Source organism: Rattus norvegicus, chromosome 4, assembly GCF_021556685.1.
Source record: "Rattus norvegicus strain SHRSP/BbbUtx chromosome 4, alternate assembly SHRSP_T2T, whole genome shotgun sequence".
Taxonomy (NCBI): domain Eukaryota; kingdom Metazoa; phylum Chordata; class Mammalia; order Rodentia; family Muridae; genus Rattus; species Rattus norvegicus.
In genome coordinates, this window is record NC_141537.1 from 11,687,644 (window position 1) to 11,757,737 (window position 70,094).

The window sequence follows — 70,094 nt, forward strand, 5'->3', positions numbered from 1 at the left end:
ATATCATATTCCTGTGACCACAGAGATCTCTAGGTTAATCCTGGACCCCTTGCTCTCTTCTATCTCAGAGTCCTTTGGAAGCTTGGGGACACAGGTTCAGCAAGGATGCAGTGACATTTTGTCCTTTTGCCTGGTATTAGGGCATTTTCCCATTCTCATCTCAATTTCCTGAAACCCCCACACCCCATGACTCAAGTGGGGGGATACAAAGGGGCAGGAAGCTGCCATCCAAGGCCTCCACCTCCAATCCTGTCAAATGACGCATGTTTCCCTGGGGCAGCAGGTCAGTGGACCTAGCCACCAGGGCAGAGGCAGATGGCCTACAGGGGAGAGTTTGGGGGTGGGGGAGTGGACACTGAGTGTGGGCTAGGCAAAACTACAATTCCCAGAATGCAGGGAGATACATACCAGCACATTTTGGGCACCTTAGGCAGACATGCATGTTGGAGTTTGTAGTTCTATACTACCTACATCTGATAGAAAGCTAGGAGCTAGGTATTTGGGTGTACAGGAGTGGGAGTTTGAGACCTCAGAGGCCCAAGAAAGAAACTATAAGGAAAAACAAACAAAACAAAACCCCCAGAAACTTAAGAGACAGGGAGAGGCAAGACTGGGAGAGGCAGACAGGCAGACAAACAAACATGTGGATTTGTGTTGGCTGGACTCTTGAGAAGCAGGGGAGGATAAGATTGGGGTGGGCCTGGGTGGGGGGCTGGCAGGAATAGCCGGACAGAATGGGCTGTGCTGATCTTTGGGGTCACTAAGAAGGTGGGGTCCACTAGTTTGAGGCAGGGCAGGTAGAGGTGAAGGGGCCTCACAAATAGGGGGAAGCCGGCCCTTGGATGTGAGTGCTCTGGGCTCCCTGGATGACTGGTGGGGGCTGGGAACAGACAGTCAGCAGGTGACTCCTACACTAGTTTTCTTTCAGGCCTTGAGACCCCTGCCTGTACCTACTGACTTGCACTGTCAGAGAGGCAGGAGACGGGATCTAGCCCCTACTGCTGGATATTTCATCTTCACAGAACCTTGGATAGACTAGCTCTGCCTGGCTATTAAGTCCAGCTAAAACTTGACTCTGACAACCAAGGACTCTTTCTGTGAAGGGAACTGTGACTGGTCTCAGTGTCAAGATTCTCACCAGAATCATACACTGACACCTCTGGGTGCACCCCTGGCCTTAGCCTTGATGTAGGTCTTCCAACCCCCAGGTCTCCCCACCACATCTTTCCTACTGCTGCAAGGTTCTTCTCAAGGTCTCCCTTATACTTTGTCTTCACTTGGAACCTTTAGATAAAGTTTGGGAGGGCCAAGGCCGCTCTAACATGCTGGCCTATCCGTTCTTCCCAGTTTATTGCTCTCAAGACAAATTGGTTTTCTCAAACACTCCCAGGTTTTTGTGCCTCCAGGTCTTGTCCCTCATCGTCGATTTTCCTCTCAGACCAGAGAAAATCTTCCCAACTCTTCCTGGGCCAACCATGGCCTCAGAGATGCCATCCCATGTCTCTTAGAGAGCAGGTACCTCTTGCTGCAGGGAAGGTGGCTGACGTATTGCCTGTGGAATCTGCCTGGTGTTCAGTCCAAGGCTCGGTGTTTCCCCAGAAGCTTTGGACAGAAGCCTGGGAAGGTATGTGGATTTGTTCTGGGTTCCCTGATGGGCAGGCTGAGCTGCTCTGGACTCATGGTATCTGAGACCTTGTCAACTTCCCTGACTTTCCTACATGTTAGGCTTGTATCTTGTTCTAGATCCTTTCTCTGCCTCTGTTGCTTCTTTTCCTGGTCTCTCAGGTATTGCAGTAATTCTCTTAAACTTTTAGCGCCCTGCCATCTGCTTCCTAGAAATCCTGACCATTACACAGCCACGGGGGAGGGAGGGGGGCTTTGCCTTCTGTGGTGTCTCTCATATGCTCCATGGGGTTCTTTGTTAGCCTGACCCAGGCCTTGGGAACACCTCTTTCCTTGGAATTGTAAATTTTGTTTGTTTGCTTATATTTCATGTGTAAGAGTGTCTGCACATATATATTTGTGCACCCCATATGTGCTTACCTAGAGGAAGCTAGAGGAGTGCCTTGAGTCATCTAGATCTGGCTGTGAGCTACTATGTAGGTGCTGAGAACTGATCCTTGGTCCTCTGTAACAAGCACTTTAAACTACCGAGCCACCTCTCCAGCCCTCAGCTTGTGGACTCTAGGAAGCTCGCTCTGTGTGAGAGTCCCTTCTGTTCCTTGGGATCCTGGCTGGATTTGGACCCCCTCTGCAGAATAAGTCCTTCTGATTTCAGTTTTGCTGCAAACGTGTGTAGCCACCAGGCACCCAGGGCTGTGTTTGGAAGCCAAGGGGAGAAGCTCTCAGGATCGGTGGCATGGCAGGGGTAGCATGGCTGGGTGAAGGGGCAGGTTTAAGAGGGAGAGCTTTTCAGCCACAAGAATAGATGTGGTGTAAATAGTTTCTGTTTGGGGCAGACATACCGGGATGGGGAAAAAGAAAAATACATCCCCCAAAAGTCAGAGGCTGGACCCGATTCTCCCATCCCTAGGGTGAGGCTTGTCCCTCTCTCCCTGGCTATTGTCTGCCATTTGCCTGCAGCCCTGTGGTACCTAATGCTGCTTATCTGGGCAACTCTATCGTATTTACTTAGTACACGCACTTTAAGGAGTATTATCTGAAGATTTTCAAGGTTTTAGGGGTGCGTTTCCTTGAAAGGAAACTCCAGATTTAAGCTGTAGGGTCTCAGATTGGATGGGGCGCTCCCGGTGAGCCAGCCCCTCCATCCCTGTTGGTGGCAGTGGTGGGGGGAAGGTTGACTTCCATCATCATTGGTCCTGGAAGACAGGGCGAGGCCTTCATGGATGGGCCCTTCCTGGGAGGGCAAGGTCTCTGGCCTCCTGTAGTTCCTGGCCCCCTCCCCGCCCCAGACTCCAATCTTGCATTTTAGCTTGGATCAGATGTTTGTGCGAGTCTGGGAGGGGAGTGGTTGCTCTGATCTTGGGGTGTCTATGTTGGGAAAAGAAGGCCCCAGGTCTAGGGTGTGTGTGTAGAGGGGCTCTAGGGGGTAAGGAGGATGGTGGGTGGCAGGAGCAGAAGGCTCTGACTACTTCTAGCCCAACCCCAAGTTGTTCAGTGTGAGCTGGAAGTGCCCCACCCTCCCCACTATGAGCAACTTCCTTCCTGCTTGCTGGCAAGGACTGGGTGGGGAGCAGAGGGAAAAGGAGGGAAGGGAGGAGGGTCGGCCAGCCTGAAGGCCTCTCTCATACTCAGGATATAACTCACGCTGTGTGTGGTGGGGGGAAGTCTGCTCTGCTTTGAGATTTCACGGTGGGGCTGGGCGGTCAGGACGACTTTGGGGTAAGAGCCAAGGAGATGCAGGTGCTGATTGCAGGCAAGGAAGGGGTTTTTGCTGGTTTGAAAAGGGCCGCGTTGTTGGCCTTGGGCGCCCTCTAGCTGCCTTTGCGATTCCTGAGATAGCCACATGAGGGAAGCAGAGAGCCAAAGAGAAATAATCTGTGCCTGTAAAATTTGGGGTTGGACTTCAAACAGCCAGTGACAGACCAGACAACTGCCTTGGGTCTCTGATTTAATGGTGTGTCCACAATGGCCTTCTGAAATGACTCACTTGGCCAAAGCTCCTTCTGGTGATTCTTGTCTGTAGCCCATTCTCAGAGGAAAGGAGCAAGGGTTCCTCTGAGGATAAATCTCTCCCTGCCCTCCTTCTTGCACAAACCCTTACAGAGCCTGGTAAGCCAGGAGCACGGGGAGTCATGTATATGCCACAGCTAGGAGCGTGGAGCATCAGACACCATGACTCCTGTAAGGGAAGGCAGTTTCTGCAGCCCAGGGAGCCAGGGAATAGACCCTCAGAACTATCCCTATCCTACTAGTAGGCTCCCTAGGGCAGAGCCCGGTGAGTTTTTTGTTCCCACCCAATGTGCTCTGGAGCCATATCTGTCTGTTGGCTCTCAGCCTCATGGGAAAGTCTTGTGGCACAGAGTCTCTTGGAACCCTCTGTGTCTGTCCTGGCAGTAGCCACTAGCCCGGGGGCTCCTGGGATCTGTTTTCTAGAGTCAATACTTACCTTTAGAAGGGCTCCACCATCACGCCCTAATCATTGCCCAAAGAACCTGCTCTCTTCCTTTCTTTTGGGGGACAGAGTTTACTTTGTAGCTACAGGTTAGCTACAGCACAGGCTAGCCTTGAACTTGAGATCTTTCTGCCTCAGTTTCCAGAGTGCTGTGGTTACAGGCCTGGGCCAGGAGTCCCAGCTAAGATTCCACACTAGGAACCATGATCTCAGAACAAAAATTTGGTGGTGATGAAAGACAAAAGTGTTTGTGTGTGCAAAAGTGTGTGTGTATGTATATATGTGTGTGTGTGTGTGCGTATGTGTGTGTATGTATGTGTGTGGGGGGGGGAGAGAGAGAGAAAGAGAGAGAGGCTATAATATATATGCAAGCACATATGTGTGCCCAAGACCAGTGAGTATATCCTTGGGCTCTCCAAAACTTATTTCGACCAAAATCCATTGCTGAGGATGTGAATGTGTATTTTTACTATCCACAGGGACCTGAATATGCTCTTCATTCCTGGTACCTGGTATGTGAATGAGCGTTTAGGGCCAGGTTGAGATCTCCTGAGTGGCGACAGTCAGGATCTCTATCTCAGGCCTTGGGGACCCCCGCTCTATCACTTGCCCGTGCAAGGCTCCGGGATGTCTCTGAGCAAGACAGATTTCAGAGACCTGTTCAACAGTCTGCATTTTCTCCCTTACTTTCTTTCCCCCAGTCCCTCAGGCTGGCCCAGTTTCCTGGTGTGGTTGCTGTGGTGCTGGGTCCCTTGGGAACCAGGGTTTTAAGCATCAAGTACGCCAAGCATGGAAATTCTGTAGCAACCAGCCCTGGAGATCAGGTGGGGGGTAGGGTGCATCCTGGGCTTTCTGGGTGCCCACAGGAGGGGCCAAATCCTCTCTCCGTACTAAGGAGACAGGAGCATTACTTAGAGGCCCTGCAGGTGTGAAGGCAGGGGCATTGTGACTACAGGCACAAATGAATTCTGGTCATCCTGAAGTTGCTGTCTCTCAGCTTTTAGGGTAAAGGTGTATGTTGGCACATGGTGTTGATAGGGGAGGTGTATGTTGGCACATGGTGTTGATAGGGGAGGTGTATGTTGGCACATGGTGTTGATAGGGGAGGTGTATGTTGGCACATGGTGTTGAAGGTTCCAGTCCATGTTAGTTGGTTGCTGCTTTATGCTGGCGTCCAGACAGCAAATCACAGATGTGGTGGAACAGAGCTGCTCACTTCCTGGGTGGCTGAGAAACAAGGTGCTGTGGGACTTCCATCCTGCCCTCCCAGGTAGACTCCCAGTTATGTGGCCCTGATGTCTTTGCAGCTGATAGGCTTAGGTCTTCCTCGGATCCCCATGTTGAGCATGGGCTTCCCAAACCCAGACTGTTCTGGCCCCTTTTGTAGAGGAATCGGAAGTAAATGGGATTATGCCTCCGGGATTCAGAAGGTGGAGTGCCTTGGGCTCTTTCCTTTTCAGGGTAAGAAAAACTCCACATTGTGGTGTGGACTTTCCATAGCCACTGACCCTGTGCACTGGTGATTTCCTCTTTTCTTTTCCAAAAGGAAATAGAGATGGAGTCCTGATCCCAGTTCCAGTCCCACCAGGTGACCTCTCCTCACAGGGCATTAGTATTTGGCTCCCACAGTATTCTCTCCATGTATGAATATCTTTTCTTCCTAATTGACTGCAACTCTTCGAGGTCAGGGGATGGATTGCAGACCTCATGTTTCAACAGGCGACTTGCCTAATACAGTATACACATGCAAAGTTATGGGTGGGCTGGTGGGACGACTCAGCAGGTAAAGGTGCTTGCTGCCAAGCTTGGTCTGATTCCTGATATAAATACTCTGGGTCTGATTCCTGGGACCCACATGGTAAAGCAAAGGACTTCTACAGGTTGTTTTCTAAGCTCTACATGTGGGCTCTAACATGCAAATCCTCACACTGATAAGTAAATGAATGTAATGTAATTTGGGGGAAGTGATAGGTAATTGTAAGTCAGGAGAGGACAGGGTCAGAGGTTATCAAATTGGATCTTAAATCTCTTCTGTGGCTATTAGCATTTGGTGCTTAGAGACCCATGAGGAAAGCATGGTTCTCTTCAGGACACAGAAGCAGGGGTGGGTTAGTCTTCTTCATTCTCCTCCCACCCCAGACTGGCTCTGAGTTTTGCCCAATTTCAGACACCTCTGAAGTGACCATCTCTGTAGCTCATATTCCTATTCTCACCTCCTCTCTTCTCTCCTCGAATTCCCTAGTTTTTGTAGCTCTTGATGTACGTGGTGTGTAAGCCGCACCCGGCCCTATTGTGGTGGTTGGATCACTTGATTTCTTAGGTCCAGGAGACCCAGCTCCACTTCTAACTTGTATACTCTCCAGGAAGTCTTTGGAATTTTGTGTTCCTGACACCTAGAATAAAAAAGTGTTTACTTCCTGCTCTGATGTGCAGCCCCCAGCCCCCAGTGGAATCCAGAGAATCTCATACATTAAATCTAGGGCAGAGGCACATTGTTCTATGGTGTTGGTTGAGGTGGATGAGAGGTATGAAAGCCTGGGTGCGTGAGACTTGGGTTTTTCAGCGCTCATGGGAAACTAGGTCTTACTGTGTCCTTGGCTGCCTGGTGGAGCCACTGTATAATTCCAGAAGGATTTTCAGTGGCTTGGGAAAGCTGTTGAGTTCACAGCGTCCAGAAGAGGGCCCTCATCTTGATTACCTGGGCTGCCCTTCTGGCTGCCTGCAGAGCCCGGCAGGAAGGGCTTTCAGCACCTTGGACAGAGACAGAGTTCCAGTTGAGCGAGGCTCTGCGCTGCCAAGAGGGCTGTCTACGACTGTTTCCCTGGCAGGGCAGTTCGAGCATGGTGCGTTCCTTATTATTTTTCAGTCCTTTAAGGTCATTTCAACATAAACCCAAAGTCAGTGCCAAAGTAGCAGTTGTATGACAAACAAATTAAAAGCCCTGCTCTTGATGCACACCCATAATGTACACTTGGGAGGCTGAGGCAGGAGGCTAGAGTGGGATACACAGTGAGACCTGACTCAAAGAACGACCAAACCAAACCAAGCACCTAATCTCTCAAACAAATTACCAGACCAAAGCAGACAACAAAAACCAACCTATTTTCTGGAAGGAATACATTCAAATGCAGTCTCCAGGCAAATGTCCAGCCTCTGTTTCATGAGAGCTCCCATCCACCGTTGGCCCAGTCAACCACCTTCACGTGGTCATCCTAGCTTTAGTTCAGGAACCCACTGAGTCCTGGAGCACTCTTGGAGCCCCTTCTGTGTGGGGGAAGCCCCAGTCCCTAATTCAAAGGGACAGATGGCTGACAGGTTCTAAGCCAGAGGAACCACGCTAGCAGCTCCACTTTCTCGTTTGGAACAAGAATACATTGGTGAGAAGACCCACACCTGAGTCCGAATGGCATCTGGCTTTATGAGGCTGTTAACCATCTGCGTGCCTGGGAGGATCCTTACCAACTGGCACAGCCCAGCTTTCACAGGAAGCCCTTTTGTCTGCCCACCCATGCATGCAGAGCACTCTCTGCTTTGAGCTTCTTTTCATGTAGATGTAGCCAGATGTACCAAATTCCTTCATGACATCTATTTTCTTGTTAGATGAGCCATCTGACAAACCCTAGAGGCTTCTCATCTACCTTTTCCCCGTCTATATTTAGTTTTTAAAAAAGATTTGTTTTATTTATATGGGTACATTGTAGCTGTCTTCAGACACACCAGAAGAGGGCATCGGATCCCATTACACACAGTTGTGAGCCACCATGTGGTTGCTGGGAATTGAACTCAGGACCTCTGGAAGAGCAGTCAGTGCGATTAACCACTGAGCCATCTCTCCAACCCTCTATATTTACTTTTGATCTGAAACAACTATGTCAAATGGTTCATGAGGCTGTCTGTGGAGTAGCCACCGGCTTCAGGGTCACACAGGACAAAGAAGCAGAGGTCAAAGGTGCAGTGAGGTGGTTCCCAAGCGAAATGAAGGGTGGTTTGGGAGTGGGGATGGCAGGATGCTTGTAGGTTTAAAGTCATCTAGGACTATACGAATCAAATGAACTACTCACTGCCAGAATTGGAAAGGGCCCCAGAGATCAGCTTGTTTGATCTCATTTTACAGGTAAGGAAAGTGAGATTTAGTGATGCTTCTAAAGTTACACAACAAATGGGCTTCTTGGCCACACTTCTGACCTGTCCTAAGTTTCTCCCTTGGACTATTGTACAGCTTCACTTGGTAGATTATGTTTTCCCAAGGTGGTCATGCTAATATGTCCCATTGCATACGCCTTCCTTCCTACAGGGCAGTGACATTTTCATTGAGAACTGGGGTAAAACTGAGGCCATGGCTCCATGTTGATGGGCCATGCTGATGGCAGGAGTTGTTGGTGTGACTTTCAAAAATTAGTCATTACAGCTCCTTCACTTCTGTCAAGATCCTTTTTTTTTTTTTTTTTTTTTTTTTTTGAGACATCTGTCCTTGTAACCCAGCAGCTATGTTGTGAGGGAGTGGTAGCCATGTGGAAAGGCTTCATGGGATATCTGACCTCAGCCTGACCTGAGGTCCCGATGATATCCAGCTCTACCATCAGACATGGCTTCCTTCTGGTCCTGGTCTGAAGTGTGCATGTGGAAGTCACCTGCTCCTGGCTGAACCTGTAGGTTCATAGCAAAACAAATGCTAACATTGGTTTGAGGATGGTCTCGAGGTAGCAGCAGTTAGGAAAGCTTCCTTGTGGTCTACCTTAGTTTCTTCAAACTGCTCTACATGTTTCATTAATTCAGCAAACCTTTATTGGCTATGCAAGTGCATGCATTTCAGCTGCTACTACAGTTCTTTCGGTGGGTGCAGACTAAAGAGCAACTTTGAACGCTGCAAATGGCTTTACCTCCATACTTCTTAGTTCCTAGGTCTGATCCTCTCTGATCCAGTCTCCATACCTCAGCTCATGTCCCTGCCATGGGCAGCACATCTTCCCTGCCCACTTCAGCTTTCAAGGATCTGCGCCAAAGCCTCCTCCCCTCCTCACTCTCCTCCAGTAGAAATGAACCTGCACCTCGTACTCCCACAGCACTCATTGCAGACTACAGTTCAGTCTGCCCAAGATACCACTAGACTGTGAATCCCTGGAGGAGAGAGACTGGCTCACACTGCTGTTCCCCAACCCCCCAGCATCTGGCACGAGGCAAGGAACATAGGAGGTCCCCAGGAAATAGTCACTGGCATGGCTGGTGGCAGTAGAATCGGCAGCCAGCCTCTGGCACTTTGCCCACCTTCTGTGCCACAGAGTCAGGAGAGTAAGGGTAAGAATCAGGTCCGTAGGAAAAGACCTTGGAATGGGCTGGGACATGACAGAGTCAGGAGCTCTGGCTTCTTGTTAGCTTTAAGTGTCCTTGATTAACCTCCCCCCTTCTCGCTCACTTTTCTTCCTTTCAATGGGTCCTAAGTACCTGTTCCTGGGGAGGGGTGCATATTGCCCCTTGCTTGTCTCCTCCAACTCCCGTTCCTATCCAAGCCCACCACGATTCTGAAAACCCAGCTGTACAGAAAAAGTTCCTTTAAGTCCCCAAATTCGTCTGCTGTTGAAATTGGGGATGGGGTGAGGTGCTGTTGCTGTCCTCCCTCCCCACCCCCGGGGTTTCCAAAGCGTCCATCCTCCATCAGCGTCTCTCAGTTCCTGCTTGCCAGTCTCCCGTCCCACTGACTCTCCCGGGTCTGGTTCTGGCTGTGTCTCTGCCAGCCTGGTCCTTGGGGGACTCCAGCAAGGGTATCTTCCATTTCTTTTATTCTCGTGGAAGTCTTCCTCTCCCACAGGCTGAACAGGAGCAGAGTGGGGTGGGTAGAATGTTTTCTGCAGACTTTTCTCCCTAAACTGTCTTGGGAGCTCGGTAGAGCCTACATGTGTCTCACTCTAAATACAGCCTCTCCCTTCCCTCAGTCACAGGCAGGGTAGGGGAGAGCTCTTCCCAGGAATGACCCTTGAGGCCTGTTGTGGGGGTGGGGCTGCGTGTGGTTGCTCTGGGCTTTAGGTTTGTCTGCATTTGGAAGAGGGAGGTTGAGGCAAGACAGACCAGAAGGCCTTCTCTATAAGGTGGTCTCTTAATGTCTGGTACCAGAACCACAGAAATGCCCTGAGGAGAGCTTGTCTGTAGGCCTACCTTCAGGATCCCCCTGAGCTTCCTGGTAAGTTAGAGTCTGAAGTTGGCTTTGACATACATGCGTTGCTTGGTAGTGGTTGTGTGTATGCAGGGGGGGGGGAGAGAGAGAGAAAAAGAGAGAGAGAGAGAGAGAGCGCACACTTGGCTACACACTTGGCTTCCTTTAGTCTGAGGAAGCAAGCAGCTCTCCTAGGAGAGTTACTCTGTATCTGGTTTCCCCTCTCACTGGCAAGATAAAGGGCCTCGGTGACCTTGTGTTTTCCCTTTGGGATAATAAGACCGAAGGCTTCCTCAGCAAGTGGCTCCCAGTGGTAAGGACTGCTGGCCAGTCAGAGGAGGAGTCCCCTCCTTCTGGGACCTGTCTTTCCTGAAGCCTTGGTCTAGAAGGGTCCATAGAGGCTTCTTCCTTTGGGTTTTCCTTTCCATGCCCACTCTTGCTTTTTCTCACTGTCAGTCCCCAGGCTTGGAAAGGAGGACTTTCCACTCAAACGGGCCAGGTGTGGGGGGTGAGAGCCATGACAGTCATGAACCCAGAGGCGTTGACGCCTCTCAGGCCAAGTTACAAGTTGGGGAAGGCCCTCGGCATCGTGTGTGTGTGTGTGTGTGTGTGTGTGTGTGTGTGTGTGTGTGTGTGTAAGACGCTGTTGGTGGAAAGGGTCTGAGGGATGACTGTGCACGCAGGAGTCTCTGGACTTTTTTAGCATCAGCTGGTGGAGCCACCTCCTTCTCTCCCACCGGCTGCCTCCCTGAGTCACTGCCCACCCACTAGCAAATAAAAAAGAGTGTCATCTCCTGGCCAGTGGCCCTGTTTGGCCTTAGTGTTTTCAGGTTTTTGCTCCTGGAGGGAAGGTGAAAATCTGGCTAGGGGGTGGTCTCATGGCGACCTTTCTTGTACCGGCCTCCCTCTTTAAAGCCGGCTTCCTTCTTCATCCTTTGTTCGTCCGTTTCCCCCCCTCCACTCCCCCATCCCATGACGGTTCCTTCTGGTGGCAAGACCCAGCCCCTTGCTGCAAGGACAGAGGCAGCTGCAAGCTCTCAGGAGCCCCCACATGGCCCCATCCATCTAGACAGGCCTCTGATCCGGGTTGCAGGCAGGGGAGGGGATTCAAGGCCGCCTCAACTCCAGCTGCCGGCTCCTCCCCACAGCAGGCCTGCTCAGCTGTCAACACTCGCCTCGCGGCCTTGCCCTGCCCCAGGCGTTGCTTAGCTGCTCAAATCAAGGACACCTCCGCCGGCCGAAGCCCCCTACTCAGGCCCCAACAGGCGGTGGGCAGGCGGCTGGTGGACACCCTGCCTGCCCTGGAGCATCCTCAGACCTCCTTGCCTAAATAAGGGAGCTGCAACTGGAGCGAGCCAGCTGGCAGGGGAGGGGCCTGAGGCTAGGCCAGGGTTTTCTGAGGGGCTGGGCCGCCCAGGCCGCCCTGCCTCAAGGCCCCAAGCCCTCCGATTGGGTCTATGAGTTTGATCCTGCACTATAGAGGGAGGGAAGGCCTCCAGCCCACGGGGATCCCCTGGCTGGGACCTCGCACCCAAGGAAGGACCTTTCTTTGCTCTCACAGCTAAAAGGCCGCAACTCTTGTCAGTGTCGGTCTCTGTACATGTCCTCCAGGAAGAGATTCGAATAACCTCTAAGAGGTTATAACCGCCTGGAGACAGGGGCTATTGGGGAGGGCGTGCCTCTCTTTCGGTTCACCCATCCTTGTCTCACATTTTTACAGTACATTTCCAGTTCTTTACATTTCCTGGCTCTCCCCTGGTCCTGGGGCGGCTCATCTCAGAGCCTAGGCCTCACTCAACCCGGTCACCCACGGCAGATTCTGACAGCAAGCTGTGTGTACTCAGCCTGTCCTAGGCGCAGTAGGGAAGCAAGGGATAAAGGGTTGGTCCTGTCCCATCAAATCGGGGTTCTCAGTCCTGAGTATGGGAGGGGGCGGTATCTCTATGCCCCTCTCCCTGGTCACCTCCATACCGACCGCCGCACCTGTCCTCGCCGTTCCCCCACTTAAAGGTCCCTTCCCCCTCTCGGCGGAGCGCGAGTCCCGGGGGCTCGGGAGCCGAGCGAGGGGCTGGGACCCGGGGAGCGCTCGGCGCGGCTCAGCCAATGAGAAGGGCGGGCGCTCGGGGTGGCGGGGAGAGGGCGGTGCTGTCGGCGCGCGGCGACAGGAGGGGGCCGGGAGGCGGGGGCCGGAGCCGGAGGGGCGCGCGCCGCATTAACCCTTCAGCCGCCGGACCAAGCCGCAGGCACTGCCCGAGCCGCGGGCGCTGGAGCGGCTGTCGGCGCGGCGGCGGGCAGGCGAAAGCCCGGAGCCCGGCGCTCGAGCAGGCGGAGAGCGGCGCAGGGACGAGGTGCAGCGGGGCCCGTGGCACCACCAGCCCGGGTCGACAGACAGGTGTGCCGGCGCCGCAGCTCCAGCAGCTTCAGGCCCGGCCCGGGGTCCGGCGCCGGCAGCCGCTAAGCGGAGCGGGAATCCCGCGCCCTCAGTCCAGTTCCGGCCCCGCCCGCACTCAGCTTGGCCGCGGGGTGCGGAGACCACGGCCCGGCCAGGCCACCCGAAGCCTAGTGCTGGGCCGGGCCGGGCCAGGGTGGGTGGGGGCCCGCCCGGCCCGCCCATGGGCTCAGGATGCCGGTGCGGAGGGGCCACGTCGCGCCGCAGAACACCTTCCTCGACACCATCATCCGCAAGTTTGAGGGCCAGAGTGAGTGGGGGAGGGGGCAAGGCGGGGAGGGGGTTTGGGGGCTGGGTCCAGTCAGGCTGAGTGTGGATGGGGGGCGTGCCCGGGCCGTGTGCAGTGCAAAATGTGAGTCAGTAGGGGCTGGTGGGCCCTGAGACTTACACCAGGAGCCGAGGGGACAAGGCTTGGTGCCAGGGGATCACTGGCATAGGACCAAGGGGCCTAGTGTTGCAGCTAGGGGTCGGAGAGTGTGTGTGACACCTGGAGTATGCAGGGAAGGGAGGTGGGATGAGATACGTAGGTGTTTCCAACTCTAAATGTCCCGAGTTTATGGCATTGTGTGTGCTCCCACAGGACGGTCTATGACCCAAGCTGCTGGTCCCTAAAAGTACACTGCATGATCCAGTCTTGGCTGTGTTGTATGTGACAGACTGAAGCCAAGGGTGTAGGATCAGTGACCAGATCTGCTCTTGAGCCTGTGACAAGTATATGGCCAAATCCCTATGTCACTCATGAATTTTGAGTCTGCACGGACAGTGGAGAGGGTTCTCCAGCAGGTCCCCAGATTGTGGGTCGGGTGCTGAGAGGGCGCTGCATACCTGAAGCTGGCTATGGAGCTCCAGTGTGGTGGGTTTTCCTGCTGCGGATGCTACCCCAAACCCCACTGGGTTTGGGCCATTACAGCTCCCCTTATTCGGACCTGGCACGAGAGACTTCCAGAAATGTGTCCTAGGCTAGGTGAATGTTTGGTGTTGGTGTGCCTGCCTCAAGGATTCGTGTGTGTACCACAGAGGGTGTGACTGCAAAGGGCCCCTGGAGCGGGAGAGTGACATTCCTTGCCAGTGACCCTGTGCACACAGGACAATGTGTGCTCTACTGTGGTTGGAGGGAGGGGTCAGTTGGATGGGCAGCATTGTCCCTAGACAGAGAACAGGGTGATCCTGAGGGGGTGGGGAGGGCTAAGGGCAGGGGGCAGGCCCTCAGGCTTTCTTTTCCTACCTTCGGTAGGCACAGCAGAATCTGAGAAGATCTTGGACTCAGTCCTAGAGGCTTGGCTTCTGGCCCCACCTCTGCCACTGACTGCCAGATGACCTTGAGTGACTCTTCCTACTCTAAGCCTCAGTTTCCACATTTTTGAATCTGGTGATAAACCACAGGGCTTTTGAGGTCTCCTCAGGATCTGTATTCTAGGATTTCAGTCACGGGTGAGGTAGAGTAGGGCTTGACTTCAAAGGAACTTGTCTGCTCTCCTCGTCTGGGAGTGGGGAGAAGGGGTCACTTTTCTCCTGTGGGTGGTTGGTACTCAGCCATCCACCGCTGAGTCGGGTGGGGGGCAGAGTTAGAAGTTCTTTTCATAGGGCAAGCTCTGACCTAGAGTTGATGCTTGCCTGGGAGTTCCAAAAGGCCTTGGGAACTGACCTAAAGATGACCCAACTCTCAAAAGTAACTTCCTGGAGGGCAGGGGAAAGATGGCAGAAGGTGGTAGGCTCCCTGATGCAGCCAGCCGTCTGGGGTTTGCAGGACTACACAGGGCTGCAGCCCGAAGACTGCATAGCGAGGAGGGAAGGAGATGTTCAACTTCAATCACACACCCCAGCATTAAAGGCCCAAATGGACAGAGTTTCTGTTTATAGAAGGCACCTATCCCTCGAACATCTCACTCAGGCACAATGAGATGCCCTGAGGCTGCCCTGACTTGTCTGGCCTTTAGCTCAAGTGTGGGATGGGCGAGCCATGTTTAGCTGAGGTGGGTCTATTGGACTCGCTTTGATGGGGTCACAGAGGAAGGCTCTGTATCCCTAGAGGTGGTAATCTTTCCCAGGTTTGGTTTCCGCAAGTGGGCCAGTGTCTTGGGCTGCCCTCTGGGCTCTGGGGAGTTCCAGGGTGTGAAGCTGCAGGTAGTTTTCCTTGCTCTGTATGACCTTGGACGTGTGCCTGTGACCCTCAGCTGTCCTTCTGCCAGACAATATTCAAAAGCTGGATTCACTATGAATGAACTGCTCAACAGGGCCGTTGAGATGAACTTCTCTTGAACCTCAGTTTCTTCATCCATAAAATGACCACACTAACAGTTACCTTGCTGGGTTGTCCAGGTCTGCAAGTTCACTCCTTCATCCGCTGGTTTACCTACTCCTCAGCTTCTGCCTGCCTGCGGATAAGGTGCAGAAGTCATAGTAGGCCCTGACCAGAGGAATCTAACGGTATTTGAGGGACTAATTTTCTAGGAAGAGTTCCTTATCAAGAGGAAGAAGCCAGAGGAGCTGGTGCAAAGGGGAGGCTGGCCGCCATCTCCTGTCCTTCCCAGGCTCCCTTTCCAGGCTGTGTTTATCCCTCCGCCGCGGCTGCTGACACGCGTTGCTGACACCCGCCCAGGCCAGCCTTGGCCGCTGGCTCTCTGCCCGGGGAAAGCCACGCAGCCAGCCCGCGGGCCAGGGGGTAGGGGGCGTGTCGCGAGGCCAGGCCCGGTGGAGTCACCTGTGTCTGTGCACAGCTGCGTTCAGCCGGGGTTAGGCACCCCTTCCCGGTGCGGGGGGAGAGTCGGACAGCAGTGTGTGACGAGCGAATGTGGGGAAGGGCCGGGAGCCCCCGAAACTAGTGTCCCCGCTCACGTGCGCGTTCATCCCCGCCTCCCCCCAGGCCGCAAGTTCATCATCGCTAACGCTCGTGTAGAGAACTGCGCCGTCATCTACTGCAACGACGGCTTCTGCGAACTGTGCGGCTACTCTCGGGCCGAGGTGATGCAGCGGCCCTGCACCTGCGATTTCCTGCATGGGCCGCGCACGCAGCGCCGTGCCGCCGCGCAGATCGCGCAGGCCCTGCTGGGCGCGGAGGAGCGCAAAGTGGAGATCGCCTTCTACCGGAAAGATGGTAGGCGGGGCCGGGGCGTGGCTGTGGCGAGAGGCCGGGCCTCGAGAGAACGAGCGTGGATACGCGGGCGTGGGAGGGTGGGCAGTGGGTGGGATCTGTAGTTGCTGGAAGCTGGCGAACTTTGCGGGTCCTTTGGGGGCGGGACCCCCAGACGTGGGCGTGGCCCTATGTCTGGGAGCGGGTGTGCCTAGGTCTTAACTCTGGTGGGTGGTCATTCGGGATGGCCTTGGAGGTACTAAGGCTAAAGGGATCTGGCACCTCTCATACCTTACTCCTTGGCAGGTGTCATTATAAGGGGTCCTCCATTTGACTACGCTGGGATGATAGGTGCATGTGTGGATGGTGGTAATAGGCAAGGTAGGGCTAGCTTTGGCTCTTAGCCACAGGATTCTAGCTACCTGAAGGGCAGCCTGTGCCTGGTGACTTTCTGGAAGATATGGAGCGCGGGGCAGAAGGATTGTGTCTGCTGCCATCTTCTGCTTTCCTCTCTCTGCGCTCAATGACACCTCTTCCTACAACCTCAGTTCCCTTTGTCTGGTCTGCAGAACACCCTGCCCCTCCCTTCAACTCCCTCCTAGGCAGGTGTCTCCACTCAGCCACCACCTCCCAAGCCAGCTGCTCTGGGCTTCCGGAGAGCAAAGTGGAGAGCGGATAAACACAGTGGGTGGGTGGAGCTGTTCTCTCACTAGGCCTGTGCAGCTGGGTGGGCTCTGCTCAGGGAGGTCGGTGAAGTGGTGGGGTAGTGGGTCTTGGAGGGCTCAGAAGGGGCTCCAGAAGTCTGTCGTTCACCAATGAGTATTTCATAAGCTTCACTACGTCCCTGGAACCCAGCTCAGAGCTGAACTCTTGAACATAGAGCGCCTACAGGAAAGGCAAAATTCCTGCTCTCAGGGAGCTGGTTACCTAGTCACAATGAGCACACCCGGTCTCTTGCTGTGGCAAATGGGCCCTATGAGCATCAGGCCTCTGATGCGCATGCTCCAGGGTGGCTTCCTTAAGGGGCTTCCTTTGCAGGTGTGTAGCCCGTGATGTCTTTGGTCGACACTCGGAGGGCGAGCACCACTAGTGGCCCTTTGCTGGAGAGTTTGCTCGCACGAAATGCAGCTCTGGCTCACAGGCATGTAGGGGATAAAGTGATGGGAAGATCATTGGCTGTGTGATCTGTGTAATCCTCACAGTATCCCTGATGTTGTTAGGGTCCAAGAGTCCCTGAGGGAAGACCCTGGACTCAAACAGTAGCAAAAGCAAAGAGCACTTATTCTGCAGAATCTACTGGCATGGGGTCAACTGTCACCAAAATAGCAAAGACCTGAGGGGCTCGAAGGCCACCTTTTATACAAGGTTAGGGGAATTTTCTAGAAGGGTTAGGTAACCTCTAATATAATTACTAGGGGCAAATCAGTGACATTAGTACACTTCTGACTGGCTATTACATTAGTTTCTCTATATTTAGTGAGACCTTGAAGAATTTCAGAAACCAGCTTAGTTCTGGCCTTGTTATCTCCTGTAGCCAGGTCCCAGGAGCTGACTCAGCCCCAGACTTACCCTTCCTAAGTCAGGGCTGTCACTGACCAATGATCCATTGTTGGTGGCCGGATTCCTCTGAGGAGGCCATTTGCTTCCTGGGAAATTGAAATTTTATTCCCAGGGTGTTTGGACCTGTCCATGCCACCTTTTAGCTCCTAAGGATGGTGAAACTAAAGCTTAGAGAAACTTAGCATGTCCCCTGAGCCAACCGATCGAAAGCATAGGTGCTTGGAGTGGAGTTCATGTCTGTCTCACCAGAGCCAGGGCATGCTGTTCTGCTGTGTATCATGCATCCACAAGGACACCAGAGAACTAAAGAGGCTGTCTGTGCCTCTCACGAATACAAATGTAAGTTTCCAGACCACGGGCGAATGTGCACGTATGAGCACCTAACTACTGGGGTCGGGTGTCACGTGGGAGTTCCCACCAGCCAAATCAATTGATTTCCACAATTCTTCGTCAGTGCTTGCTTGGGATCTTGGGATGCCGGGGTTCCTTTTTTCTTCTGCTTCAGAAATGGGGATCAAGGCCAGGGATGTAGGTGATTGAAGCAAGTGCTAGCATATGTGTGTTTTGAGGTCAGAGGACAATTTTATGGAGTTGGTTTTCCCTTCAACCTTTACATGAGCTCTAGGGATCAAACTCAGGTTGTCAGGCTTGTATGGGAAACACCTTTATCTGCCGAGCCGTCTTGCCAGTGCATTGTGTGTCCCCCCCACTTCCCTCCCTTCCCTCTCTCATTTGTTTTTCCTGTGTGTGGGGCAGGGTCTTACACTATGTAGATATAGCTGGCTTTGACTCAATGCGATCTGCCAGCCTCCGGGCCCCAAGTGCTGGAATTCAAGGTGTACATCACTGCATCTGGGCCTAAATTAATTTGTTTTGAGACAGTAGCTCACTAAGTTGTCCAGGTTGGCCTTGAACTCACCCCATAACCTAGGTGGGCCTTGAACTTTCTCAGCCTCCACAGTAGCTGGGATGATAACCCTGTGTCACTAGTCTTGGCCTGGGTGCTGAACTTCTGAGAAAATGCTCATATGCAGGGTCTTCCCGAAGTGAGCCACACTCCAGTTCCACAGTGGGTACTGTTTGTGTTGTGGATTTGGCATCAGAGAGCTTGGACTGGTTTTGCCTTTGGCTGTAGCATGGCTGTAGTCTTCTCAAGTAGTGTGGGTCTTTTTGGCCCATGTTGACCCCTTTGGGAGAGTCCTGAAAAGGCACTGTTGTGGAATCTTGGGGAATTTTGAGAACCACCTAGTCTAGCCATTTGGGTAGCAGGTGGAGAGGGGCTGCATGGTGGAGGTCCTGTTACCAGTGTATCCACGAAGGCAGTGGGTCTATCATCCAGGTCCCTGTGCAAGCCTAAACTTTTTGCCTCCTCCAGGTTACTACTCCAGACGGGGCTGTGACCTAGGAAACCCTATGCGAGCTGCTGTCTCCTGCCTCTTCTCACCTAGTTTCCATGGGGTTCAGATAACTCCCAGTGGACAACAGTTTGGCCTAGGACCTCAGCTACCTGGGGCCCCACTAATCTTGGCATTCTAAACTGAGGGCAATGCAGACAGATTCTTCATCCTCTCTGTCCTTTGACTCATGACAAAAGTTCCGCATGTCATCTTTGCTGCCCTGACCTGGGCTCTGTGTGTGTGTGTGTGTGTGTGTGTGTGTGTGTGTGTGTGTATGTGTGCGTGCGTGTGCTAATGCCACCTCCTGTTTTTGTCCAAACCTTTTCTAGGGTGTCTGCCTGGGCCAGCCCTGGGAGAGTAGGTTCTTGGGCTGTGGCCTCAGGGAGGGAGGTTGGCTATGGAGAGGCAGGACCTTTTGCTGGCAGGCACCTCTAGGGACAGCTGTGCTGTGTCGGAGCCTCTAACGCAGCTCTGTGCAGTCTCAGGGTCTGGAGCCAGACAGCCCCATTATTTAGTTGCCGGGGCTGCTGGGAGGTAGGGAAGCTAGACTGGGGGAGTGTGGGTGGAGGAGGAGACATAGTGTGCCCAGTTCACTGGCCGTGTGCTGATGCCCCTTGAGGCAGGCCCAGGATCAGAAGGGAAGTGTGAACAGCAGAACCCTGTAGTGTGGTTCTGGCAGGATGTGACATTTCTGTGGGGGTGCCTCAGACAGCAGGTGCTGGCTGGATACACACCTTGCCCTACACTGCCATGGCGGGGGTGGAGGAGATGTAGCTCTCCCTCTCCCTGGCCCTCCTTTTGTCTCTGCTCTTTGTTCCCACCTCCCTGCTGCCTCCCCTCCTGCCTGCTGTGCCCCCCTCCTCTTGGCAGCTCTTCCTCTCCACACTCAGGACTCTCTGCCTTTGTTTCAGACCTGCCTGCCCGCTTCTGTCCCTTCCATGTCCTCCTCTTTCTCCTTTTGTCTATTTCTCCTGATCCTTCAGCATCCTGGAGCCAAATTTTTTGCTTCTTTCTGTGTCTCCTGTGCGCTGTTTACTCACCCCCATCCCCCATCTTTTGTCTCAAAGGCTTTATCTGTCTTACCATACCTTTGACTGTCCTGGCCCTGTCTCTCTGTCCCCGTGTCCCCAGGAGCCTGTGTGTGGGTGGAGATGGGGTTGTCTCTAGAGAAGAGTCTATTGGCTTCTCCACTCCAGCTGTAGGCCAGTTGCCATGGCAACAAGGTCAGAGGGTCCCCACTGCTACAGCTGATGCTGTGGCAGAGGGGGAGGGTTGGGACCTTCAGTCCTGGCCAGCTCCCCAGTGTGCTGTGTCTCCTCCACATTTGCTGGATGCTGTACCCTGGTCTCCCAGGTGCTCAGACTGGCCCTGGTGGGACCAGCCTTCGACCTTTGGGCATTCCGTCACCCTTTGCGATCCAGCCCCAGCCTTCTCTCTTTTCTTCTTTCCCCTTTTACTTAAGTCAGAGGACTTGCTCTGCCCCTGCTGTGGCTCTCTCCCCTATCAGACACCAACCCAGCCGGACCTCCCAGTCATGTGTCCTCTGAGTTGGTGAAAAGATGCTTTCTCTGAAGTGGGAGGTTTTGAGTGGGAAGGCAGAGGTTGGAGGTCAGTGCTTAGCTGTTTCTGTGCTCTGTCCATGGGAAGCAGCCTGGGACCTTCCTAAGAGAAGCCAAGGCTTTAAACTTAGGGCTTTTCCATGGGCCAAAGCCATTGGGGTGCTTATCCGCCAAGCCACTTTTAACTTTATGTAATCCTAGCTGGGTAGACCAGGCTGGCCTTGCTCAGATTAAAGGTGTGCTCCCTTCTGGGGAGCACAGATATCCATCCCTGTTGTTCTGGTCAGGAATAGTACGGAGCCTGGGTCAAGTGCTAGCTTCTGTCAGGGCCTGCCTCCAGCTGTCTCTCTGTCTCTGCTAAGCACTTTTCTCCTCGCTTCCTTGTGGTGAGCTACCCTGAGCTGCTCAGGGCTTCCTGTCCCTGTCCCAGAGTATAGAGAGGTGTTGTTTCCTCAGAGGCCCTGGGCCTGGACAGTATCGGGAGGGAGCCTCCTGCTCCTGTGTGTGGTGTCTCCAAAGCCCCAGAGGAACTATGTAAATATTTGTGCAGAGCTGTCGGTGGAAGGAGAGTTGACAGTGGCCTTGGGCTCTGGGGAGGGGGACTGGAACAGCAAGAGGGCTCTCTCGGTGGTGCAAGGTGGATGGGTTGGGGTGGCTTCCTGTGCAGTGAGATCTAAGGAAGCCCTTTCCTACTTAGCCTCCCTGAGGGTGCCCACCACCTCTCCTAGAGAACATTCACTGACCAGAGACCGACCTTCTCTAAAACCTGCCTCCCACCTTGTGTGCAGGCCACAGAGCAGTGGCATCTGGCCCCCATGGGTGAAGGGCCATGTGACTCTGTGACATGCAGGGAGGTCTGGGTGACAGTTAAAGAGGAGTTGGAGGGATACTGGACTAAGTGCCAGCTGACACCCCTCATTGTCCTTAAAGACCTCAGGACCGTATTCTGGACTTGGGCATTTGTCAGCTGGCCTAGAATTAATTACCCAGCAGCCTGGGTAACACTCTCCCTTTACCCATACTTGCCTCAGTTTGACCCTCGATGAGTTTACAGTACCCATCATCCCCACTAGGCTGAGCGGCTTGGTTTTGGTGTGTGTGTGTGTGTGTGTGTGTGTGTGTGTGTGTGTGTGTGTGTGTGTATCTACATGCCTAGTACACTGTATGAGCTAATATCTGCATGTTTTTGCTAAATGAATAGACAAACGGGGCAGTACTGTGTAGCTGAAGCCTTATTCTTGGCATTAGATGACTTGGGGCAGTTTCTAATTTGATTATGGACTGGGTGGCCTTGGGAAAATCATTTCTTATCTCTGGGCCTTAGTGTCCCATCCTATGAAAACCTTGGGGTGATAGAACGCTAGGGTAGAAGAGGGGGTGGAGAGCCAGAGGAGTAGCTGGGTGCCCTCCTGCTCCGTTGAGCGTGGGAGGCATCACAGTTCGGGGGAGTGTTCTGGGCCTCATAGCCTCTGCAGGCAGAGGGAATCAGAGGAGGCCTGAGAGGGGACGAAGCTTTCGCGCAGCCAGCCGGGAGGGGACAGCTCCTGGTGGCACTTAGGTAGACTCAGGTGACTTGACTTTGGGTAAATGCTGATCTTTGTGGCCTCTTATGGGTAAAATTTCTTAGTCATTTTCTGGAAGGGAAACTCTTACTTGTGGAGGCTAAGGGACATGCCTAGCGGTGGAAACCCAAACTGGGCCTCGGGCCCAGTTGTCTCTACTCTACAACCCTGTGTGGACCACCTTGCATAAGCTGCGGTTTCCGGGGTGTGATGAGCTCAGGCCTCAGGAGGCCTGGGTTTGACTCGAATCTGAAGGCCTCGGTGGCCCTTGTTTCTGAAGTGGATTGGATCACTTGTCCCCTGCATGGTGGGTGAAGAACACTCCCTGACAAGTACCAACGCAGCAGTGTGCTGTGCAGGGGACCGTCTAACGGCCACTGGGCAGGCAGCACTACATGGTCTCGGTTAAGACCACGGGGAGTAAGGTTGTCTGCTGTGTGGTCCTCTGCACCTCTGTCTGTCTGTCTTCTTCCTCACCAGGTTCCCGTTGGCTCAGCCACTCAAGTCAGGGAGGCCCCGTATTCACACTGTTGCTTCTCTCTTTCATTTTCTTGCCTGCCTTTTCTTTTTGTCTCACCTCTCAGTTCTGTGCACTCCTTATAGGCAGCCATTCAAATCACTCCCTATGAATATGATTTTCACATATGTTCTTCCAAATGTGTATTTTGACTGGATGGACCCGTATGGATTTAATGTATGCAAATGGTGTTGTGCTGTGTCTTACATCCTGGTATTCACTCTTTCTACCCAGGAGCGTGACTGTATGTGCAGGTGGGCTGGCACCAGTGAGTATCCAGGCTGTGGTTTCCCATCCGGAAGCGCGTATCTACCTGTCTTACTTGCTCCTGTCCCAGGGAAGGACCCCAGATAGTCTCCACCTCTCTGTCACCAGAGAAAATGCCACATTGAATGATATCTGACCCAGGCTTTCCCAGACTCCTGTGAGAGGGTTTGCGGACTGCATGGCTTGGAAGTGAAATTGCTGGGTCACAAGAGGGGTTCTTAGCTAACTGCTGCCCTATTGTGCACCTGTAGTCTGCCTCCTGAGTGGAGACGCTCATGCTCTCACACCAACATCATCTCCTTTTCTAACGTTTGTCAGTCTTGTGGGCTTGCTGCTTTCATTTGAGTTCTTCGACTTTTTGTGAGCCGGAGCACCTCTTTCAGGCTGGACAGCTATGTGATATTTCATTGCTGCCAACTGCACCATTGTATCCTTTGCTTATCTTCCTTGGAGACTGCTCTCTTTTGTTCCCGTGGCTTTCCAGGGGTTGCTTGTGTACTCTAGAAATACAAATGAGCACAGCGTGCATTCTGGAGGTCAATCCCTTGTTCAAATCCTGAATACCTTTCCCTCTCGGCCTCTGTTTGATCATTGCGTTTTAGTTTCGCTCACGCTTTTGAAGTCCCACTGGAGACCTTTTCCTCTGCAGAGGCTGGGACCCACAGGTCTGCCTCTCCCCCTGGCTCCCCGAGCTCACCTTCCTCAGTTGGGTGTTGGATCCACTGAGCCCTCCTTGGATGCAGTGTCAAGTAAGGATCAAGTTTTATTTTTTTTCCACGTAAGGAGCCAACTTTCCCAACACATCTAGTCTGTTTCTTTCCATCGCTTTGTGGGGCACCTTTAGCACAGGTTACTTTGCTGTGTAACCATGGATCTGCCTCTGAACACTGCATTCTGCCCCAAATACCTGTCTGTGTGTCCCTCAGGACTGTAAAACAACGACGGGCACAAAACACAGTGCACTTACCGTGTCTCAGTGGCCAAAAAGGTGAATTCTTTCACTTTTTTTTAATTAAAAAAAAAGGATTTGCTTATTTATTTACTAGATAAGATCTTACATTGTAGCTTGGCACCCACAATGTATACAGCTGCCCAGGCTGGTCTTGGATGTGGTAATGCCCCTGTCCCCGCTTGGAGTAACAGCCAGCTATAATGGGGCTGGGAAAACAGCCATACCTGGCTTTCCCCCTTCTTCCTTTCAGCCTCATGTGTGTGTTTTTGAGTCAGTATTGATGTATCCTAGGCTGGCTTGGAGCTCATTACCCTGCTTCTGCCTTCTGAATGTTCTGCAAGTGTGCACCATGTGCCGGCCTCACCAAAGTCGCCATCAGAGTTAGGCTTGCTCTTAGCTCAGGAGCATGAACAGCTTTGTAAGTTTCAGTAGGATCCTGGGCCATCTCTACAGGCCATTGAGTTTCCATGCGTTTTATTGCTCTGAGGTTTTGTTTCCTTGCCTGAGTGTTCTCGATCACCCCTAGCTACTCCGTAGTCATTGCTACTGAGGAAGAGATTTTGTGGCTGGGGTGAGGGCTCAGGGGAGAAAGTGCTTGATGGGAAAGTGTGAGGATCCGAGTTTGAATCCTCAGAGCCCACATGAAAGCTGGGCACAGTAGCATAGAACTGTAATCATATGCTACCAGATAAAATGGAAAGTGGAGACAGAATCCTGGGAAGCTCATGGGCCAACAGCCAGGTGTGTGCCGAGGCAAAACAGTGCCATATGGAGATCACGGCACATGGTCATTGATACTCACACAGATGCGCGTGCGTGCGCGCTCGCGCACACACACACACACACACACACACACACACACAGATAACGAAACAGTCATTTAATTTATGCGATCATGCATGCCATGGTGATTGTTGAGGCTAGAAGACAACTTTGGGGAGTTGGCCCTCTTTCCACTGCTGGTTCTGGGAGGCAAACTTAGCTCCTTATGCTTGCCCAGCACGTGCTTTACTCACGGAGCCATCTTGCTGGCTTTTCCCTGTTTTTCTGAAGCCTCAAACTCACTATGAAGCCAGGGCTGACTTTGAGCGCTAGGGTCTCAAGTCTGGACCACTCTGCTGGTGCCATCTTGTTTTCTGACTCTACTTTCTAATCTGTCGAAGCTGTGTTTTGTGGGCTGATCTGTCTGGCAGAGCTCTTGTCTTAGCTCTTAGTGTTTACATGGTGACGTTGTTGGTTCTCGGAGGAGACGACTTTGTACCCTGCAAATAATATCAGTTTTTGTGTTTGTGTCATGGTCATATGTCTCCATTTTTGCATGTGCCATAGGACTTTTCAGGGGACCTTCACTGACAAACGCACTTGCTATGGGTGTTTCACAGTGTCCTATGGGAGAATAAGCTGTGGGGAATTGTCCTCTTGAGTTAATTACCAGACAGCTGTGCCTGCTCGGAGACCAACGGCAGAGCCGTATTTCACATAGCCTCTCCAGGCCCTTGATGTGTTCGCGTTTGGGAGCCAAGGTGGAGGACAGTTACAGGACCCAGGAAGATGGTGGGGACAAACAGGATTGATTCTCTAGTGAATGGGGATAGCTCTGTGTCCCTGCTGCGCTGTGGCAGCTGCAGATGCATGGATCAGTGTCACAGTGAAGCGGGCAGAAATGGGCAAGGCTCAGGACTTGCACAATAGGCAAGTCCTAGTTCACTTAGATCTAGGCACCATCTTGTTGGATATTAACTCATGACCAAATGTGATATTGTGTTGGAAAGAACACTTGCGTTCCCACTGTGTCTCTGTTTATCCTTACTTAGGATTGGGGGTGGTTCTGTATTGAGTGGTCAGTGCCCTTGGATCTGCAAGGTGAGAGAAGGTGGCCAAAACTGCACGTCCCAACCCTGCAGGCCTTCCAAAGCTAAGCACTCAACGCCTGCTGTGAAACCAGTCTCCCTGGTGCAGGCCGGGATGGGGAACTCACCTCACAAGCCAGCTTGTGGATATAGCCTCTGCCAAGGGTACGGTATTGGACGAGTTCCCAGAGAGAAGCTACCCATGCAGCCTGATTCAGGAGACCCTCTGTAGAGGGGTCTGGGAGGGATGAGGGCGGAGGAAATAGGGAATCAGCAGCAGGAGAGATCTGATGAGGCTGCAGCTAGAGTGGAGGAGCTTCCCCAGGTCAGTGTGACATCATCCTACCTTCTTGTTAGAGGAACCTCTCTCTCTCTCTCTCTCTCTCTCTCTCTCTCTCTCTCTCTCTCTCTCACACACACACACACACACACACACACACACTTGTGTATAAATGGTATGAGTGTATATGTGTGCTGGTATGAGTGTGTACGTGTGCTGTGGTGTATGTATGTGTCGTGGTATGTTAGTGTACGTCAGAGGACAGCTTTGCAGGGGTCAGGTCTCTCCACCAGGTTGGATATCAAGGATCAAGCTCTGATGGTCAGGCTTGGGGGCACACTACCCATTGAGTTCTCTCATACTCTCGCTCCTAAGCTAAGAGGTAGCATGGCCCCATGACCCCGGAGCTCAGCCAGCCAGCTCGAACTTTCCTGGGTGGAGGTTGTCTTTTGAGGAGTTGTAATGTGAGGTGACCTAAGCATGCTGTAGGCTGTTTGGTTTTAGCAGGAAATTAGATGCTCACAGAGGCCCTGGCCCTACACAGAGATTGTTGGCAGGAGGACTGAGTCTGGAGGTGATGTTTCTTTGAGACTTGAAGTCTGGCTTCCCAAGCCTGCCAGGTGGGGAGTGCCCCCAGGACCCTGTGTAACTCAGTCCCTAGATTCAGGAGCCTACGATTGGTCTCTGTTTCTGACACACATGCATACACATGCTCTCACACAGGTACACAGACTCATTGACTGGCTATCCTCTCAGACTCCCCCCCCCCCCACTTGTCCCTTGAGCCTGCAATGTCCCTGGCTTTCCCTAGCCCCCCTGGCTGTCCATGAGAGTGGTGTTAGCGACACGGTGGCCCTTGGCCAGAAGCAGCTCCCGCTGCATCTTCCTGTCGCCACCACCAGGCTAAATATAACCTGACAGTGCGCAACCCTGGGCCGCTCCTCCGGAGACAGCCTCTGCCTGGGGGGCGGACAGGGCCAACTGCAGCCTCAGCCTCCCTGCCCTCAGTGTGACTTTGGGCTCATTTTGGCACAGCTCCTCCTGCTTGGAGTGGGGCAAGGGAGGCAACCGGGATGAGGGTGCTGGAGGTCACCTTCCCTGCAGGGACCTGCTACTCTGCCTCATTACAGCTCCAGATGCTTCTATAAGGCCATCTGTCACCTCATCTGGCACCCAGAACAGAAATCTCTTGTCCCTGTGGTATGCACAGAGAATCGAAGCTCAGAGAGGTGGGTGACCTGTCTGCAGCTACACAGCAAATGCAAGGGAGAGAAGGGTCTCCTGACTGTTGGGGGCAGAATACCTCATTTTCCCAGGCACACTCACTGGTTTGTTCTGTCTTGCTCTATCTTGTCCAGATGCCAAATTAGGGTCCGGTTGAACATCTGGCTTAGTCAGAGTAGGCACCTGAGCCACCTTCTTGGTCATGCTGTCCCAGATACTTCACCTGTGGTGCCATGTTCAATGGTACCATGAAGAATGGGGAAGCCATGAAGCCTGCTACTGTACAGGTGGGACCCTGACCTCACCAACTTGCCCAAGGCTGCCCAGGTCATCTGTAGGTCTTCTCTGGACTCTCACCAGCTATAACTTCTGCTAAGGCAGGCCTGGGCCAGTGGTGCCCCGAGGTGGGAGATTAGATTTTGATGTAGTGGAAGCCTGAGTTGGGTGACTGAAGATGCCAGGCAGGGCGACGTTACTCCAGAGTGGACCCCTTAGTGAGACGTAGCATTGAATCCTAGCGAGCCAGGGTTTGTGACAGGACTTTTTCTGCAGTCAGAATGTGTGGAACCTGCCACACCAGGGTCCCTTCGACTGCACACCCCCACCCCAGCGACCTACAGTGAGCAGCATGACCATGAAGGCTGCTAGGAGACTGGTTGGCCCGGGTCATCATGACCAAAGGCTCTACCCGATCCTGTAGCTATGTGGGTGCTGGCATGCCTGATGTTCTCTTTTTATTTCTATCCTGAGAGGTCAAAGACAGGCTTAGTAGGCAGGGAGGCCCCGCCACCCAAATGGTAGCTCTAGAACCTGGCTGGTGCTGTGTGTGTGTGTGTGTGTGTGTGTGTGTGTGTGTGTGTGTGTGTGTGTGTGAATCAGGGTATGTTTTGGTATTAACCACTTAAATCAGATGGTCCCAGGGGCCAATTGAAAAGGTTCATCTTTCTTTCTTCTGAGTGTGCAGAGGTCTCTTCTTGGGCCAGGCTGTCATTTCATCCAGACTTTGGCCCAGTGAGTGGGTGAGATCGATGTTGTATGACAGATGAGCATTCTGTAAGGTGACTCTCCCGTCTATTGTGCCACATTCTCCTTGAGAAAGAGAGTGGGGCTCCCCGCTGTCCCATTCAGTGTCACAGCCCCCACCCCCACCCCTTCGTCCCACCCGTCCATTCTGGAGTGCTCCAAGAGCTGCCTGCCTCTAACGTGGGCAGTGCCTGCCACAGAGTGGTGTTGGGTGGAATTGCAGCCTTGCCCAGCTCTGGCCCCAGGGCCTTCTTGAGGCTGCCTCTTCTTTACATGAGCTGGACCACTGGTGGGATTGAAAGTCGAGTAGGAAGTGGGAAGGAGGGGGTGTTGTTTGGGGAGAGGTCAGGGAGGTAGACAGTGTCCTAGGCTCCCTGGGGACAGCCGCAGTCACTTGTTCACGACCTTTCTTCTTAGCCGGAAGCTGACCATAGGCTACTTTCTCTGTGCTAGCACCTGTGGGCCCCGCCCCCAGCCTGGCTGCCCTTCTCTTACCCCCAGGAGCCCCCTCCATACTTCCAGCCAAAGAGCTGGGGTTGGTGACCTGGTAGGTCACGTAAGACTCCGCCAAGTTGGCAGTGAGACGGCAGCTCTACAGCGAGGGCCTGTTCGGCCTTCAGCTTTGTTCACATGCGTGGAACTGCAGTTTGTTCCCACCAGTGATCCTGTAGGGCGGGCAGGGGGCGAGAAGCCACACCTCAGAACAGCCAGGCCTCTAGGCGACAGGAGACTTGAAAAGAAAAATTCCAGACAAAGGGGGCAGCATCAGCATTCTGTGTCTGTGTGTCTGGAAGTGGGAATTGGGCTTGTCCTGTGAGAGGGGCATAGCTCGAAGTTTCTCTTTGAGAGGATTAAAAACACTTATTTTCAGATGCAGGGACCCAGGGTCACTGTCTGAGCTGCCAAGGTCTGACGTAGCTATCTGAGATGCAGGGCCCTGGGCCATGTGGTTTCTCTTACTGAGGAGCCTAGGCTGAAGGGATAGAGTGCTGAAGAAACCAGGTCAGAATTTCTTGGCCCCTTTTAGGGATAGAGCCCCTAAGTCATCTGGAAGAGCCATCTTGGTTCTAGACTCCAGGCTTCTTTGACACATGTCCTGGTGAGCATAGTGGCTTGGAGCCTGGATCTCTGGGGCTCTTGGTGGTAGGTGCTGGGGTCTCTCAGGCTTTGGTCTCCTGGTCTCCTGCCCCTCTATAGTTCTGAGGAGGCCAGTTCCTGCTCAGGCCGTTGCTGGCCATCACCATATTAGGGCATAAACTCAAGGCTGTCTGTCTGGGTGCCAAACGGCCTCCAGCTGGGCCCAGCCCCCCCACCCGCCTCAACACACACACAGCTTCAACACCACAGCTGTGTGTCAGAGGCCGGAGGTCAGGGGACAAGAGCAGCTGCTAAAGGGACACCCAGGCAAAGCTCCTGAGCTCAGGGCCCTCAGGCAGGGGCAGGAGGGCCCTGGCTATGGTGAGTGCAGGGGTAGTGGGTAGGGCACAGAGCTTCTGACTAGCTCCTCCTGGGTCTTGCCCTCACCTCTGCCAGTCTGCCTGAGTGGGTTTCAGAGGCACTCCTTTGACTGGGGAACCCACAGCTGCTGGAATCTGCTGTGGTCTCAGTCCCCTGCCCAGCATGTCTGCACTATGTCTCTATGCCAGTGTCTCCAAGAGCCCCACCCTTCACGCCTGGCCGTACCTTCAGTGCTCAACCACTCAGGCCTGGCTGACAGGCATCAAGTGAGCTCCAGGTTCCATTTTTCCCCTGACTCCAGTCACCACCCCTCCTGGACAGCTGGGCTAGGGACGAGGGGAAGGGAGAGGGTCAGAGGCAAGGAGACTAACCTAGGGAGCTCCAGGACAGGAAGGTAAGTGGAAGGCTAAGGCTGGTGGATAGGGTGCTCCTGAGACCATGTGACTTTCCACCTCTTTCCACCTCCTCCTTCTTCCTGAGTTCCCTTTTCATGTGCCATTGACAGCATGGCCTGTCACCATCCTCCAAGGTGCATTAGTTAGTCTAGGTGTCGGGCCCTTCAGAAGGAATGTGACCACCGACCAGAAGGCAGGGAAGTCAGATGAGTAATGGGAACCTTGGTTGATGATGATCAACAAGAGATGGCAACCTGCCTGGGTCCCTATGAGAGGATCAGGACGTCACTGTGCCGTTCTGATTCATCAAGGAGAATTTCTTGCAGGCAGGACCCTTGTCTTGGTCTTGGAAGGGTCACTCACCTTGAGTCTACCTCAGTTCAGAAATCAACATGGAGAGCATTGGACTGTGTATTCCTGAGAGCCTGAGGGAGCTGGTGGGATGATTTGGCCTGCTCCAAGGACTCTGGGCGATGGAGAGAAGGAGTCAAGAATAAGGACAAAGAAAGATCTCATAGCAGTGTTTCTTGGTCTCTGGTGAGGGATCAGGGTTCCTGATTCCTGCCAGGTAGTCCAGTACTTTCATGACATAGAGGACTGTGTGCTTAGACACTGGCAGTCCCCAAAATGCTGTAAAGTTTTGAAACTCTTAATTTCAAGTTGCATATTTGTGGATCCACACAGTGCCTGGAGACTAAAGAGGACAGAGACAAGATGGATACAGTATGCAGTTGTCTCTAGTGTCCATATGCTAGGTCTTACACATACAAGATGGATACAGTATCCAATTGTCTCTAGTGTCCTTATGCCAGGTCTTGCACATACAAAATGGATACAGTATCCAATTATCTTTAGCATCCATATGCACATACAAGTGTCGACATAATGAATCCTTGCAACTCTTGGGAGAATGGCTACCATTCCACTCTGTAGGTGAGGAAAAACGAGGCACAGGGATGTTGAACAGCTTTAGAACTGGGGCTGAAGCAGGAGATGCTGGACTAAAGGAGGGAAAAGTACAGGCACATTGAAACAATGGGAACATGGAGGAAGAAATGGTCACAAGCTGGAGAGAGAAGGTGAGAGGAGAAACTGGGAAAGAAGGCTGAGGGATGAGATGGGTGGTGAGGGAGGAAGTGTGGACTGGCTGCAGTCTGGCCTAGCCAGGTACAGGGGTCAGAGCAGGGCTGGGAATTGTAGATGTGGGCTGTTGGGGTGTGGTAGAAGTTGATGGGCCCTTCTGGGTTCAGAGGTCCTTCCTGGTCACTTTGTGTCCTGCCCACTTGGGGAGGAGGATCTGGTGTCACCATGGCCCATGCCTTTCCCTTGCAGGGAGCTGCTTCCTGTGTTTGGTGGATGTGGTGCCCGTGAAGAATGAGGATGGGGCTGTCATCATGTTTATCCTCAACTTTGAAGTGGTGATGGAGAAGGACATGGTAGGGTCGCCAGCTCATGACACCAATCACAGGGGGCCCTCTACCAGCTGGCTAGCTTCTGGTAAGTGCAGTCAAACTCCTGAGTCAGCTCAGGAATCCATGATATGAGGTCTTGCTTCCCTGAGTCGCATGCATGTGTGAGGGTGCAAGGAATGGTCTGTCCAGGATGGAGAAACACCCACGCAGCAGCTCTTCAGGCAGAGCATGTCTTCTAGGCTTGCCTCCCAGATCCCCACCCAGCACCCTGGAGAATAATAGGTGCTCGCTTAAGCACCACTAGCCACCAGCTCATTAGAAAGCTCTGTCTCTTGGACTCAACTCTTCTGTGGTCTGACCAAGTCCCAAGAGTGGAGGTTAATGGAAGAGAGGATAGGAAGCCTGCTGGCCTTGGCTGCAAACAGCAGCTTCAACATTTGCCCTGATTGGCACAAAGGCTCAGGTCCTCTGCTTTCCTCAGGAGCCATTTTTTTTGGGTTTAATTAAACAGTTCTCTTCAGAGTCGTGACAACAAGGCTCATCTCTTGAGTTTTAGTGAAGCTAGTCCTATGGATGCCGGCTGCTGGGTGGCAGGGTCCCCATTTACTGTGTGACCTTTAGTGAGCTACCCGAGGGATGAATCAGTCTCTAAATGTGTTACCCTCTCAACCAGTGCAGTTGTGGAATCGTGGAGGGTCATGGAAACTGGGGAGCGGATGACTAGTTTTAGATAGAATTGTCTGGGTTTGGGGAATCAAGTACTGTGCATGGGGTGGGGTGAGAGCCTCCCACTCTTAGGTACCCAGGTCTTTTGGTCACCCTGCACTCCATAGACCTCCCTTTCCCCACAGGCCGGGCCAAGACCTTCCGCCTGAAGCTGCCTGCCTTGTTGGCACTGACTGCCAGGGAATCGCCCATGCGGACAGGAAGCACGGGCAGTCCTGGAGCCCCCGGGGCAGTGGTGGTGGATGTGGACCTGACGCCGGCAGCACCCAGCAGTGAGTCCCTGGCCTTGGATGAGGTTTCTGCCATGGACAACCATGTGGCTGGACTTGGGCCTGCAGAAGAGAGGCGAGCACTGGTGGGCCCAGCGTCTGCTTCACCGGTAGCCAGCATCCCAGGCCCTCACCCGTCCCCTCGAGCTCAGAGCCTTAACCCTGACGCCTCTGGTTCCAGCTGCAGTCTGGCCCGAACACGCTCACGGGAGAGCTGCGCTAGTGTGCGCCGGGCGTCTTCCGCAGATGACATCGAGGCAATGCGGGCTGGGGCGCTGCCCCCTCCGCCCCGACATGCTAGTACAGGTGAGAGTGCAGGCCTGGGATCCCTACTCCAGCCCTGGGCTTCTGTCTGTCTGCCAAGCTTGTATTACCCCAGGCCCATCATTTCCTCTCTCCCTCCTACCTCTTAGGTGCCTGGGAGTCTGGGAGATGGAAATCCCATTAAGTACTTATTTAATCTCATTAAGTGGCCTTTTACTCCATTAACTGTCCGTCCATCCCATTACATTCTTCCACTCACAGAGTCCTTGCTGGCCCAAGGGGCTAGCTGTCCCAGGACACCCGGGGACAGGGATGGCTGTGGAACTGGGAAGAGACAAGAGAGATTTAGGGCTAACTCTATCTGATCTCTTCTATTCCTTTCTCCAGCCTTCTTCTCTTGACGGCATGTTTCCTTAAAACCCAGAGGCTTTTGCTTGTTTTCATGGTCTTCTGAGCTACCTCACTGCTTGTTATCCTACCCCCTCGGTCCTTGTCATTGTAGTATTTCTGTCAATGGCTTGGCTTCCCATCAGCCCCTGGCCTGTCCACCTGACCAAGCTTTGTGTCTCCGTCCCAGGGGCCATGCACCCCCTGCGCAGTGGCCTGCTTAACTCCACCTCAGACTCTGACCTCGTGCGCTACCGAACCATTAGCAAGATACCCCAAATCACCCTCAACTTTGTGGACCTCAAAGGCGACCCTTTCCTGGCTTCACCCACCAGTGACCGGGAAATCATAGCACCCAAGATAAAAGAGCGGACCCACAATGTCACCGAGAAGGTCACCCAGGTAGGTGTCCAAGGTCCTTTCTGCTCACCTTAGGGGAAGCTGGACCTGGGGAGGAGGGACAAGGCTGTGATGAAAGTTGGGGGTTGGAAGTCTACTCAGTGAGGGAAGCTGTGGGGAGAATGCCTGGTGTTGGGTGTTTGAGTTTGAGATAAGAAGGCTTGTAGAGAGCGAGGCTGCAGGAGAGGGAGGGAGGAAGCTTTTAGGATGAACAGGTGTGGGCAGGATGGGGTATGTGGTACAAGGTGAAGATGAGGCTCTTGAGACAAAGACACTGGGAAGGCCATGGTGGGTGAGAGAGGGCAGCGAAAGGGATGAGAAAGATATATGTGAGGGGGTCGTTGGGGCAATAGGAGCGGCTGCAGTTGGAAAGGACCTCACAAGTCAAGGTCAGGATGGTCTTGATTCTTGTAGGCCAGGGTGGTATACCAGATGGCCTGGGGTGTCTGCCATGCCCACCTAGTGTGGAGAGTAGGATCTCCTTCTTGTGGTGGGTGGGGAGCCCTGTAATGGGTAAAAAGCTATCAAGGGATCAGAGAATAGCAGCTTTTGATTTCTGAGCCCTGTTTTTAGGGCTCCTCTGGCTATGTCCCTCCTAGCAGTGAGGTGGCTCGCAAGACCACTGCCTACTCAACCACAGCAACTTAGCATGTTGGCAGTGGTGAAGTCTTAGCAGTGAGAACTCCTGGAGAAGAGGGGCCTGTTGTTTTAGGCTGCCCCCATGGCGGGTGCCCTGTGAGGGAGCGGCCCAGCTCTGGGCTCCCTTGGCCTGCTTTCTGGCCACACTCCCATGCCTCTAGCTCTCTGGGTTCTGCCTGCCCCTTTGCATTGCCTACAGAACATGTCGCTCGCTTGCCCTGAAGCTTTTATCTGGTTCACTCTTCTCCCTCTCTGGGTCCCACCTGGGTGCCTTAGCATCTGCCCCGTTCCTGGACCCAAAGTGCGTATGCCTTCGGCGTGTGAGTCTCTGCCTGTCTGTTTGTGGACTGCCTGTGGTGCCCCTGCCAGTCACCTGGCGTCTCTCCATCTCTGGGTGTCTCTGCCTGACTCTGGCTGGCTCAGCACTGGACTGGCGGGGCGGGGGTGTTGGGGAGACCATTAATCTGCGGTGACAGGCCAGGCTGCCGGGTGGAGGGGGAGGGGCTAGGGCTGCGGGAGCGGCTGCAGCAGGAGCCTAGAGCGGGTTGCAAGGGAGGGGGCCGCTGGCCGGGCACGGGGCAGAGGGCGGGCACGGGCTGGGCTGGGGGAGGGGGGGCAGAGTGGAGTCGGGGTGGGAACCTGGCAGAAGGAGGGGCTGGCCGGCAGAGGAGCTGCGGTTCCCACCGCGGGTGCTGGGCTGGCGGCAGGCGGGCAGAGCACAGCACCCTAGTAGCGGGGGCCCACACCAAGGGGCCATGTGCAGCAAGAGCCAAGCAGGCAGCTGTCCATACTCACTGCCTAGGTGACCCCAGCCCCAGGGCCCAGCCCCAGCCATTCTGGCTTCATGCCAGAGGCGGTTCTGGCTGCCGCCTGGCCAGCCTTGGGCTGGCAGCCTGGGCTGGGACTGCTGCTGGGGCACAAGTGAGGCCCTGGCCGGGCCTTGGGGCCTTAGGCCAACCAGGCTGGGGGTAGATAAGTCCTCCATGGCGATTCCAGCGGGGAAGGAGAGCAGGACAGGGGCTCTGCAGACCAGGGCCCAGAAAGGCCGGGTGAGGCGGGCAGTGCGCATCTCCAGCCTGGTGGCCCAGGAGGTAGGTGATTCCCTCAGCACCCTATTCTTTTCTTGGGCTGGGACACCCAGGCAGGTGGGAGTGTGGCCCAGAGGGCTCTGGCTGCAGATGGGGAGAGGGCTTCGGAAAAGCAGGACAGGTTGGGAGCTCTGTGTTCTTCCGTGTGGCCCACCACTGAGCTCCTCATTGCTCTCCTCCTGGCTGCTGGCTAGGTTCCCGGGGTTTCCCTTGCCTTGGCAACCCCTTTTCTATGGCTTCTATGGCCCACAGTCTTCTGGTTTAGAGTCTAAGGGATGGTTTAGAGATGCTAGGAAGCAGTTAGTTGTTCAGAGACGATGATGGGAAGACGGAGAGAGACAGGAACCATTAGGCAACAGCTAGATCTGACACAGGTGCTGGGGCTCCCTCACTCTGACGTTTGTGGTCAGCAGTGGAGGCTTGGATTACTCTTGTGGGTGTCAGGAGAGAAGGGACTGGAGGCTGCTCAGTGGGCAATGAGAGCAGACTGAGAAGAAGCATTGGCTCACCTCTTCAGGGCATCCTGGGCCATTGTCCCATCAGCTGGTGATTGCCCCTCCTCACTGGCTCTCCTGCATTAGAACCTGGAGTAGCTCTGGGTGATTCTGAGAATCCCCTCCTTCCCAGCATCACTGCTGGCCCCGACTCCCTCTGAGTTCATAAGCTCCTCCCAGTGGGGGGGCGGGCAGACACAGGTGAGAGTTTTCCCTTCCAAGGTAATGACCGACCCAAGGTTGAGTCAGTCTTCTGTAAGACAGCAGATCACAGGGATTATAGATCTGGCCTAGAGCCATGTGGTAAGCCAGCGGTTTCAGAGAGAGGTAGGACTGGCTCTTTTGTAGATCGAATTAGCAGGTTTGGGCCTTGTATCCCAGACCTGATGAGGATTTGAATGCAAATGTGCACTGGGGCAGACCTGGGGGACAGGGTCACTGCTGTCTGAGGTGGTCCAGCATAGCTCCCAGGCCTGTGCTCAGGTGCAGAGAGGGGTCCTATGGAGTGACAGCCACTCTCTTTTGCTCCTTGTCTGTGGAGTCCTAGCCTGTTCTTTTTTGATGGCTTGAAATGTCACTAACCTCGTGTGTATTAACCCTGTGTTTTGATTAACAAGCCCTCACTCAGTCTGAAGTCAGGGCAGACCTAGGATCTTCCTCTGACCTGGTGCTCATTCCCTCCCACCCCGTCTCTTTCTGTGAAGTCTCTGTGTCTATTCCAGGGTGGCCAAACCCTTCCTGAAGATCCATCTTTCTTACTAACTCCATTCCCTAAAATGGTCTCTAAACAGCACCACCTATGCAGACAGGCTTAGGGGATTCCAACTTGAACATGAATAAGACTCTTTAGGACTTCATTGAGCCCAGAGACCTGAGTTTGGGGGGCTCTGGGATTCGAGGCTTCTGGGACAGGGCTAAAACCTCTGGGGTTGGGGAAGGCTTAGGGTCTTGTTGCAGCCATGGCATGGTCCAAGGCTAGAGAGATTGAGGAAGGGAGTCTAGCTGACTCAGAGTCTGCCAGAGGCTTCTAAAGGTGGGTGGGCAGGGGCCTTCTGACACTTGGGAAAGTGAGTTCTCCCTAGATCTGGGAGCAAGATTGCTGGCCGCGCTTGTTGCCCCTTGGCCCTAGTGGGCTGCCTTTGCCTGAATGTTGAGGGACACGTGATTTCCCCCGTGACTGAAAATGGGGTTCTGTTCAGGCCAAGAGTACATCTCGGAGCCATCCTGGGTATGCAGCCCTCTGTGTTCTTGAGGTACCTGGGTATGCAGCCCTCTGTGTTCTCGAGGTACCTGGGTTGGACTCTGTCCCTTGTGTCCCTTTGTAAGAGTGTGGGAGACTCTGTGGGTTGAGATGGAGAAAGGCCTGAGAAAGCATAGCAGCAGGGAGAGGGTTTCTTCTCCCAGGGAGGCCAAGGAGTCTGAGAATGGTGACTGGCATCCCTGGACAAGTGGTCTGAAGTGAGGGAGCTGCGATGACTATTTTATGTGTTGGAACTCTGGCTCCTGGGCTCACTGCCCAGCTGGGAACTGCAGTCCTTAAAACATTTTCTAGACTAAGATGGTGTGTGTGTGAGCATGTGCGAGTGAGTGTGTGTGTGTGTGTGTGCATTCGTGCAAGTGTGTGTGTGTGAGCATGTGCGAGTGTGCGTGTGTTCGAGTGTGTGTGTGAGCATGTGAGAGTGTGTGTGTGTGCGTGTGTGCCAGTGTGTGTGTGTGTGTCACTTTTGAGGCCGTGGGGCAGAAGAGTATAGTGAGAGTTGCACTGTGTGGTCTGAGGGTCTGGACTGTCTTGTGGTGGACACAATATCAGGCCTTCCTGCATGATGACCCAAGTTCATGTATTTTGGGTATTGTCAGACTCTGGAGTCAGCCAGGATATCCCCCTGCTGCCTAGCATTCTGGGAACTGTAGTGCCCAGGTTTGGGGTAGCCAGTTTCTATGGCTACTTGGTTGAAGATGAACATTCTGATGGAAATATACTCTACTTGGTCACAGTATGGAGGGTACCGACTTTTGCTCTGAAGTTCCATGACCCTTCCTCGTCACCCACACCTTAGGTCCTGTCCTTGGGAGCCGATGTGCTTCCTGAATATAAGCTGCAGGCCCCAAGAATACACCGCTGGACCATCCTACACTACAGCCCCTTCAAGGCAGTGTGGGACTGGCTCATTCTGCTGCTGGTCATCTACACAGCCGTCTTCACACCGTACTCGGCTGCCTTCCTGCTGAAGGAGACTGAAGATGGGTCCCAAGCCCCTGACTGCGGCTATGCCTGCCAGCCTCTGGCTGTAGTGGACCTCCTCGTGGACATCATGTTCATTGTGGACATCCTTATCAATTTCCGCACCACCTACGTTAACGCCAATGAAGAGGTGGTCAGCCATCCTGGCCGCATCGCTGTGCACTACTTCAAGGGCTGGTTCCTCATCGACATGGTGGCTGCCATCCCCTTCGACCTGCTCATCTTTGGCTCTGGCTCTGAGGAGGTGGGCTCAGCAGGAGGCAGCCAGGAAAAAAGAGCCAGGAGGAAGTAGGGTGGAGGGGTAAAAGAGGGGGACACTACACAGGAAAGAAGGGTCCCCAACAAATCTATTCTTGTTCACCCACAGGGTCGTAAGGAGCTGGAAGGGGCTTTTTTTTCCCTCTAAAGTTGGGGGTTGGGATGTCATTTTCTAAAAGCTCCCTCCTACTAAAGCTCCCTCTGACCTAGCACCTTGAGGTGACTGTTGGTCCTTTTGGAGCTTCTCTTTCCTCATCCTCAGCACGGAGACCCTTACTTTGTCTTAACATCGGCACACAGATTAGTGACATCTGTACGGGGAGCAGTGTGGGAGGAGCTTTATGCCAGGTGGTTTCATTATCAGGGAGCGCTTCCAGGAAGAAATCATTTATTGCATCAGCTCAGTGCCCTCACACTGAACATGTCCCCTCCTCTAGCTCATCGGACTGCTGAAAACTGCCAGGCTGCTGCGGCTGGTGCGAGTGGCTCGGAAGCTGGACCGCTACTCGGAGTATGGGGCAGCAGTGCTCTTCCTGCTCATGTGCACCTTCGCGCTCATTGCACACTGGTTGGCCTGCATCTGGTACGCCATCGGCAACATGGAACAGCCTCACATGGACTCACACATTGGCTGGCTGCACAACTTGGGCGACCAGATCGGCAAGCCCTACAACAGCAGCGGCCTGGGAGGCCCCTCCATCAAGGACAAGTACGTCACAGCGCTCTACTTCACCTTCAGCAGCCTCACCAGCGTGGGCTTTGGCAATGTCTCTCCCAACACCAACTCAGAAAAGATCTTCTCCATCTGTGTCATGCTCATTGGCTGTGAGTGCGTCCTGGAGGCGGGTGAGGGGTGGAGCCATGGCTGGATAGAAATGGCAGTGAAAGCCCTAGATTGGAGCAAAGTGGCAGTCATACCTCCCTGCCCCGCCCCCTGCTCTTCCCCTCCCAGAGTCCTGGGCTCACAGTATAGTTTGGAGGCTGGGACACCAGGGCAGGAAATGCTGAAGGTTGGCGTGTGTTTGAGCATGTGTATGTCCACTCTCAGACTGAGTCGTGACCGGACCGCGAGTGTCGTTGACCTGGTGCGGGGCCTGAGCAGAGGGTCCCCGTGGGCGGGCGGGGTCCCTGCGGATGCTGACGGCCCCACTCACCCACGCCCCCAGCCCTCATGTATGCCAGCATCTTCGGCAACGTGTCCGCCATCATCCAGCGGCTGTACTCGGGCACGGCCCGCTACCACACACAGATGCTCCGGGTGCGGGAGTTTATCCGCTTCCATCAGATTCCCAACCCGCTACGCCAGCGCCTCGAGGAGTACTTCCAGCACGCTTGGTCCTACACCAACGGCATCGACATGAATGCGGTGAGGCACTAATAGGTGCGGGGCCACCCTTGCGGTGCATCCAGCATACCTCAGGTGGTTGTAGTTAGTATTAAAGAACCTGAGAATTACACAGGATGCTGACCATGAAACTCCATCTAGAGTTCTCCCACTGGGAGCCGCCAGGTTCTTCACAAGTCCCACATAAGCTAGGCGGTCATGGGAAATCAATTGCCACACTTCCAGATAAGAACTTGGTCAGGGTGGGAACCCGGCTGCAGTACCCAATGCAGCAGTACCCAATGCAGCGGACGGAATTGGGAGGAGCAGGTTTTCCCTGAGCGAAGGTGTGACCCAGTGGATTGGTGTTTGGACGAGACTTGAGAGATCACGCTGAACCACCCCCATCTGCAGGTGCTGAAGGGTTTCCCCGAGTGCCTGCAGGCTGACATCTGCCTACATCTAAACCGCTCACTGCTGCAGCACTGCAAACCATTCCGAGGGGCCACTAAAGGCTGCCTGAGGGCCCTGGCCATGAAATTCAAGACCACACATGCGCCACCAGGGGACACGCTGGTGCACGCTGGGGACCTGCTTACTGCCCTCTACTTCATCTCCAGGGGCTCCATCGAGATCCTGCGGGGTGATGTCGTGGTGGCCATCTTGGGTATGGGGTGGGGATGCCCACTGAAACCCAGAGAGACCTGAGCCCTCTGAATACACAGGGGGTGTGGGGTTGCTGGCAGGATTCTTGGGTTCTTTTAACTCACCTGAGGAGGGGCCTTCAAGGTGGGCAATGGAGAGGAACCCCGCAGTACATGGGGTTGTTGGATTGGACACTACGTAGCCTCCCCTGCACTTCAGGATCTACCCATAGAAAGGCACCTAGTGTTTCCTTACGGTTGATCATCTCGTAGTTGAGCAGGATATACTCAGGTGGAGGATGTGCGTGTGTCACTAAGGACACGGTCCCCTGAAGCTTCATGTCCCGCCTGTAGCCATTGTGTGCATGGATGGCACTTGGAAAGCAGAGATTTCCTGCCCTCCCGGTTTTTTTTTTTTTTCCTTTTCTTTTTTTTTTCCCAGTCCTACATGCATCAAACTTGGCATTTTAGACTTTTATTTTACAGTTCAGCCCAAACATGTGTACCACTTGAATCAAGTTTCCCTACACACGCGAGTGCGGTGCTAGGCCATGCTCTCCTGTTTTCTTTCAGTAAAACAGTACTGGTTCTGATTGAGCACCGAGCTGCCTTTATCGTTTGGAGGCCATTGTTCTTAGGGGACTGTACTTTGCTAGGAGGGTGTTTGAGGATAGAAGTACGGTTGTCCCAAGAAGCCACGCCTGTAGGCCGAGCATCCTGGCTGAGTAGTTGTTGAGAGACTCCAAGTCCCTGGTCCCTTCCTCTGTCACCTCCGGCCACTGGTGTTGCCCCATCTGGAGAGCCCTGGGAACATGAGCTGGCCCATGTTTCCTTGGCCGTATGGCCGGGAGCTGGATGGCTGGAGATGCTGTCCAGGGTGGAGCTGACCCAGGGGGTGCCCGCTACTCTCCCACCGATGCCACAGGCTCAAGCCTCTGTCTCCTCCGTGGCCTCCAGGGAAGAACGACATCTTTGGAGAGCCTCTGAACCTGTATGCACGTCCTGGGAAGTCCAATGGGGATGTGAGGGCCCTCACTTACTGTGACCTGCACAAGATCCATCGAGACGATCTGCTGGAGGTGTTGGACATGTACCCCGAGTTCTCAGACCACTTTTGGTCTAGCCTGGAGATCACCTTCAACCTTCGAGATGTGAGTGGGCCATCCTGAGACAGGATGCCCCTTCTCTGTGACCTTGGATATGCAGCTTCTCTGCCTGTTTTTCTGTCATCATAGTCAGATCAGGCTCTGAAAGTGTACCAGCCTCAGCGTGTGGGGGGAAGTGACACAGAGCAGGGGTGGTGGCCCTGCAGCCCCCACCCCCCATGTGCAGTTGCCTGACCCACTCCCACATTCCAGGGCAGCCAGGCAGGATGGACCTAAGGGCCCTGACTCTTCTCTTGTTTGCAGACCAACATGATTCCTGGCTCCCCCAGCAGTGCGGAACTAGAGAGCGGCTTCAACAGGCAGCGAAAGCGCAAACTGTCCTTCCGCAGGCGTACTGACAAGGGTGAGGTGGTCAAAGGGAGGGCCGGAGGACAGTGGGGGCAGAGGGCAGAGGGCAGGGTCAGGCTGTTCAGGCTCCACCCCTTGCCAAAGTCTTCCAGTACGGTCCTCCAGGTCAACCCCACGCCTCCCTTCCTCTGTCCAGAGACTGCCACCTTTTCATGCCCCGTTTGAACCACCTTCTCCTTTGAGAAGACCTCCCCTACGTTCAAGGACAAAGGCTGGGTTTTTGGTCTTCATTATGCCTAAGTGTTGTCTAGCAGGCCTGGACCCCTTAAAGAGAGGAGGGAGGTGGCTGGAAGAAGCACAAGAACAAAGGAACAAAGCACAGAGCCATAGAAAGCCAGTGAGCGAGAATCAGCGATGCCCCTGAGGGCGCTGACCAGTGTGGAGGGAGTGGGAGGAAGATAAAACAACTTTACAGACACTCGACCCTGCTCCTTTCCAGGCTTGCTCAGCTCCCGTTGTCCCTTCCCCATTCTCCCCTCTCTCTGAGGTATGTTCTCTGTTTCCCACAGACACAGAGCAGCCAGGGGAGGTGTCAGCCCTGGGGCAAGGCCCTGCCCGAGTTGGGCCAGGGCCGAGTTGCCGGGGACAGCCGGGAGGGCCATGGGGGGAGAGCCCATCCAGTGGCCCTTCCAGCCCAGAGAGCAGTGAGGATGAGGGCCCAGGTCGCAGCTCCAGCCCCCTCCGCCTGGTGCCCTTCTCCAGCCCCAGGCCTCCCGGAGACTCCCCAGGTGGGGAGCCTTTGACAGAGGATGGAGAGAAAAGCAGTGACACTTGTAATCCCCTGTCAGGTAGGCCTGGGCCTTGAGGGTGGGAGTGGGTGTGGGGGATGGGCAGGGTGGCAGGGGCTGGACTTTCTTCCTGACCCCATTCCTATCTGCCTCCAGGTGCCTTCTCTGGGGTGTCCAATATTTTCAGCTTCTGGGGGGACAGTCGGGGGCGCCAGTACCAGGAGCTGCCTCGATGCCCTGCCCCGGCCCCTAGCCTCCTCAACATCCCCTTGTCTAGCCCTGGCCGGCGTTCCCGGGGTGACGTGGAGAGCAGGCTGGATGCACTCCAGAGACAGCTGAACAGGTGACAAGGGGTGGCCCAGGGAATGGGCCCAGGCTAGGCTGCACTGTGGGAGAACTTGGGGCCTCTTTGGGTTTCTGCTGGTGTTTGGGGGATGCTCTGTCTAGGCCTGTCTGTGCTAGGTGGGTGAACCCTCTCCTTCCTCAGCCGGGTGAGGAGGGAGCCTAGAGTGGACCAGCTATCTCCACTTCTGAGAAATCTTCCTTCCTTGCCCCAGGCTGGAAACCCGGCTAAGTGCAGACATGGCCACTGTCCTACAGCTGCTACAGAGGCAAATGACCCTGGTCCCTCCTGCCTACAGTGCTGTGACCACCCCTGGGCCTGGCCCCACTTCCACGTCCCCTTTGTTGCCTGTCGGCCCCGTCCCCACTCTCACCCTGGACTCGCTTTCTCAGGTACATTCTGGAGCCTACTCCCAGCCCCAGCCACACCCTTTCTGCCCCAACAGCTGCTTTGTTACCTCTCAGTGGGCATGAAATGTGGCCCCTTCACACCCCTATCCTCTTCTCCCTGCTCCTGCTTTCCTCCTGCCACTGCTCAGGAGCAATGCAGAAGAGGACTGGAGCTGGACAGCCTGCCCATAGGGCAGCCTAAGGGCCAGATGTAAACATGGTATCTGGGACTTGGGTCTGGATGCTGCTTGAGGGTATGCTTCAGGATAGTGTCTTGGTCCCTGCTGTGGTTAGACTCCCCTAGCTTTGCCTATTGCCTTGGCTCCTACTCCAAGTGCTACAGAACCATCCTGAAGGCTGCTGGCATTTTCTGGGTGCCTAAGTCAAGGCTCTGAGATAGGACCTCCCTGACCCACATTTCTTCTCTTTGAGTAGCCTCCTGAGGGACAGCTGGGTCTTTTCTGCCAGCTCCAGCTTTGATGGGTGCTTGAGGGGGGCTCCTGTGGCTTCCAGAGGGGGCCTGGGATCTCCTCCGGTCCCCGGCTCCGCTCCCGGTCCCATATGCTGCTTGTTCCTGTTTGCAGACACCAGGGCCCACGTCAGCAAATGTGCCAGTCTCCCTTTACAGCCTCCCCCGCAGGGAATCTCACCAGTAGTCACGGCAGCACCCACAAACCCCTCCTGCCTGCCCTGGTGCTCTCGCTGGCCTCAGAGACCTGGCTGCTGGCCCACTGTTGTTTCCGGGGGGGGGGGGGGCAGGTTCTTCAGAGAATTGCACGCAGACACCTGGTCTCCCTGTCTTAGTTGCCTTCCCGAGGCAGGGACTTCTTATTCCACATAGGATTTGGCTCCAGCTGCCGGGCCACATTCCCTAGGGAAGGGAAAGGTGAGAGCTTGGACTCCAGCTTCCCTGGGTGTAGAGCAAGGTCCTCTGTCGGGGTGCTTCTGCAGTGGCTCTTTCGTTTGGCTCCTCCCACAAAGTTGCATTTCTTTACTTCCAGTAGTAGCAGCCTCCTTGTCCCCTTCTCTCGACCTCCAGTCCTCCTGGCTTTGTTTTCTCCGCCCCTTTCTCCGCCTCTTTCTCCTCCCCCACAGTTTGTCTGCCTGCTCACGCTCCGTGCTCTTTGCAGGTTTCCCAGTTCGTGGCGTTTGAGGAGCTTCCTGCAGGAGCCCCAGAGCTCCCCCAAGATGGCCCCACTCGACGCCTCTCCCTGCCGGGCCAGCTGGGGGCCCTCACCTCCCAGCCCCTGCACAGACATGGCTCAGATCCAGGCAGTTAGTGACGCTGCCCGGTGTGGACACGTGGCTCACCCTGGGGTCAGGGGATTACCTGACCGCTCTCCTTGGAGACCCTGGTTTGAAGGGGAGAACAGTGCAGGAGCACCTCCTCCCCCGCCCTTGGGACCAGCATCTCCTCCTGCAATACCCTGGGCCCCACTGGGAGGGGCAGGGGCAGAGCTGGGCAGTGGACAGGGGGTCTGTGGTCCCCCCACTGCCCTGGGGGCATTAGCTGGTCTAACTGCCCGGAGGCACCCGGCCCTGGGCCTTAGGCACCTCAAGGACTTTTCTGCTATTTACTGCTCTTATTGTTAAGGATAATAATTAAGGATCATATGAATAATTAATGAAGATGCTGATGACTATGAATAATAAATAATTATCCTGAGGAGACGCCAGGGTGCTGGTTGGCTTCAGCCATCACCTGCTGTATCTCATGTTTCCATTCTAAATGTACTTGAGTGGCAGGGCCAGAGCCTCTGAGCAGGGATCTTGGTCTCTTTATATCCAAGTCTGTAGGGGTGACCAGATATCCTCCCCACTTGTGGGTATGTGTGTGCGTGCGTGTGCGTGCGTGTGTGTGTGTGTGTGTGTGTGTGTGTGTGTGTGTGTACCCATGTACATAAAAGATGGAGAGTGGGGGTTGGGGATTTAGCTCAGTGGTAGAGCGCTTGCCCTGGGTTCGGTCCCCAGCTCCGGAAAAAAAGAAAAGAGAAAAAAAAAAAAAAAGATGGAGAGTGCTTTCTGGGGCCAGACGATATGGTCCTGGATTTGGGACAACCAATCCATGTGGGCTACTTTGAGTCTGATAGGATACTTGTACCCTGAATTCAACCCTTCACATTCATGCTGGCTTACCTCCTGGACACTGGTCCCCAAGTCAGCCCTACACACTTGTCCGTCTCAAATAGTTCACAAGTCCAGCATCACACTCACCTGGGTTCCCTTCCGTGTGAGTTCCACCTCCCTATGCCTCATTGGCTTTAGGTTGACCCTGTAACAGTTGAGTCTCTTATGGGTCTAGCTTTGGATACACTGGCTTCCCCACTGTGACCAGCGCATGCCTGTGTCTGGCTCCCGGTGGATCTTACCTTGATTACCTTGGTCCCTTGTGACTGTTGACCTCAAGAGGAGCTGCTGAGAAGATGGAGGTTGTAAGGTGGCTGGCTCATTCTGTTGGGAGTGAGTCAAAGCAGATATCCTGAGGACAGTGACGTTTCCCCTCGCTCATGTGTGCGTGTTTGTGTGCACGTGTGTTGTTGGGATTATGAACCCACCCTGCAGAGATGATGCCTGCCCTGTGCCAGCCAAAGGCAGTGGCGAGTTTTGCCTGGTCAGGCTGGCTTATACGTGACAGTGCTGCAGAGGCTACCAAAGCCCAGACTGGTTCTCAAGATTCCTCGCCTCCTCTGTCCCTTTGAGGTGAGCATGCTAACTCTGAAGACAAGCACGGTTGAGCAGCCTTCTCCAGCCCCAGACAGGAAGAGGGAGGGATGTCTCACCTTGACCAGAGCCTGGTAGTACTGGGAAGAGAGAAAAGGAAGAGACTTATGATTTCAAAGTTGAGGCTGAGTGGTGGGCACCAGTCAGGGTGGCTCTGTCACTTGGTCCCTCTCTATCTGACACGTCACACAATTGCTGTGATCTTTCTGTCGATTATATATTGATCCATTAAATACATTGATCTATTAAATACATATGTGTACACACACTCACATCTGGCTACTCACAACCATCTGTAACTCCAGTTTCAGAGGGTCTGATGGCCTCTTCTGACTTCTGAGGGCACCAGGCATGCATGTGGTGCACAGACATACATGCAAGCACTTGACTAGATACATAAAATAAAAACAAAATAAATGTTAAGGAAAAGTAATGTATGACTTCTGAGAAGAGTATTGCCTACCCACGTGTGGTACCTCTTGGGAAAACTCTTCTCTTAAAAATGTACGTATATTTCTACAGTGTATATGTGTGTGTGCACACCATAGTGATGTGCGATCAGAGGAGAACTTGTGGAAGTCAGTTCTCTCCTGCCAGCTGGATCCCAGGGGCTGAACTTAGGTGAGCAGGGTTGGCTGCAAGTGCCGTTTCCTGCTTAACTAAAATAATAGGTTTCCATGATAATTTTTTAATTTCTTTACTTATTATCTCATACATTATATTTCAATCACAGTTTCCCCTGCTCCCACTCCTCCCCATTCCCTCTCCCCTCTCCCCCAGATTCACATCTCCTTTTCTGAAGGGAACTTCAGAAAAGAGCAGGCCTCCCAGGGATATCAGCTGAGCATGGTATAACAGGTTACGATAAGACTCAGATCAAGGCTGGACAAGGCAACCCAGAAAGAGGAAGCGGGTCCAAAGAGCAGGCGAAATAGTAAGAGGCATTTCCTTCTCACTGTTAGGAGTCCTCCAAGAACACTGAGCTGCACCACCATAACATATATGCAGAGTCCCAGGCAGACTCAGTGACTGTTTCTGCAGTCTCTGTGAGACCCCATGATCCCTACTTAGAGGACTCCGTGGTCTGTGTCCTCCCTGTGTCTTTGGCCCCTCTGGCTTCTACAAGTCTCCCCGCTTTCTGATTTTTTTATAATTAAAAATTTAAAAGGTTGTGTTTCGTGTGTAGCAGATTCTGCAGATCCCACAGAGCCGTAGTTAAAAGGCATGGCCCGGGTGCTGGGAACCAAGGTGTGGTCCTCTGGAAGGGCAGGAAGCACTCTCTCCTGTTGACCCACCCCACCAACCTTCACCTTGCTTTTCATGCAGTCCTTATTTCAGTTGATGCCCCACTCCTGGCCTTGCCTCCCTCATCGCTCTACTTCATACCACTTGTGTAATTTGTTTTTTGATACTTTGTGAGTTCTTTTTTCCTACCCCCTTCCTACCCTTTAAACCCCTAACACTGGATAGGAGAGAAAAGAATAGAGGGAAATGGGGTGACATTATTGTTAGACTATTTCCTGCTGATTAGGGTCATTGAGGTTCTTGGGGCAAGTTTGATCTTTGTTGTCAGGATATCTAAGTTCTTCTTCTTGTTTCTTCTTTGCATGTGACTACTTAATAAACCATGACCAACAATAACCAACAACCAGCCCTGCCTCTGGGATCCATAGCATTTGCATACTCTCTCAAAAGTCCCCAGAATTCAAATGTCACACACACAGGAGCCATCTGCAGCTGCAGGAAAAAAATCACACCTGGGCCAGAGCACGAGGCAAATCACAGTCAGCTGCTGGGGGACCGTCAGAAGCAGAGTCAGATCCCACACCTGGGATTAAAATGGAAACATTTTTATAGTATCTCTGTGTTTTTTTAAAGAAACCAAAATTCTCACTATATCCCCCCTTCTGTTTTAAGCCATTAAGTTTTCTGTGTGTAGCAGGAAATCATAAACAGAGACATTTTCAAAGAACTAAGCACTTTTTTATATGAGTGACCAAGGTTTTCAGGAGGCCTCTCCTGCTCAATTCTAATCAGTTTTGATGTATCCACAGATTTTTATTTCCCTTGGAAATAAAAACAATTCACATCTCCAATGCAAAACTTTTGCAGACTTCCATCCTGATGTTAATATATCCTCATGTATAGAGGATGATTTAATTTCACAGTTTTTTCTATAGCCTGGTCACTCTTAGCTGTTCTCATCTGAAATGACTCACAGTTTTGCTGTGTGAGCTCAAACAAGGCTCCCAAAGTCATTTCCTGGTGGTAATAAACTACCTTGGATCTCTCCAGTGGCAACCCTTGCCACATCCCCGGCACACCCCTGGAGGCCTGGGCCTTATTCTTGTTTGAAATTTAGGAAAACCATGACCTCTGGAGATACCTTTCACCTTTCCTGCACAAAGTACTATGTTTAATGCCCCAGCACTTTGAGATCTGAGACATCTGGCAGCTTGTTTCTTTGCAAATGACCACATTTCCCACAACTGAAGCACTGGGAGTTTTGATAATGGAGACCCCTACATTAGCATGATACACATTAGAACCAATATTGGTCATAACCCTTATCCATTTGTCCATGGGCTCTGCCTGAGCCTTTAATGTTCTAATAACTTTTTACATTTGGTATTTGCATTTTCAAACACCAAGGTCTCTATCAACACCTGCCTTGTGTCAGGGTCTGATATGACTTTGTTCACAGCTGAGACTAATCTTTGTAAAAAAAAAAAATAGTAGTGAAGGCTTTGTCAGAAGACTTCTTCTATAGTCTTTGTGAATGAGGTGGACCTTCTCAGGGCTCCTCAACTTTGTCCAAAGCTCTTGCAGCTGCTAAGCGACATGTTCTACAGTAACATCATCAAATTGAATCTGCTTGTGTCTGTCAGAGTACTGCCCTTCACCCAGCAGCTGAGCTGGTATTACACTCATTCTCTCACTCTATCTTGCTGTTTAATATTCAAAGCATCTTTCCTTCACCGTGCTGATTCCAGTATTGGGGAATAGTTCTGTTGTTGTAAAAATATAAATAATAAAACAGTCTTTTACCTGCTCTAGGTCTGGCATTGCGGTGCCCCAAGATATCTGCTAGATATCTTGGCAGAAACACATCCCAACTCCGAGGTGGCGGCCCAGTGTCTCCAGCTGCCGCACACTTTCCTACACTCAAACGGTCACAAAAAAGAACACACAACACAGTAACCTTTGACCCCCTTAATAAGATATAATTCCCCCCTAAACACACAAAGCCTAGTACACATCCATCCCTTAAGAACATTAATAACAACTTGTAAATATACAGAGCGGAATCTTAACGTCAGCCTCCATTTTTTGTCCACCATGACTACTCTCTCTGTCCCTCCTGTCTCTCTTCTTTTTCCATTCCAGTCTCCTCCTCTTCATTCAAACTTTTCTCCCGCCCATCCTTCCTTCTTATCCAATGACAGGCCTCCTTCTATCCTGTATCTGCCGCACCTGTATTTTACAAATTAAATGGGGAGAAGGTTCTGGTGAAGTCACCTGAGTCCTGAGTACGTGACTAGGCAGCTGACCTTGAGGCAACAGAATAAGCATCAAAATACAGATAACTCCAGGGCAAACCACAACATAATTCTATTTTGAGTAGCCCAGTTATTTAGAATTTGCATCACATAAGGCAAGTGCATTCCATATGAAATAATAGCTTCTTTAAGATGTTTTAGATCTATCAATTCTATAGGACAACATCCTATCTCGACACAACCCTGTTCCACACTCCATGGGCAAGCATATACTGTTATGACTACTGGGAAAACTGACAGTGATTTTTTAACCCCAAACCACCCCTTCTCAGTTGGCTGAGATTAACCCTTTCTTTTAAAATGCACTGTTTCATCAGTCTCTCCTTGCAACTTTTCAGGCTTTCTCTGACCTGACTGCCTTCTGGCACAGTTTCTCTTCCTTTTTCCTCATGTGGGAGACTCCCACTTCTTGCTCAGTCACCAGGACTGAGACCCCTTTCTGTTATCTCTTTCCCATGCTCCTTGTCTTCCAAGGAGGTGTCTTCCACCTCCTGTTTTCCTAGTTGCTCAGCCAACTCTGCCACCCTTTCAGAAAACGAGAGAGCAGACTGATCCCCTTTGTTTCCCATTTCAGTCATTCTTTTTCTTTTGTTTCTCAGACCCCTCCATTTCCACCTGCTCAGTCATTCTCCCAACTTTTTTTTGAAACCGAATATAGGAAGTAGAAAAAGAAAAGAAAGCAAACAAAAAAACTGTGGGATGATGTCACAGGTGAGACAGGCACAAGATAGAAGGAGGCCTGTCATTGGACGAGAAGGAAGGATGGGCGGGAGAAAAGTTTGAAGGAAAAGAAGCCACAGCCAAGAGAGAACATGAGGCTGACGCTAAGATTCCACTCTGTACCTTTACAGGTTGTTATGAATATTCTTAAGGGATGGATGTGTACAGGGCTTTGTATGTTTAGGTGGGCAATTATATCTTATCAATTGGGCCAAAGGTTATTGTGTTGTGTGTTCTTTCATGTGGCAACTTAAGTTTAAGAGAGTATGTGAGACACTGAGCCACCGTGGAATGAGGATGTACATGTCTGCCACGGTGGCAACCTGCCTTGGGAACTAGATGGGCAGAGAGATTGCTGCCAGGCTCAGAGAGAGGCCTTCGGCAGTGTGATATGGGATGGAGCAGAGTGGGTGAGAGGCTTTGCTGACTGAGATGAAGATATCTAGCAGGTATCACGGGGCACTGTGGTGCTGGACCTAGAGCAGGATTTAGACTCTTTTATTTTTTTTTTATAATTTTACAACAGCAAAAATCTGCCCAGAAAACCCCTTCTAAGAGCAGAGGAGGAGATATCCCCGTGGTAGCAGCTGCAATGAACATCTCGGTGGTGTCTTGAAAAGAGATACCATTCGTTCAGCCTTGCCATTTCCACCCTTTCAGCCCCCTAACTCTATGTAGGTAGGAAAAGGGATAAAGGAAAAAGGGGGCGATGTTATCATCAAACTATTTCCTGTTGATTGTTTAGTTCCAGGACACCTGGGAGTGTGAGCGCACCACCACCACCACCACCACCACCACCACCACCACCACCACCACCAAACCCAACTCCTGGGGCCCTAGCATTTATTTATCCTCTTAAAAGTCCCAAGGATTCCAAATGTCTCACAATCACAGAAACTATCTGCAGCTGGCAAAAGTCACATCTCTGTCTGAGCACGAGACAAATCACAGTCAGCTTCCGTGGACAATCTGAAGCATCCCTACATCCCATGGCTGGGATTAAAACATATTCTCATAATATTTCTATGTTTTTCAAAGAAACCACAGTTCTCAGTACAACAGATGCTCTACGATTTCGTCTGACTTAAGGTCTTTCCTCCATTCCTCCCAGCAGCCCCTTTCCAGCTTCCTGACCTCTATAAACACTCCGAGATAAACACACAAACAAAACATTTGGGATTAGAGTCCACACTTGAGAGAGATATGGAGGGATTCTGTTTGTTTGCTTGTTTTCTTGGAGGGGGGGGAGGTTTCTGTGTTCCCTCCCTCAGAACAATATTCTTCAGTTCCATTCATTTTCCTGAAAATTTAAAATTTTAATTTTCACTGTAGCCGAACAGTTTCACTGCATATATTGCATTTTCATTATTTATTAGCTGACGTCTCAGTTGATGAGTCCATTTCTTAGGTATGAACACGGCAGCAATGAATATGACTGAGCGAGTGTCTTTGTGCTAGCATATGAAATCCTTTGGGATATGTCTGGGAGGGGTATAGCCAGGTCATGTTGTAGTTTTAGCTTTTTGAGAAACTGTCACGCTAATCTCCATAATGGTTGTACCAGTTTATACTCCCAGGTGCCCTGGAACTGACTACGTGTAGCAGGCTGCCCTCAAACTCACAAAGATCTGCCTGCCTGGGCCTCCTGACCCTGGGATGAAACACATGTGTCTCCATGTCTGTCTCAGAGGCTTTGCTCCTGAGCAGTAAAATCTGGAGTCGCCTGGGAATTGAGCATCCCAGATGGATGGCTTGGTGACTAGTGGGCTGGCGGTCAGACTGCTAGTAGTAGGCAGCCATGTCCGACTCCTGTGTCTTCCCCCAGCCTCTTCTTAAGCCTGCATGGCTGTGCACACAAGCAACTGTCCTCTGGGTTGGATCTGGTCCCTGGTCTTCCTCCCAATTCTGGGAATCGCTGGGAACCTTGAGAAGTGCAGCCCTTTGTGGAAGAGAGAACCAGGGACCAATCTTGGGAGTTCAGAGTTCTCCTAAACCAAAAGAGTCAGAGGATGGGGTAGGAGCTGCAGGACACTGTGATGGCCAAGGAAATTGAGCAACATGGCTGCCAAGGCCTAGAGAAAGCCTGGGGCAGTTTTGTTTAAGAATTGAACATACTGGGGGACAGTTGTCTCTCTGAACAGGATGATGTGGGCTCAGCATCTCAGTGGAGGAACCTTCAGTACAAAGGGCCAAGCTTCTGGCATTAACCGGGCACTTCAAAGCAGGAAGGGCAAAGCCATCATCACTGTGTACACAGTCAGTCAGTATGCATTTGCCACAGCCTATGTCCATGGGGCCTTCTGTGGGGAGAGGGGGCTTCTCACCTCAACTGAAAAGGAAAAACAAAACAAAACCAAAACAAACAACCACAAAATCCTGGATTTACTAGAGGCCGAGTGGTTGCCAAGAGAGAGCCATTTCCCAGTACAGACAGCAGCAAAGGGGAGACCTCTGAGGCCCAGGGAAGCTGGGCAGCAGAGTTGGCCACCCAGATGGTGTCACCTAGGGGGACTTCTTTGTCTTGATTATCCTGCCTGAATCTAAATCGCTCCAGCCCCAACCTATGCACAAAGAAACCAAGTGGACCAAAAAGGAAGATGCTAAAAGGAGACAAATGGGTAGTGTTTTCTGCTGTAAAAGAGATGGGTAACTCCCTGCTATTGTCTGAAAACAGTTGATTGCCAAACTCCACCAGGTCACTCATCTTGGGGCAACTAAAACTACTGAGTTACTCAAGCCCAGATATTATTTCTAGATTTGGTTGCTTCTCTTCTTGGGGGTCCAATAATGGTCTGACCTTCATGGCCAAACTTTCCCTAAATCTGACAAATGTTATTTCAAAGTACGTTGTGCCTAGAGGCCACAAGCTCAGGACAGGTAAACTAAATGTGTCCTTGGGATAGTAAAAAATTGGGCCAACCTCCTATCTTTTTGCCTTCCTAAGGGCCAGATGCACCCATATTGAGAAGTTCCCAAGACAGAAATTACTAACCATTGCCTCCTCAAGTCCTTACAGGAGTTACAATAGATCCAGAGGATGATCAGACGGGCCCAGAGGCTGTGCTCTTCTCCATGTCTGAGCCTGTCTACGAGTTCCAGCCTGGGGATCTTGTGTGGGTAAAGAGGATCCCAACTCAGAGTCTGGAGCCAATATGGAGAGGCCCATACCCTGTAGTCCTTACCACTCGCACAGCAGTGAAGATTACCAACATCACCCCATGGACCCAGCTAGGAGAGGCCACAAAGGATAATGACAGACCGGTTGTCACTAGGTTGTCTGACCCCTTAGAGATAAGACTGACATGGAACCTACTGGTTGTGCTATTTTCTTTTTGTTTCCCTGTGGAGAAGGTCCAAACCTCTGATAAGCCAAGACCTTGGGTATAAAAACTTTAAAAGGACTTTAAATTGGGGAGCTCACAGCCAACATGTCCACTGAGACCCGACCCACCTTGCAGGTAGATTTATGTAAAATATTACATCCATAGGCTCCTCGGAGATGGGGTGCTTGCTCCTGGGGAGGAGTACACCTGGGGCTGTGGGTCTACTGGTGAAGAGAAGGGGTTCTGATCTAACAGTACCATGACTGCCCAGCTGATGGCTTCCTGAGTGCTAGAAGTCAGGGCATTACCAGTGAGCTTGGTGGGCTTGTGGAACTAAGTTCTGGGAGCACACTGGTCCTTTCACAGTCCATGGTTTACACTAGATGAGAATCCACTTCCATGTATCCTCTTGCTTGTTATACGATAGGTGTTCACACATAATGGAGGAGAGGGTGGGGCCGCCCAAATCTAGATTCTGGGATTCACTTTGTGTGGTGAGCCCATTCCTACTCTCATTGCAGAATTCTCCCATTGCAGAAATCTCGGGTTCCCCTGCAGTTGGAACTTCAGCCCTAGGATAACAACTTTAAGGAACCCAACATTCTAGTAGTCACAGACCTGGATTATCTAGAAAATTCTGCTACCCATCCAGAAGCCCAGTTAGATTTCTTAGCTGAGATTCTTCTTCAGAATCCAACGTCCTCTTTATGAGAAAGAGGTTTCTGTATGACAGTGGGAGACACTTGTTGCTTCTATGTCAACCAGTCATGAATAATTAGAGAAAGTTGAGCCACTGTCAAAAATAACCTTCAAGATTTAAAAAAAAAAAAAAAAGGAGATGTCAAAAATCCTGATCTCTGCTCTCCTAGCTCACTTCTCTTCTACGGCCATGGCTGGGCCGTCTGTCCGTTTACTCTTGGTCTTCTCTGTTGGACTCTGTTTGTTCCACTGCCTGCTTAGCTGTGTAAAACAGGGAAGAGATTCTGTTAAACTAATAGTGCTAAGGAGACAATATAATCCCCTGCCCCCAGATGAGTCCATGATTTGGCTCATGCCCATTGAACCAGTGGGGCATGGAACAGGCCCCAGACCTTGGCACAACTGATGTCATAGTGGAGGTGCCATTCAGGCCTTGATGACCAGCACATAGGCAGTACCACCTGCCAAACCGAGAACAAAGACCTAATCCATCAAAGCCCACAGTTCTGGGAAAGCTCCTGAGTGTACTAACCTTGCCTTTTGGCTTCAGTAGTTCTCCGTCTGGCTAACTGTTCTTGCCATCTGAGGTGTGTCAACCCAGGATGTGGTTTTTGTGCTTAAACGCTCACCCCAAGGAAACACTGGAACTGCACCTGGGTCCCGAACACTCAGGTTTTCCCATGGCCACATAAATGGGTCCTTGTGTGTGGACCTCAGACAGTTTATATATCTTTAGTATCTCCCAGAACCAGGAGGCCAAGAGGCTGCTGGGCATGGGGCAGAATTGCACATACAAGTTGGGGGGAGCAGCAGGAATCTCAGCTGAAGGTCTAAGGACTCCCCACCCCCGAGGGAATTTCAACTTGCTCTTGATGGCTCCTGGAAATGAGACACCGTTAAGCTGATGAAGATGGCTGCCATTTGCCTGGAGGACAGCGTTCTATTCTTACTCCCCCATCACCTCATTCTACAGGGAGTACAGCTTCCATTCTTTGATGCTTAAATCTTGGTTTTTAATTTAATCAGATTTAGGATCAACTGTACAGGTCTGAGGGAGCAGTGAGCAGCGCCTTCCAGCAGCCAGGATCAAAAGAGGTCTGAGGGAAAGCTGCTCCTCCCCCCTTCTCTTCTTCCACCTCCTCCTTACCCTCCTCCTCCTTATCCTCCTCTTCTTCTTCCTCCTTACCCTCCGCCTCCTTACCCTCCTCCTCCTCCTTATCCTCCTCCTCCTTACCCTCCTCCTCCTCTTCCTTTTCCCCCTCCTCCTCCTTACCCTCCTCCTCCTCCTCTTCCTCCTCCTCTCCTCCTCCTCTTCTTTTTCTTCCTCCTCCTTACCCTCCTCCTCCTCTTCCTCTTCCTGCTCCTCCTTATCCTCCTCTTCCTCTTCTTCCTCCTCCCCTCCTCCTCTTCTCCCTCTTCCTCCTCCTCCTCCTCATCATCATCGTTGCTTGCCTGCCTTCTCTCCATGAGGCAAGTCCGTACCTTGCAGTTGCTGCTGCAGCCTTTGGAGTAACATGTTTGTATACTGTGGGAAGATGTTTCTGTCCTTCCTCACTCGTCTAAGGCACCTTCTTATTGGTTTAATAAAGAGCTGAATAGCCAATAGCTAAGCAGAAGAGGGTAGGTGGGACTTCCAGGAAGAGGTAGACACTCTGGGAAAGAAGAGACTGGTGTTTTGCCAGCCGGATGCAGAGGAGGAAGCAGGCACCAGGACTGAGGACAGGTAACGAGTCAATGTTCATAAGAATAAAATGTCTCTGAGTCATTACTTGGGTGACTGGTGGGTCTAAGACAGTCTTTGGAGGCATCCACCAAGCTTCACTGACGTTGAAGCCCAGCTTCCTTTTCTCCTTTCCCGTTTCATCATTCTTGTTATGCATACAAGGTCATGAAGAGTCTCCATGTTTTTCCCATTTATACTGTTCTTTGAGATTTTATGCATCATACAACCCAGCTGCCTTGTCTTTCCATCATGTACTATGGAATAGCAGTTCCCTGGGGTCCTCCAGGCCCTCAGGATTGAAGAAAGAGCCAGCCTTCTGGACTGAGCAGCTACCAGTTCTTAGTCTCCCTAACACTCAGGCAGATAGATGGCCACTGTTGGCCTGCCCAGGGAAAGCCATGTAAGCCAACCTCATAACATCCCTTTGTAATGTATGCTGACCCTATAGATTCTCTTCTACCCTCTTTGCTAACAAATGCAACACAGACAAATTTTAGAAAACTGTACCACATGGGAAGAAGGTTGGTATTTTGAGAATGCCTTGATTAACTCTTTGGAAGAAACTAAAGGAGGATTGGGTCTGTCTAAGCTGCCTGAGAACAAGGTTCTGGGCTCCACCCTGGGATGGGAGAAACCTTCATGGTGGGGGACAGAGAGACTGCAACTGGATCAAGCTCTTTTTGTGTGCTAAGTGGCAGCCTAGTCTGTGTGTGAAGCTCAGATATCCTTTGACAGCCAGCAAGGAAAGCTGTTAATACCTGGGTCTTTGCAGTGCTGGCTTTGGGGCTGTGGGACCCACTTTGCTCTCCAGATGTCAGGCAGTCTGGTGGACAACGTAGCTTTGCCATTGGGTGAGAATTCACACTGGCTTTGAGAAGGGAGTCTTTCCACCCTGGGATCTCCATGTTAAATAACGGCCAGTGAGGACTCAGTGTTGGTCATTCTCCTACTCTAGAGACTGAAGCAGATGCAGAATAATCTGAGGTGATTATTCTGGGACATTTTAGATAATTATCTATCTTAAGCATGAGTGATGTAAAAATTAATGATGATCTAGTTACCTTCTGTCTTAATTACTGTTCTGTTGCTGTGAAGAGACGCTGTGATCGAGCCAACTTATAAAGGGAGGCATTTAATTGTGCACTGCTTACAGTTTCAAAGGGTTCATCTCAAGTGGAAACTTCTAGCTTCTTTGTAAGACAATTATGTAAAGTGATATTTTGCTGGAGCAAGACAGTTATATAAAGTGCTATTTTGCTGGGGCACACAGGTGAAAGGATGTCTTGCTAAAGCAGACACTTGAAAGACTGTTTTCCTGAAGCAGACACAGGTGAAAGGATGTTTTGATATAGCAGACACGTGAAGGGATTCATGATGAAGGAGTGTAAATATGACCACCTAGACAGTCGGGACAAGAGCACTGGTTCGGTTTGCTCCATCTTGCTATTCTTTACTAACGACGCACAACACACGTCTATTGATTCACCTTACATAATATTTTTGAGCTCAACTTGTAATGCCAGCATTGAGAAAAACTCGCCAAAGAACTGCTCCTGACATTCCTGTGTTGTCCTGTCTGTGGCCTCAGCCTGGTTAGTGAGCTTTATGGTTTATTCAGGATTGGGCTATAGCTGCTGGTTTGTGCATGGTGTCTGCCTGCTGAGAGGACCGGACTGCAGCTGCTGATTCATAGTTTCTGACAAAGAAGATTGAGCTCGTCCCCCAAAGCTATTGCTAAACAGGTTCACTTTCCCATGTCCCAATAACTTTTCTCTTCTACTACCTCTGCTGGGTGGTGCACAGGAGGAGAGGTTGAATATTTATTAAAATAGGTTTGGAGAAAAATTATGCCGACATTAGTCCATGATCGTTATGACAAGGAGCATGGCAGTAGGCAGGCAGGCATGGTGCTAGAGCAATAGCTAAGAGGTCACATCATTTACAAGTTATAGGGACACACACACACACACACACACACAAACATACACACAAACAAGGGGGGAGGGGAAAGAGGGGGAGAGGAGAGAGGAGAGAAAGGAGAGAGGAGAGAGGAGAGAGAGGAGAGAGGGGAGAGGGGAGAGGAGAGAGGGGAGAGGGGAGAGGAGAGAGGAGAGAGGAGAGAGGAGAGAGAGAGGAGAGAGGAGAGAGGAGAGAGGAGAGAGGAGAGAGGAGAGAGGAGAGAGGAGAGAGGAGAGAGGAGAGAGGAGAGAGGAGAGAGGAGAGAGGAGAGAGGAGAGAGGAGAGAGGAGAGAGGAGAGAGGAGAGAGGAGAGAGGAGAGAGGAGAGGTTTTGAAACCTGAAAGCCAACCTCCAATGACACACTTCCTTCAACAAGGCCACACCTCCTAATCCTTCCCAAACAGTTCTACTAATAGTTTATTCAAATAAATTATCCCATAGGGGTCATTCTCGTTCAAACAACCACTTTCCTTTTAGATTTAATTTTTTTAACATATGTGTCTATGTGTGTCTGAGTGTACTCAGAGAGCAGAAGACCCAGGCGCTGGAGTTACTGGCAGTTGATGTGCTTGGTGTAGGTGCTGGGAAAGAATCTTAAGTCCCCTGTAAGATCAGTTCATGCCTGGTACCCTTAACTTCTGAGCCATCTCTCCAGGTGCTTTAATTATTTTTCTAAAAGTTACACACGTACACATTAAGGAATAAAAACTATCTTGTTTTTTTTAAGTAATATTTGGGGGTAGGGGATTTATGACAGGGTTTCTCTGTGTAACCCTGGCTGTCCTGGCCTTGTTTTATAGACAAAGCTGCTCTCAAACTCAGAGATCCACTTGCTCCTGCCTCCGGAGTGTTGGGATTAAGGCGTGCACCACCACTGCCCGGCAACCTAGATAATACTTGATGGTTCATGTTCTGAAGGTCCAGGTAGAGAGCAAGGTTCTCTGTTAACTTCTATTTTAAAATAAACCGCCAAGAGGGTCTTCCGTGGCATCTGCTTAGATAATTAGCTTTATTATTTTATGTTCACACCTTGCTAGTGAGGTGGAAGCCTGCAAGAGCCATGGCCACGAAACAGGAGCGCTAGCACGACTGTCTCACCAGTCCTTTAAATAAGCAGCAGTGTGAGGCCTGGCTGCAAAAGCCCCAGTGCTAACTGGCAGGGAAGGTTCTCTCTGGGGAGAGAGTTTGGAGAGAGTCCCTGGAGCGCCTGCCATATGTGACACTTCCTTCCCTCCCTCTACCAGGTGACAGCAGGCAAAGAGAGAGCTATGCTGCTCACTGAGCATTCTCCCAAGTGAGGCTGGTCTGCTGGCCTCAGGTGGGCAATGGCCATAGAACACTTTGCCAAGTTGCCCTGGGTGCTTGGACTGTGACTGATTACCGGGAAGCTTTGCTCCACGTAGGTCTCCGAGTGACTGTAAACAGGGGTTACTGTTAGGGCTGAAGCCAGGAGTATGGAGCAGGTCAGCAAGGATCGAGCTTATAAATGACGGGACTTAGCCCCCATTTATCCCACTGTGATCCTCCCTCTGGGTGTTGAAATGGCCCAAGCCCTATCCCAGGTAGAGCAGGGGCTGTCCAGAGCCTCCCCCTGCCCTGGGACTGCTCAGGGAGTGAGTGAGACCTGTCCTCTGGTCTAATCCACCTGGGCTCTGTAGACCCCAGGTCCTGCCTTCACCTCTTCCATGCCACCTTGGCTGCAGTTGGATCTCCCTTCTTCCCTCTTGACCCCAAGATGTCACCAGCTAGAGGCTTGTTGCATGCAGTGGATGATCAATGACTTCTTTGAAGTTATAATGATCTTGAGGATGCCATCTCCCTGGGTAACCAGAAAGCAACCTAAGAGAGGACCTTAGACAGTCCAGCCTCAGACTTTTGGCCCCTTTGCTCTTGGCGACTTTCTGATTGGTTGATTCTTTCCCAGCCCTCACAAGTCCACTGAGACCCTATGCAGGCATCTGATGACACATCTCAGATGAGTTTTACCATGCTGTTTCGAGGGAGAAGGACTACAGTTCTTTTCTTTATTGTTATTGGTGGTTGGTTTCCCAAGAGTAAAAACAATCACCAGCGAATTACAGTGATGAGCCATCTAGAGGAGGTGAGGAAGACACAAAGGATGGAGTGGACCTGAGGTGAGAATTCACCAGAGCCAGGTCTACTGTGGGCCTGAGGAGGAAGCTGGCTCCTGTCTTCTGCGATCCCAGGCCCTCAAACATAGCCAAACATTGCCAAACTGGGGTCTTTGAAAGTATTCCACCTGGGGCTAAGTATCCCTCTCCTGCAGTGGCACAGGCTGTGACTTCAGCTACTTGGTGAAGGCCAGAGGGACTCCGATAGTCATTGCCAATGACAACTCTAGCTGGCAGCTGGGACCTTCCTGGGAAAGCTCCCAGAGCAGCGGGCTAAGTCCAGGCGCCTTGAGGCTTCTGGCTAATGTTGTCAACTGACTTGTGAACATGAATGTTTTGGGTAGCTATCTGCATGATTTGGAGATGAGTCAAGTGCAGAAAAGCTGTGAGGCTCTTGACTAAAATGCTTAGCCTGTCAGAATTAACCCAGGCCTGTTGGACGAAGACACTTCTGTGTGTCTTTTTGCCATTTACGGCATCCCCAACAGATTCATGTGTTTGAACATGTGGTCCCCAGCCGGTAGCACAGCTGTGTAGCCTTTAAGGAGTAGAGCCTGAGATGGAGGGAGGGAACAGAGTGGGAGAGCGGATGGGGAAGGGAATGGAGGGGTGGTTTGGGATCAGCTTTGGGAAGGGACAGGAAGGATACCCACAAGAATGAATGGAAATCTGCAACTGATGAGGATGAGGAGGTAGGGGTGCATCTCCAGTACGAGACAGAGACCTGGGATAGGAGAGGTGCCCAAGAATCAATGGGGGAGACCTTAGCTGTGACTCACAGCATGTGGGGATATGGAACATGAAGAGACCACCTTCTGTAGCCAGGCAGGAACTCAATAGAGCAATAGGGACACCAACCCACCCACAGAACTTTTAACTCAAAATTATCCTGTCCATAAGAAACGCAGGCACAAGGAATGGAGCAGAGACTGAAGGGATGACCGACCAATAACTGGCTCAGTGTGAGACCCTCCCACGGCGAGCACCAATCCCTGACACCATTAATGATACTCTGCTATGCTTGCGGACACTGCAGTCCTCTGCGAGGCTCCACCCAGCAGCTGACTCAGACAAATGCAGACGCCCACAGCCAAACAGTGGATGGAACTTGGGGACTCTTATGGAAGAACAGGAGGAAGGATTGCTGGCCCTGAAGGGGACAGGAACTCCACAGGAAGTCCAATAGAGTCAACTAACTTGTACATTTGGGGCTCTCGGGACTGACCCACCAACCAAAGAACATACACAGGCTGGACCTAGCCTCCCAGCACATATGGAGCAGATGTGCAGCTTCATCTTTATGTGGGTCCTGAACAACTGGAGTAGGGGCTGTCCCAAAAGCTGTTGCTTATATGTAGGATATGTTCTTCTAGCTGGGCTACCTTGTCTGGCCTCAGTTGGAGAGGATGCACCTTGCTTCATAGAGACTTGATGTGCCAGCTGCCCCGCCCCCTGCTCAGAAGAGAAGGGAGGGAGGTAGGGAGTAGGAGGGAAGGATTGTGGGAGGGGGTGAATGGGAGGGGGCAGTGAACAGGATGTAAAGTGAATAAGTAAACAAGAACTAGGGCCTCGCTGGAGGAAAGCTGTAGGAGGTGGTGGGTGCTGGAGGTTGATTGTCCTGACTTCTTTTTTCTTTTCTGTGACAGGAAACCACAGAGAAAAAGAGCTTATCCTGGTTCTGGGATATAGATCATTACTGTGGAAAGGCATGATGCAGGAGTGAGTGGCTTACTACTGTGGCTGCTGGAGCATAAAGGGGGCTTGTTATAGTTGGGAAGTCAGGCGCTCAGGCCAGAGGAAGGTTGGGCCCACCCACAATGACCCATATCTTCCAGGGAGGTTCCACAGTCCTAGAAGTTCCACAGTTTCCTCAAACAATGTTACCAGAGTTAAAGGTTTAGTGATAAAAAGTGTCAAACTGGGGTTGGGGATTTGGCTCAGTGGTAGAGCGCTTGCCTAGCAAGCGGAAGGCCCTGGGTTCGGTCCCCAGCTCCGAAAAAAAAAAAAAGAATAGAAAAAAAAAGTGTCAAACCTATGGGGAGCACTTCATATCTAAGCTGAAACAAACACTACACCTGCTTCTGGTGAGCTCGCTCTCTCTCTCTCTCTCTCTCTCTCTCTCTCTCTCTCTCCATTCTGCCTTTGCCATGGACAGAGTTGTTTCACGTTGCATTTCCTTCATCGATGTCCTAAAATCCCTTAGAAGCTGTGAAGCAAAACCATGCTTTTCTCACAGAGAAAAGTCACCAGCACAACTATCCTCAGTCACCAGCACAACTGTCCTTATTCCTGTGCATCTCCTAGGCTCTTTATCCACTTGGATTACTCTCTGCAGTGGGGACAATGATTTTTGCTTCTGAAACAGGGTGAACTCTGAGCTGAGTGGGTGGCCATCCTGACCCCTTAGGCCCCCCAGGCCTTCTGTGTGACTTTACTGTTGGAATGAAGGACGATGGTATTTGCTTTTTTGTGAGCTCCATTTAGATCCTCAGAGAAAAACCCTTCAGTAACAATCTCTGCCCAAGATTGGAGAGTGAATGAATGGCCACAAGGTAATGTCTCAATCCCATAGCATACTGGGAGCTGAGCCAGATGCAAGGACAGCTTGTGGGAGGATATCAGTAGCTTATAGTATAGTTGGGAAGATATGAGAGAAATAGAAATAACTAAGGCTGGCCCACTTTTTATAAGGCAAGGTCTGTGCCCCAGGCTGGCCTTGAACTCCTTAGTGGCTGAGGATGACCTTGAATTCTTGATCCTCCTCAGTACTGGGATTGCAGATATGCATGCCACACTTGGTTTATGCAGTGCTTGTATGGAGAGAGAGAGAGAGAGAGAGAGAGAGAGAGAGAGAGAGAGAGAGAGAGAGAGAGAGTAGTCTATGTGCCACAGTGGGTGTATGCATGCCAGAGGACACAGAGGACAATGTATGGGAGCTAGCTCTCTCCTTCCACTACATAAGTTCCAGGGATTGAGGTCAGCTCATCAGGCTTGGTGGCATGGCAAGGTCGTCTCCCTGCCTTCATCAGATTGACCTGTAAACAAGTGTGCTGGGGTAGTTTTTCGGTTAGTGATTGATGCGGCCCACTGTAGATGTTTCTCCCTTGGGCAGGTGGTCCAGGGTTGCATAAGAAGGTAGGCTGAGGAAGCCATGAGGGACAAGCCACTCTTCCCCAGCCTCTGCTTCAGTTCCTGCCTTGAGTTCCTCATGGACTTCCTTTACTACTTCCTTTCATGAACTGTGATCTGGAAGTCGAGAAGGAACAAACTCCCACCCTCTCCCTCCAGGTTGCTTTTGTTCAGTGTTTTATCACTCGTGATGGCTGTTCTTGGCTGTCAACTTGACTATATCTGGATTAACTAAAACTCATGTGGCTGGGCAACACCCAGGAGGGATTTTCCTTTCCTTTCTTCCTTTTTTAAACTTTTATTGATTGTGAGTTTCACATCATGTACTCCAGCCCCTCTCACCTCATCTTTGTATCTTTCTGCCCCCTGCCCTTACAACCTCCCTCCCAAAATCAAATAAAAACAACAAAAATAAACAAATAAGAGCGCGTAAAAAAAAAAACCACCTTGTGGAAGCTGTAGTATGCCCCACAGTATACCCTTTGTGCACACTTCTTTACTTGAAGTGCTCATTTCATTGCAATGACTGTTGGTCTGGTTGGAGGCCTCTGGCTTCTGCCACACTGTCAATACTGGATTGTCACTGGGACGCCTCTAGAATATCCTGTTGCTGTCCTGTGTCATGAAGAGCCTGCTGCTTTGGATCTGCAGGACCGGCCCCTCCACACACTAGCAGTTCACAGCTGAGATAGATGTTGGGGCCGGCCAACTCAAAGCTGAGGATCTGGGCCTGGGTGGTAGCTGAGTGGGTCAGCCCACCAGCTCTGCTGCACCCACACCATCAGGGGGAACTCTTCAGCACTGCTCAGGGTGGGCCACCCAATGCTGCAGCCATCGGGCAAGGGGCAGCACAGCTCTCCTGCCTTCACGCCTCTGGCATTGTTTAGGACACACAGGCAGGCAATTTTTTTTTAAGATTTATTTATTTATTATATACAAGTACACTGTAGCTGTCTTCAGACACACCAGAAGAGGGTATCGGATCCCATTACAGATGGTTGTGAGCCACCATGTGGTTACTGGGAATTGAACTCAGGACCTCTGGAAGAGCAGTCAGTGCTCTTAACCACTGAGCCATCTCTCCAGCCCGGGAAGCAATTTTTGCAACACAAAGTCTCTCATTGGTCGGAGGCTCCTTGCAGCATCCCTAGTACGGGATTACAGCAAACCTGGCATATTTGCATGAGTAACAGAGGTTGAATTTAAAAGTCCTTGATCTTACAAGAAAAACTTTTTTACTCACTAACCTATCTCCCGAGCCCTCCATACTTAAAATATTTTTATTGCTAAAGCTGCTGTGAACACCTGTGTGTAGGTCTGCTAGGAACATTTTCTCTTCTTTCTAGGAAGCGCTTAGAAGTCAGATGACTGTGGCCAGACTGTGCTCACCACAGCTGAATGAGAAGCTTTTCAACCAACACCCAATAATTGTACAAGGTAAAGGGGGTTCACTGTGATATCTCCATCAGAATGAGCCCATCAAATTCAACCACTACCTGTCCCTCCACAGCCTCATGCTTACGTTGCATCACTGAGCAAAGCCAAGACCAAGACACAGCTCAATGTGCATCACAGACAATAATTATAGTTTGTAGTTTAAGTTTCATGCAATATTCAGGGCGTTTTTACCCTAGCAAAGCAAAGTTAAATTTGCATTTAACTGCCCATCCTGCATTTTCCTCTGGCAATTATATACATTTTTTTATTTTTTAATTGATTCTTTGTGAATTTCTCATCATGTACCCCATCCCTTCTTATCCACCCTCTGCCCTGGCAACCTCCCCCCACCCCATAGCAAAATAAAATAATAAAGTAAAACAAAACAAAATCTCATCTGTAGCATGTCACCTTGTGTCCGACAGTACACCCTTGTCCAGACAGCTTCAATTGAAAATGTTCATCATAATGAGTCATTGGTGTGATTCCAGAGGGCTTCTGCTACTCGGTCCATATGCATCCTCACCAGGGCTCCTCTCAGACACCCTGTTGTTGCCCTGTGTCACAGAGATCCTGCAGCTTTGGTTCCAGCAAGACTGGCCCCTTCACAGGCTCCAGCAGATGGGCTGGATGTTGGGATGGACCAATACAAAGTCCTGGATCTAGGCCTGCATGGTTGCTGAATGGTCAGCCCACCAGCTCTGCTGCACCCACACCACCAGGGGGAGCTCTACAGCACTGCCCCAGCTATCTCACCCAATGCCTCAACCAGCGAGGGGCAGGGCCAACTCTCCTGCTCTCATGCCTTCAGGACTGACTTGCTGGCACCCATCCCACTAGGGCCAACTGTGCTGTGCTGCCCAAGTGAGGGGAGGTCCAGAGTGCTGCAGCCAGTGACGGGGCGGGGCCAACTCTCCCACTCCCAGAGCCTGGGACCAGCTGTCCTGTCTGCTTTAAGTGATCAGGGGCGAAGGGTTTGGCATCTCCTCCATGACAGCAGACAAGCTCTCCCATGCTCTCACCCTCAGGCCAGCTCACCAGCACCCCAGACACCATACTGTGTAGCCCAGGTGAGGTCCAGGGCCAGCTATCCACAGTGCCACGGGCAGTGATGGGTGGGGTCAGCTGTGTATGGCCCTTGGACATCAATGCAGACCCAGGCAGCCTCCCAGACAAGGGTCATTGTACGGAGTTTGATGGTAATATGAGCCACAGACATTGACACAGACTCTTGTTGCTGCATGCCCACAGACCCAGACGTGACCTTCAGTAGGGTGGGCTGATTCTGCACCATGGTCTCAAGTGGCAGGGCGGGCTACTCACGAAGGCTACCCTCACATCTCCAGCTTCATCTCTCTCCATAAAGCTCAAACCGCTCCCCTTCTCTGCCCCTCCCATCGTCCACCACATGCTTGCTCATTGCAGTGGTTCTTGGGGCAGGCAGGTGACACAGCAGGCAGGCAGGCCTCTTGGTGTCCTTCACCTCAGTGCTAATCTACTGTGGACCTACAAAAGTAGGCGGGGTTTTCGCAATCAAGTCGCTTAAAGTGAGGAGACCCTCCCCAAATCTAGAACTTTCCAGGTAGTAGTAAGCACTGTAAGTCTGGGCCTTATGGTGGCAGAGTAAACAAAGGACACAGAAGAAAGCAGCACTCTCTCCTGCTTACCCTCACTCCTGCTGGCAGGCTCATTTCTGTACTGGCATTAGAACCGACTTCCTCAGGATTCTGGTGCTTACAGAAGACCAGCTGAGACACCCAGCCTTCTGGATTGAACACCTAGTAGATTCTGGGACTTTCAGTTGATGAACAGCCATTGTTGGACTATTTGGGCTATAGCCTGTAAGCTGTGTACAGATATGTATATGTATATGTTTATGTCTATCTAATCTATCTATCTGTCTGTCTGTCTATCTATCTATCTATCTATCTATCCATCCATCCATCTATCTATCTATCTTCATTCTATTGGTTTTATTCCTCTGGAGAACCCTAACTAATACACCACAGCAACTGAAAAATAAACTAAAGCTGGGCATGGTTGCTCATAATACTAATTCCACCTGGGAATTACAGGCAGAGGCAGAGGCAGAGGCAGAGGCAGAGGCAGAGGCAGAGGCAGAGGCAGAGAGGCAGAGGCAGAGAGGCAGAGGCAGAGGCAGAGGCAGAGGCAGAGGCAGAGGCAGAGGCAGAGGCAGAGGCAGAGGCAGAGGCAGAGAGGCAGAGGCAGAGAGGCAGAGGCAGAGGCAGAGGCAGAGGCAGAGGCAGAGGCAGAGGCAGAGGCAGAGGCAGAGAGGTAGAGGCAGAGAGGCAGAGGCAGAGGCAGAGGCAGAGGCAGAGGCAGAGGCAGAGGCAGAGGCAGAGGCAGAGGCAGAGGCAGAGGCAGAGGCAGAGGCAGAGGCAGGTATATCTCTGTGACTTTGAGGCCAACCTGGTCTACATAGCTAGTTCTAGTCCAGCCAGAGTTACATAGTTAGACCATGTCTCAAAACAAAAAGAAATAAAAAGAAGAATAAATAAAAGAAAACCTTGACACAAGCTAGAATCATCTGGGGAGAGTCTTAGTGAGCAATCTTGTTGATCCTCTTTTTTGAGGTAGGATCTTATACGGCCCAACCTGGCTTCAAACTTACTATGTACCCAAGGGTGACTTTGAACTGTTCCTCCTGCTTCTACCTCCTAAGTTCTGGGATAACAGATGTGCAACAGATGTGTCTTAGTTAGGGTTTCTATTGCTGTGAACAGACACTATGACCAAGACAACCCTTACAAAGGACAACATTTAATTGGGGCTGGCTTACAGTTCAGAGGTTCAGTCTGTTATTAGGGTAGGAAGCATGGTGACACGCAGGCAGACACGGTGCTGAATAGGTAATCAGCTACATCTGGATCTGAAGGCAGCAGGAAGAGACAGTCACACTTGGACTGACTTGAGCATTTTAAACCTTAAAGCCCCTCTCCCCTTTTACCCCCAGTGACACACATCCTCCAACAAGGCCACACCTACTCCAACAAGGCCACTCCTAATAGTGCCACTCTCTATGGACCTATGGGGGCCATTTTTATTCAAACCACACAACCACTATGTCTGATTATGTGACTCCTTGCCCAGATAGGCCCACTTCTGTAGCACTCAGCAGAGCCGTTTTATGCTTCTTTTTTCCGACAACTATTTTCCGGGGAGCCTTGTCAGTCCAGAGTGATTCCCGGTGCGTCAGAGCACACTGTCTGTGACAAATCTTAGTTCAAGGGCTTTATTGTCAAGCATAGCTAGGCATGGGGGATACAGTTAATACCACACAAGAAACATGCTTTGATAATGGCGTTGTCTAGTCCTTTAAAAGTTCTCATCTAGGGTTGGGGATTTAGCTCAGTGGTAGAGCTCTTGCCTAGTAAGCGCAAGGCCCTGGGTTCAGTCCCCAGCTCCAGAAAAAAAAAACAAAAACAAAAACCAAAAAACTAAAAACAAACAAACAAAAAGTTCTCATCTAAACAAGTCTGTGTCCTCAGCCCTCCTTTCACCCATGGGTCCCACTGATCAGAGCACAGCAAGGAGTTGAGAGTGACCTTGTTTTTCAGCTAGTTCTACCTATCTCCATCTTGTCCAGTTTTGTCCCCGGTTGTGGGGTGCCACCAGTTCTGGGGAGGGGCTTCTGTGCCGGCTTCCTGCACCCACCCTTGTGTTGGTCAAGTAGAGCTTAGGATTGGGGGATGAAGGCTTATTGCTTCTTCACTTGCAGAGGACACCCACCGCCTACCTACCATGTTGCAATAATCACTTCCCACAAAGTCCTGGAAGTGTTCCTTTGTACAACCAGGGTCCTGTGTGACTTGCAGCCTGGGACTTAGGTAAACTTCAAGTAGAAGCAATATGGAGACTCACGCGGAGTCTATATGCAGATGGAGGGCAGGCCCAAGATAAGGACACACTCCCTCCCTTCCCATCTCCCTTTCTCCTTTTACTCTGCCCCTTCGGGAGGCAGGGATGTTCAACATCAAGACTTCAGCAGAAAAAAAAAAATCTGCAACTATTCCTCTGGAGTGGCATGGGTCCCCTGGTCCTCAGGGGCCAGTCTGTTGAAAATGTAAATGAAGTCACGTGCTGATACACAGCACCAGCCATCGCATGACACTGGCACCTTAGGTGTGGCTCTGTAGGGTTGGACAGGGCACAAAGATCTTATACCAGCTTGCAAGTATGAGAGCTAGCAGGAACCATAAGGGGAGGTTTTGGGGTCAGGACAGACATGAGGTAGCCCAACCAGCATGGTTGTGGGTGAAACAGGAAAGAGATGGGGACCACAGGCCTGCAGTAAAATCATAGGTTCCTCTCTTTTGTTTCTTTTAGGTAGAATTTTAAAGCACAGGTTAAACATTGCAAAACAGACCCGATGGGAACTAAGTTATTTGGGGAGAAGTTTGGCGAAGGCTGTTGTCAGGAGGTGGCAGAATAAAGTAGGAATGGTGTGAGTCTCATCTCCCTCACACAGCTATAAATTCCTTGAGGTCTGAGACCGCAGTTGGAACAAAGGGGTGAGGGCATTAGCGGATTTCTCACCAAAGGAGGGCACGCAGACCAGCCACAGGATGGCGCTTCTCTGATGTGTCTCAATTGGCACCCTTGCTTCTGAGTCTGGAAAACAGAAGCCTGAGGTGTTAATTTTGTTCATTGTTGTCACTTGTCCCTAGCTCAGTGAAGGTGGCTCTTTGAAATTTTCACCAAGAATGAATTTTCACCAAGAATTTGACAAGTGACAGAGAACTGAGGGCTATGTGGTTCTGTTGGGATCAAGTCTAGTCAGAGTCAAGGCCCAGTCTGTTCATTTTAGAGACAGGGATGGAGATCCAGTGTGTGTGTGTGGGTGTCAGATAGACCAGTAAGAGTAGGGCCAGGTCTAGCATGCAGGTCTTATGACCCTTCTAGTCCTTGTAGTATGCCTTGGTCACACCTTGGTAAGACTTGATCAGCTCTCTCACAAAATGGGCTGGCCTGGGGCTTTCTTCTGGGTAACAGTGGGTTTGCCCTGAGCCATTTGGCCTGTGCCTACACATCTCCCTATGTGCTGCCCCAGTTTTAACTGTCAACTCGTTACAGCCTAGAATCATCTGGGAAGAGGATCTTAATGAAGAAGTATCTAGATGAAGCTGGCTTGTGGGCGTGTCTACAGGGAATGGTCTCGCTCGCTTGGTAATTGGTGTAGGAGAACCTAGGCCATTGTTGGCAGCACCGTTCCTTAGGCAAGAGATCTTGAATAAAGTAAAGGAAGAGCAATCAATCAAGCATGCATGTGTGCATCTTCTCGCTGCTCTTGACTGTGGATGTGATGGGACTAGATGCTTGAGTTCTTCCCTTGATTCAATATGGCGTACAACTTGGAATTTGTGGTGGTTGGAATAAGAGTGGCCCCCATAGGCTCATAGATTTGAACGCTTGGTTATTAGGGAGTGGCACTAGTTGAGAGGAGTTAGGAGGTGTGGCCTTGTTGGAAGAAGTGTGTCACTGGGGGTGAGCTTTGGGGTTTTAGATCCCAGACCAGGCCCAGTCTCTCTCCCTGCCACTTGTGAATCTGGATGTAGAGCTCTCAGCTGCTGTCCAGCACCAGGTCTGCCCGGCTGATGCCTGCTCGCTGCCACGATGACAACGGACTAAACCTCTGAGACTGTAAGCCTGCCCCAATTAAATGTCCCTCCCCGTTGTTTTTCTTTAAAGAGTTGCCATGGTCATAGTGTCTCTTCACAGAAACAGAGCACTGACTAAGGCAGAATTATAAGCCAATAAACCCTCT

General features: G+C 51.8%; 1 protein-coding gene across 6 annotated transcripts; it reads left to right on the plus strand.

Moving 5' to 3' along the window:
• Positions 1 to 12,437: 12,437 nt before the first annotated feature.
• On the plus strand, positions 12,438 to 44,577 carry Kcnh2 (potassium voltage-gated channel subfamily H member 2). Of its 6 annotated transcripts, none has more exons than XR_015685229.1 (15): positions 12,438 to 12,922; positions 15,536 to 15,766; positions 31,119 to 31,283; positions 32,050 to 32,499; positions 33,035 to 33,246; positions 37,522 to 37,950; positions 38,402 to 38,789; positions 39,013 to 39,330; positions 39,703 to 39,955; positions 40,890 to 41,083; positions 41,342 to 41,441; positions 41,956 to 42,234; positions 42,331 to 42,517; positions 42,732 to 42,909; positions 44,037 to 44,577. XR_015685229.1 is itself a non-coding variant. In XM_087655653.1 (15 exons), the coding sequence occupies exons 2-15, from the start codon at positions 15,637 to 15,639 to the stop codon at positions 44,184 to 44,186; spliced, it is 3,315 nt and encodes a 1,104-aa protein (XP_087511779.1). In that variant the 5' UTR covers positions 12,438 to 12,615; positions 15,536 to 15,636; the 3' UTR covers positions 44,187 to 44,577.
• Positions 44,578 to 70,094: the final 25,517 nt, after the last annotated feature.

Bases quoted from the DNA above. Each gene is read 5' to 3' on its own strand.
- Kcnh2 (XM_087655653.1), top strand. From the start codon at position 15,637: ATGCAGCGGCCCTGCACCTGCGATTTCCTGCATGGGCCGCGCACGCAG. The intron at 32,500-33,034 runs GTGAGAGTGCAG...TCTCCGTCCCAG, and splicing joins GCCCCGACATGCTAGTACAG to GGGCCATGCACCCCCTGCGC. The intron at 41,442-41,955 runs GTGAGGTGGTCA...TGTTTCCCACAG, and splicing joins CCGCAGGCGTACTGACAAGG to ACACAGAGCAGCCAGGGGAG.